The sequence below is a fragment of the Balaenoptera ricei genome, chromosome 1 (genome assembly GCF_028023285.1).
Source record: "Balaenoptera ricei isolate mBalRic1 chromosome 1, mBalRic1.hap2, whole genome shotgun sequence".
Taxonomy (NCBI): domain Eukaryota; kingdom Metazoa; phylum Chordata; class Mammalia; order Artiodactyla; family Balaenopteridae; genus Balaenoptera; species Balaenoptera ricei.
In genome coordinates this window covers 125,025,569-125,097,132 of record NC_082639.1, presented here as the reverse complement: position 1 = coordinate 125,097,132, position 71,564 = coordinate 125,025,569, and the positions used below count along the sequence as shown (strand labels likewise).

The 71,564-nt window shown below is 47.5% G+C and overlaps 4 pseudogenes; 2 read left to right on the top strand and 2 right to left on the bottom strand.

Moving 5' to 3' along the window:
• Positions 1-543, bottom strand: part of LOC132368235 (thimet oligopeptidase-like) — a 3,640-nt pseudogene extending 3,097 nt beyond the window's left edge.
• On the top strand, positions 542-4,826 carry LOC132368189 (serine/arginine-rich splicing factor 3-like; annotated as a pseudogene).
• Positions 4,827-43,177: 38,351 nt separating this feature from the next.
• On the bottom strand, positions 43,178-46,820 carry LOC132368147 (thimet oligopeptidase-like; annotated as a pseudogene).
• Positions 46,819-51,002, top strand: LOC132368064 (serine/arginine-rich splicing factor 3-like; annotated as a pseudogene).
• The last annotated feature ends 20,562 nt before the right edge of the window (positions 51,003-71,564 follow it).

The following is a 71,564-nucleotide window of genomic DNA, read 5'->3' as shown; positions in this document are numbered from 1 at the left end:
AGAGGCTCAGCTATGTCCCTGTGGCAGCCGCCCAGCCGCCCCCCACCCCACGCCCCTCGAGGCAGAATGAAGGGTTGGGGAAGGCGACCCCCAAGGGCTGACACAGTGGGGTCTCAGGCAGCACCACGTCCAGTCAAGGTCCACCTGACCCCCGTCCCCACTGGGACTCGGGGAGGCGGGGTTACCTAGGAAAGTGGCCACCACCTGGCTGGTCTTGGCCATGTTCATCTCCAGCACAGAGTCGGCACGCGTGCTGAATCCCAGCAGGCGGGACTTCTGAGCCTGCAGCCTTACCAGCTCCCCGAGGATCGCGCAGTTCTCCTGGAACCCAGAGACAGCCAGTGCTGGGGACCGTGGGCCACGCCCTCCCCACAGGCCCCGGGCCAGGTCTCTGTGGGTGGGAGGGCTCTCAGGCCACTGGCGGGCACAGCCAAACCCCCTCCCTCCTCCTCCTGGCCTGGATTTCTAGACACTTTGGTGCTGTCCTAACATGTGGTCTTTATGAACACAGGTCCTTTTGGAACCAGAAACGGCATGAACCATGATGAGCTCTAAGGCCAAGGGCAGGAAGAAATGTGACCAGGCTCTCCAGGAGCCACCCAGGGGCCTCCCCGGGCTCAACAATACAAACTTGGCTGCCGTGCAGACAGCAGCTCATCCCCACGGCGCCCGAACACCCAGCCCCTGGACGGCGAGAGACCTGTTGCTGCAGGTGCCCCGTGGTTGGCTGGTGAGGCCTGGCCCCAGGCGTACGCCACCTTCTCTGGGGCCACCTCTCTGGGTCTGCGGTGGGGTTCTCCTGGGAGCCCCCAGTCACCACAGGACCAACGTGGCCTGTCTGCAGCCCAAGAAGGTGGGGACACAGGTCTGTCCCCCGTGGACATCACCCGCGAGGCCGAGCAAGCACCAGTGGTGTCTGCGGGGAAGATGAAGGGCTCATGCACAGCCCCCATCTACTGAAGATGCTAAACGGGAGAAGCACAGACTGCAGCCACATGCGGTATGGACCAAACGCAAGTGTCCTTGCAGGAACCGATGTCTGAATGTCGAGGCTGTTCCCGGGCCACAGTGAGAAGGCCCAGGCCCCACGCAAGGCACAGAGAGGGGATGGGGGGAACATCTGCGAATCTGAGCTCATCGGGCATCACCCCAGAAGGAGAGGGAGAGAGCCAGAAGGAGATACGGAGGGAGAGGGAGAGAGAGGGAGGTACAGACGTCTCTCCCTTCCCTGGGGGTTCTCTAGTGCAGCCAAGCCTGAAAACCACTGCATTTCGGGAGATGGGTCCTCGTGGAAAAGTTAAATAGTAGCTCATGGCATTATCGACACATATTAAAATGGCCCCAAATCTTGGGGAGTCAGGGAGGGGAGCTGGCGGCTGCCTCGTAAACGAGGAGAGATTGGGCGTCAGAGGAGGTGCCTGCCTCCACCACCTCCGCCGCCGCCGCCTCCCCCAGGGCCCCGCAGACTTCATCTCCCAGCTGTGGTCCTGGGCTGGAAGGTAGCGGGGAGGTCAGGCCGTCCCAAGCATCAACGTTGACTTCAGGGCTGATCTGAAAGGCGCCTGGTGTTTGTTGAAGCAGAAAAAAGAGAAAGCAGTGGGCAGAGGATGGGAGGGGGAGGGAGCCCCCATCAGCCCTTCTCCCTGTCTCCCTCTCTGTCTCCCTCTCTGTCTCCCTCCCTCCCTCCCTCCCTCTACCTCCCTGCCTCTCACTCTCCCTCCATCTCTCCCTCTGCCTCTCTCCCTCCCTCTCTCCCTCCCTCTCTCCCTGTCCCTCTTGCCCTTTTCTGTCCCTCTCTCCCTCCCTCCATCCCTGTCTCTCTTTCCCTGTCCCTCTCTCCCTCTCCCTCTATCCGTCCCCCCTCCCTTTCCCCGTTTCCATCTCCCTCTCTGCGTCCCTCTTTCCCTGTCCCTGTTTCCCTGCTCTGCTCTCCCTCTCCCTCTCCCTCTTTCCCTCTCCCTCTCTCCCTGTCCCCCTTTCCCTGTCCCTGTTTCCCTGTTCCGCTCTTCCTATACCTCTTTCCCTCTCCCTCTCTCCCTCTCCTGCTCCCTCTCCCTCTCCCTCCACCTCCTTCCCTCTCCAGAGAGGGAAGGAGGTGGAGGGAGAGGGACAGGGAGCAGGAGAGGGAGGGGGGAGAGGGAGAGAGGGATAGAGGGAGGGAGAGGGACAGGGAGCAGGAGAGGGAGGGGGAGAGGGAGAGAGGGATAGAGGGAGGGAGAGGGACAGGGAGCAGGAGAGGGAGGGGAGAGAGGGAGAGAGGGATAGAGGGAGGGAGGGAAAGACAAATCTCTCCCTCCCTCCCTCTATCCCTCTCTCCCTCCCTCTCTCCCTCCCTCCCTCCCTCTCTCCCTCTTCCTCGCTCCCTCTCCTCCCTCTCCCTCCGTCTCTCCATCTCCCTCACTCCCTCCCAGAGACAGAGAGACGAAGAGGCAGAGACAAGGGAGAGGGAGAGAGGGAGAGGGAGAGAGAGGGGGAGAGAGGGAGAGACGGAGAGAGGGAGAGAGAGAGAGGTTTCTTCCTCCCTTTCCCTCTCTCCTCCTTCTCTCCCTCTCTCCCACTCTCCCTCTTCCCTCTCCCTCCCTCCCCCCTCCCTCTCTCCCTCTCCCCCTCTCCCTCGTCTCTCCCTCTCCCTCCATCTCTCCCTCTCTGGGAGGGAGTGAGGGAGAGGGAGAGACAGAGGGAGGGAGAGGGAGGGAGGAAGGGAAAGGGCGAGGGAGGGAGAGGGAAGGAGGACAAGACGTCTCTCCCTCTCCGTCTCCCTCCCCCTCCCTCTCTCCCTCTCCCTCCCTTCCTCTCCCTCTCCCTCTCCTAGAGGGAGGGAGGGAGAGGGAGAGACAGAGGGAGAGGAGAGGGGGAGTCGGAGAAGGAGGTAGGGAGAGGGAGAAGGCGAGAGGGTGCCTGCTTCCCTCTCTGTCTCCCTCCCTCCCTCCCTCCCTCTCCGTGTCCCTGTCTCCCCCCTCTCCCTCTCCCTCTCCCTCTGTCTCTCCCTCTCTGGGAGGGAGAGAGGGAGAGGGAGAAGGAGGGAAAGTGATGGAGGGAGGGAGAGGGAGAGAGGGTGAGGGAGAGAGGGAGAGAAGGAGGAGAGAGGGAGAGGGAGGGAGGAAGAGAGCTCTCCCTCTCTCCCCCCTCTCTCTCCCCCTCCCTCTCTCCCTCTCCCCCTCTCCCTTGTCTTTGCCTCTCCCTCCGTCTCTCCCTCTCTGAGAGGGAGTGAGGGAGACGGAGAGACGGAGGGAGAGGGAAAGGGAGGAGAGGGAGGGAGGCAGAGGGAGGGAGGGAGGGAGAGACGTCTCCTCCCTCCCTCTCCTCCCTCTTCTCCCTCTCCCTCTCCCTCTCCCTCCAACTCTCCCGCTCCCTCCATCTCTCCATCTCCCTCACTCCCTCCCAGAGGGAGAGACGGAGGGAGAGGCAGAGACAGGGTAGAGGGAGAGAGGAAGAGGGAGAGAGAGGGGGGAGAGAGGGAGAGGGAGAGAGGGGGAGGGAGAGAAGTAGAGGGAAAGAGGAGAGGGAAGAGGGAGAGGAAAGAGGCAGAGGAAAGAGGCAGAGGGAAGAGGGAGAGGAAGAGGGAAGAGGGAGAGAGGAGAGAGGGAGATAGGGAGAGGAAAGAGAGAGGGAGAGGGAGGGAGAGGGAGAGAGGGAGGGAGAGAGGAAGAGACAGAGGGAGAGAGAGAGAGGGAGTGGGAAAGAGGTAGAGGGAGAGTGGAACAGGGAAAGAGGTACAGGGAGAGAGGGAGGCAGAGAGGGAGGAGAGGAAGCAGGGAGAAAAGAGAGAAAGAACACACCGTCTACATTTCTGTCAAATGACACCGGGGATCCTTACACAACCAGGAGAAAGTAACACAGGGAGGCTCTTTCTCAGCTGGAACTGGAACTGCAGACGGGGCCAAACACCACCAGGCTGGCCACACGTGTCCAGCCGCCGCTCCAGCCCCGTCAGCCGTGAGTCCGGTCACCAGGGCTCTGAGTGTCTGCTCCAGGGAGCTGGGGTTCACCCTCTCACCCGGGAGGCCGGGCCAAGAGAGCAGGGCCCCGGGCTGGACACATAGGGGAAAACGCATCCCCACAGGACAGCTTGTGCGAGCAGATTCAGCTACCAGATTCTAGAGGCCCGGGACCACCCTGTGGCCCGTGAAACCCAGGAGCCACGAGGGTCTTGCAACGTGATTCCTGTCCGTTGGACTGTAAAGTTTGTGTAGGGAATCTTGGAAACAGTGGTAACAAGGCTGAATTGGAACGAGCTTTAGGCTATTATGGACCACTCTGAAGTGTGTGGGGTGCTAAAAACCCTCCCGGCTTCGCTCTCGTTGAATGTGAAGATCCCCGAGATGCAGCCGATGCTGTCCGAGAACTAGATGGGAGAACACTATGTGGCTGCCGAGTAAGAGTGGACCTGTCGAATGGGGAAAAGAGAAGTCGAAATCGTGACCGCCTCCTTCTTGGGGTCGTCGCCCTCGAGATGATTATGGGAGGAGGAGTCCTCCACCTCCCACACATCTCCAAGATGGAGAGCCTTCTCCGTCAGCCAGAGCAGGTCCCTTTCTAGATATAGGAGAAGAGAGAGATCCCTGTCCCAAGAGAGAAATCACAAGCCGTCCCGATCTTTCTCTAGGTCTCCTAGCCGATCTAGGTCAGATGAAAGGAAATAGAAGACCACTTTGCAAGAGGAGTGGTGTACAGGCAATAACTTCATTTGGCAGGAGTATGTACAGAAAATTCAAGTTTTGTTTGAGACTTCCGAAGCTTGGTGCACTTTTTAAATGTTTTAGTTGTTCACATTTGTTTGTCTCTTGGGACAGTGACACATAAAGGTGTCATTCTCTATGGTTTGAAATGGGTCCTGGGAGGCATGTAACATGAAGAATTGTTACCTTACAATGTTCCCTTAAGCAAAATTGAACTTGCTTTGAATTTTTGGTCTTGCCTAGACTGATAATAAAACTCTAACTCCTGCCCACCTAAAGTGTGATGTTTACTATTATGGAAACAACACTGGCAAACATTGAAAAGACTTTCTGTAGCTGGGATATGGTATGCAGCTGTAGTTAAGCAAGCAGTCTTTAAAAGGTGCTGTGAACCCAAGCCAGCAGGTAAAAATGAAAGCCGCACCCTTACCCTAGATTAGAGGTTTAAAAATTCCACTAGTCTTCACACCGGACAAGAGGTTGTCCAGGGAGTTTAAAATCTAAGAAGTTTCAAGGAAGTTAGTTTACCTTTGAGTTAGGTCATACGTCCCCTCTGTGATTGCTGTACATGAATACATAGCTCTTTGTAATATTTTTTGGAAATTTGAGATTATCAAGATACCAATGTCCTGCCAGATTAAGAGTATATTGTAGAGCTGAACTTTGAGTTACTGTGCAATTTTTTTTTCATGCTGTCATTTGTAATATGTTTTGTGAGAATCCTTGGGATTAACGTTTTGGTTGCAAAAGAAAAAAAGAAAAGAAAAGAATCCGCCTGCCAATGCAGGGGACACAGGTTCAAGCCCTGGTCCGGGAAGATCCCAGGTGCCGCAGATCAACTAAGCCCGTGGGCCACAACTACTGAGCCTGCACTCTAGATCCTGGGAGCCAGAACTACTGAGCCCCCGTGCCACAACTACAGAAGCCCACACGCAACGAAGACCCAACGCAGCAAGAAAAAAAAGACGATACTGGCCAGGTGATCAAGGGTAAAATCGTTTGTCATAAGTCCCGTTGATGGTGTGTATCCTTGATGTGACCTGAGGAGAATGGCATTTTTATCTCTGTCTGGGTCTTCCGCCCCAAACCCCATAACTCCAGACCAACCATAAGAAAACACCAGAAAACAGACAGACAAACAAATTGAGGGACAAAACACCTGACCAGTCCTCAAAACTTTCAAGGTATCAAAACCCAGCGACGTCTGAGAAATGTCACAGCCCAGAGGAGACTGGGACAGAAAAAGGATGTTAGGGGAACACTAGGGAAATTCTAATAAAGTGTGGACTTTAGTTAATAACAATGTATCCATCTTGGTTCCTTAGTTGGATAAACATGTCGTACTAAGGTACTAACGAGTTGGAAATAGGGGTACTGGGTCAGGGTCCACGGCACTCTGTACACTCTGTACAGATCTTTGCAACTTTTTTGTAACTCTAAGCTCTTGTAAAATTAAGCGAGTACTGAACAGAGCTAAGAATGTTATTTCCCTGATTTGAACATGCCTGAGTTTCTTTTCATGGTCACATTTTTGCTATTTGGATGTGTCTTGGAATCAGTAGCAAAGGAGAGTTGCCAGCCCCTGGGAAGATGTGGGTGGTTCGCAGGTGGCTTGCTCTGGAGCTGAAGACCACGGTGGGAAGTCTGCAGCCTCGGGCTGCACTTAGAACCATGGGAGGCGATGGGCCAGCTCAGTTAGGGATGGAACCTATAAATAAAACTTTTTTCTTTTCCGTTATGGCTTATCACAGGATACTGAATATAGTTCCCTGTGCTAGACAGTAGGACGTTGTAGTTTATCCATCCTATATTTAATAGTTTGCATCTGCTAACCCCTAACTCCCAATCCAACCCTCCCTCACTGTTTCTCCCCCTTGGCAACCACAAGTCTGTTCTCTATGTCTGTGAGTCTGTTTTTGTTTTGTAGACGCGTTCATTTGTGTCGTATTTTAGATTTCACATATAAGTGAGATCATATGATATTTGTCTTTCTCTTCTGACTTACTTCACTTAGTATGATAATCTCTAGGTCCATCCACGTTGCTGCAAATAGCATTATTTCATTCTTTTTATGGCTGAATAATATTCCATTGTATATATGTACCACATCTTCTTTATCCATTCATCCATCAGTGGACATTTAGGTAGCTTCCATGTCTTGGCTACTGTAAATAGTGCTGCAATGAACGTTGGGGTGCATGTATCTTTCTTCCTTTCTTTCTTTCTCTCTCTCTCTTTCTCTTTCTTTCTTTCTTTCTCTCTCTTTCTCTCTTTCTCTCTTTCTTTCTTTCTTTTTTCTTTCTTCTTTTATTGTCACACGGCATGTGAGATCTTAGTTCCCTGACCAGAGATGGAACCCATACCCCCTGCACTGGAAGCATGGATTCTTAACCACTGGACCACCAGGGAAATGCCAGGGGTGTATGTATAGTTTTGAATTAGAGTTTTCTCCGGATCTATGCCCGGGAGTGGAATTGTGGGACCCTATGGCAGCTGTATCTGTTCCTGCACGCCTCACATCAACCACCTGCACTCCAATCCTTGCTCTCAACGTCATCTTCGGGGAACCCAACCTGCGACAGGGACCTTGACAAGAAGAAATGGCTCAGGGAAAAGCTACCTGCACAGGGAGGAGATAGAGACCATCGCCCCTGGGGTGCGGAGGGGAGAGTGGGTGCAGAGGTTTGTCATTTCACCCCCGATACTCATCTCAGCCCTCGTGGCTGCCCCACTCTAGGTCACCTCGGGATACAGAGGTGAGCCGGTTAGAGTCCCTGCCTGTGCAGGAATCGGGGCACCAGCGGGTCTGAATAATATTAGTGCGGGGTCTCCCCCGTGGCACTGGGGTTATTCGGGGCGGGTCATCCTCTGCTGAGGGCCCCTCCTGGGCACTGTGTGGGGTTTAGCAGCATCCCTGGCCTCACCCATTTGATTCCAGGGGCCCTCCCTCCCAGTTGTGACAACCACAGATTTTCCCCACACATCACGGAAGAACTGGGTGAGGCGGGGGCAGGATGGCTCTGGGCGAGGACAGCTGTGTTGAAGCAACCAGCCTGGCCCAGGGCAAGGTCTGCCCCAATCCCGTCAGCGCCTGCATTTAGAACTGCCCCTTTCCTCTCCCACCTCCCCTGCCCTGCAGTGGTCTCCGAGACATCATCCCCATGTAATAAATCACACCTTCTCAGTTTACTGTTTGCTGCCCTCGCTAGAACGTGAGCTCTTTGAGGACAGGGATGCTGTTATGTCCCCAGCACCTAGAAGAGTGTCTGCTGTGTAGTAGATGCTTCATAAATACTTGCTGAATAAAGGAGTTGAATAAAGGGATGAGTGGATGAATGAATGAAGGTAACAATGGAAGGAGGGGGGAGATTCCCTTTCTGGCTCTCGGGGGTTGGGAGATCAAGTGAAAGATCTGTCCTAAATAGGCTGACCAGCCTTCTGGGGTTCCCCGGGACTGAGAGTTTCCCCAGAGTTCCAGCGCTCAAACCTGAGCGGTCCTGGGCAAACTGGGGGCGGGTGTTGGTCACCCTATCTAAACACAGTAACAATTCCAGCTGCAATAGCAATGGCCAATGACCTCTACGGTCTTATTGACCATGCACAGTTCTCTACCTGGCGGGGAAGGGTGGGCCGGGATTGGAATTCTGGTGATCCAGGGCGGGTGAGGGCACACCCCGGGCTTGTGGAGGGGAGTCCAGGAAGGTTCTGGAGGAAGTGACAGTGACACAGGAGGGAGGGAGGAGTCTAAGGAAGAACATCCCACATGACAACCTGTGCCAATGGCCCTGGGCCCAAGGTCACACCTTGCTTTTTTTTTTTTCTAATTTACTTTTCCCCACATGGATATGCAATTGTCCTAATGCCATTTATTGAAAACTCCTTAATTTCCCCACTTTCTATCATATCAAGTTCTCATATATCTGTTTCTGGACCTTTTTTCTATACCATAGAGCTATACGTCCCATCCTTGCACCACTAGGGCTGTTTCATCACTATAACTTTATTTATTCATTTTGTTTTGGCCGTGCTGTGTGGCATGTGGGATCTTATGTCCCTGACCAGGGATCGAACCCGCGTCCCCTGCAGTGGAAGCTCGGAGTCTTAATCACTGGACCTCCAGGGAAGTCCCCAGGGCTTGCTTTGACATCCATGGAATGGTGGCAGGTGGGCACGGGGAGCAGCTGTCTGTGAGCCATCCTGTGTAGAAATGCAGGGTGGAGGGGAGGACAGATGGAGCTGGAGGGGAAGAAGCGGAGGAGGGAGGGAGGAAGGGAGGGAGGCCGGGCGAGAGACAGACAGAGAGTTTCCGGAGACAATAGCTCTGGCCGTGTCCTAGGGCATGAAAGCTGAAAATAGCTCCTAGTGCCGGGAGCCTTGGAGCCGGAGGCTGGGAGCCAGGGTGACTGGCTCTCCTCCCTGGTGTGTGTGTGTTGCGGGGGGGTGGGTGGCTCTGGGCTTCTCAGGCTGGGAATGGGGTGCACAGAGCAGGAACGGAGCAGGGACCCTTCTCTCTGGAACCTCGTGGGCCATCCTCAGCTCACAAAGCTGAGCCACTCCTTGCCCTACGAGTGGGGGGCTTATCCTCCCTGTCCCCTGGATCATACCCCCTCACACACAACTTCCCCGTGTGTGTTCCCAGCAACCAAGAGAATCTGTTTTTAAAAGATTTGGGGGAGGGGGGTAACCATACAAACAAGAGCAGAATGGATACTTTTTCAGGATATGAATGGCTCTGTGTAAGCCCACCCCCAGGGTAACCACAGTCCTGACCTCTAACACTCTTGACGAGTCAGCCTTGGTCTGGGCTTGCGGACCCACGGAAGCTTCCTCATTCCCTCCTTCAGGTCCCGACTCTCCCTCGGCGTCTTTGTGAGAAGCACCCGGGGAAGTGGGACTGCTAGGCTGTACTGCTGCTAGAACTCCACCTGGGCTCCACCAGGCTCCAGCCCCCCGCCCTGTCCACCTAACTGACCCTGAGGCACCTCAACTGGTAGGAGCAGCATCACCTTCCCTCCTGGGACTCGTGATACTTAAGGGAGACACCGAAAGACAAGCCTTTGGCTCCCTGGCTGGCAAAGAGCAGGTACTCAATTGTCATAAGTGTCCGTATCAGTGAGGGTTCTCCAGACAAACAGAATCCATATGGGGTGTGTGTGTATATACACACACACGTACATATGTACAAGCATACAAACATATACAGCTGTGTACATATGCAGTATGCGTACACACATATACACATATAGTATATACAATACACACATACATATATACACACATACAAAGATATTTAGTTGTGCATATAGACAGTATACATACATACACATATAATATATGCAATACATACACGTACATACATATAGACACACATATACACCTACATATAAAAGCATATAGCATAAAAATATATATGTACTGTATATAGAAATTCATCGTATATATACATACATATATCATATATATAAGATATATACACATACATATATACAATGTGTACACACACACCTATATGTAAATATGCGCATGTACATACACATATAAATTCATACGCAAGTGTGTATATAATAGTATATTCATATATACATATAATACCTAGAAACATATTGGGGGGGAGGTGTCACGGTACGTCAAGGGGGGGAGTCGAACCCGCCACCCCAGGCCCCGAGGGCTCTCCCTGGGTCTCCACTTTGGGCCGGTGGGTGTGGCCGGGGGCAGCTGAAGACGTGCGTGCGTGCTTGCGTGCGTACGTGCGTGCGTTCGTACGTGCGTACGTGCGTGCGTGGGGGCGGGTCCACGGGGCGGGAGGCGCTCGCCGCGAGTGAGTGGTTCAGCCGGGTCCCGGCTCATTGTGCTTGCTCACGCCGGCCCCAGTTGGCAGCAGCGCTGGAGGCCCCGGGCCTGTGACCACAAAGAGGGAGCCGGGGGCCGGACGGGAGCAGGCCGGCGGCGGCGGCGGCGCCGGCTGAGGCCCAGGCCAGGCTCCCTCCCCTCAGCCTCCCGCCCGCCCGCCCGCCTGTCCCGCCCCCGCCGGCGGCGCCCCGCCCCTCCCCCAACCGCCAGACTAGCCTGGTGCGGGGGCCGCGCGCGAAAACGTGGGGGAGAAGCTGAGGCTGGAGTCGCCCGTGGTGGCCGAGCCCGCCATCTACCCATGGCTGCTGCTGGTCTACGTGAGTGCCGCCCGTCCCCTCTTCCCGGACCTCCACCTCTCTTCCCCCACGGCGCGCGCTGAGCCCACCGAGAAACGGAGCGACTCGAGTCGCCAGACCCTCTTTGGAGCCCCCCTTCCCGCCCTGCCTGGTTCTCCGCGGCCGTTTCCAGCCCCCGTGCGCAGGGTGGGCAGAGGGGAGCCGGGGCCGGCCGGGGCCACAGACTCGGCCGCGGGGACCCCGCGCTTCCGAGGGGCGCCCGAGCCGGTCTGCCGTTGGCCCTGTAGGGCTGGGGACCCAGGTCCCCCCCTCCCCCGGCCTGGACTGCCGGCGGGCTTGCCCTTCCGTACTTTATGATCTGACACGTCGGGTTTCTTTTTCCTGGCCAGCTTTACCATTACCTGACCAGCTTTCCCAGCATCCCCTGATAATGTGTTAGATATTCAAGTTTTAGGGCCCGGTCCCAGCCCTATGGAATCAGCAACTCTGGTGGGGCTCAGTGATCTCTGTTACAACAGGCCCTCCAGATGATTTTTATTCACCTTAAAGTTTGAAAATATCTGCATTGTCAGCTGGCCAAAGCGTCCACCAGCAGGTGAAGGGGAGTGGCGCCTGGAAAAGATAGGGACTAGCCAAGGTAAGTACAGTAGCATTTGCCATGGTAGTAATGGAGAATGCCTTTTCTCCACTGGTTGGCACAGACTAGTATCTGGGAGCAGTGGCAGGGTTATTTAGGATGCTTTACATTGCAGTGTAGAGTGACCGCTGTCCTGGTTTGCCAGGGACTTCCCCTGTGTGAGCACTTAAAATCTCATCCTGGCAAACCCCTTAGCCTTGGGTTTGAAAAACTTAGGGAATAACATGAAATTTAGGGGAAACATGATCTAGGTTTTGGGCAAGTCACAAGTGCTAATTAAAGCTAAGCAAGTATGGACAACATCTAGCCTTCTTTACCCCTTTGCGGGGAGGTAAATCTTGATTGGGTGAGAGGACTTATTGTTAAGAGATCTTTGTAGAAACATCCCCTTCTGCTTAGTCCGCTGGTTCTCCGTTCTGGCTAGACATTGGCATCGTCTGAGGAGAGTTAAAATGATTGTATTGGTCTAGCATGACCAACCGTCGGTGTGAGGGTTTTTAAAAAGTGCTTCAGAGGATTCTAATGTGCAGCCAAATTTAGGTGCCACTGCTTAAGCTTTTGAACCGCTGCTACGTATTTTCACCTCATCTTGCTGTGAGAATATCCAACTGTAGTTGAGGTTTGTTGTTTTTCTTTTTCTTTTTTTAACTGTCTTATTATAAGATTTACTGTCTTAAATAAGATTGAATGGACAGAAAATCCTGCTAGTCCATCTGGTATAGCTGGATACCCAGAGTAATATCGTTAAGATATGTACCATTTAAGTATTGTGACTGGCCTTTTAAAAATTAACATATGCATTAAATTAGTATTGATAGTATAGATCTCTTTCGAAGTTGTCATGTTGGGGAGCTATACCTCTAATCTGCTGCCATTGCTAAATATCTGGACACCTCTTACTAGGAATTGCTTTTAAAAATCTTTAGGGATTAAAACCAAGATTGCTGTATTATTTGTACTGGGACCACAAAAACCTCACAGAGTTCCCCCGCTGTACCTTCTACCCCCATCTCTAACCCTTGGCAACTTCTAATCTGTTCTCCATCTCCACAGTTTTGTTATTTTAAGAATAATATAATCATGAATTACTTAATCTTCGGAGATTGGCTTTTAAAAACTTTTCCCTCGGCATCATTCCCTTGAAGTTCATTTCAATTTTTGCATATATTAATAATTTGTTCCTTGTTGTTGCTCGGTAGTATTCTATCATAAGATTTTATCACAATTTGTTTCAACATTCACCCATTGAAAGACATTTGGGGAGTTGCCAGTTTGTGGCTATTAGAAATAAAACTGCTCTGAACATTTATGTGTAAGTTTCTGTGGGAACTTCATTAAGTTTTTGTTTCTTTTGGATAAATGCTCAAGAGTACAATTACTGCATTGTAGGGTGAATCTACTTTTAGGATTAAAAGAGACTGTCAAGCTGTTTCTCAGAGTGGCTAAACCATTTTATTTTCCCACCAGTGATGTGATATAATTTTTCTACGTACTCGCTAGCATTTGATGTTGTCACTATACTTTAATTTTAGTTATTCTCTGATATCTCATTATGGTCTTAATTTGCATTTCCCTGATGGCTAACGATGTTGAACATCTTTTCATGTGCTTCTTTGCCATGTGTATATTCTCTTCCATGAAATGTCTGTTCCTGTCTTCTGCCTATTCTCTAGTTGGATTTTTTTAAGTTGTTTGGAGAGTTCTTTGTATATTATAGATACAAGTCATTTGTCTCCTATGGGATTTTCAAATATGTTTTCCCACTGTGTAATTTGAGTTTTCATCCACTTAAAAGGATCTTCTATGAAGCATTTTTAACTCATTTTGATGAGATCCGATTGATCAGTTTTTGCTTTTATTGATCATACTTTCGGTGTCAAGTCTAAGAATTATTCACCTAGTTGTAGATGCCAAAGATTTTCTCCTATTTTTTTTTTCTAAAAATGTCCTGCTTTTACATTTAAGATTATGATCCACTTTGATTTAATTTTTGTGTAAGATGTGTAAGGTTTAGGTTAAGGTTCATTGTTTGTTTGTTTGTTTTTGTCGAGGGATGTCCAACTGTTTCAGTACCATTTTTTGAAAAGTCTATTCTTCCTTGATAGCTTTTGCACTGCTGTCAAAACCAAGTTAAATGTATTTGTGTCAGTCTATTGCTGGGTTCTCTGTTCCATTCCATTGATCTATGTATCTACCCTCCATCACTACTGCGAAATCTTGAAATTGGGTAGATTAATTCCTCCCATTTTAATCTTCCTTTACAAATTGTTTTAGCTGTTCTTCAGCCTCTTGCTACCATATAAATCTTAGAATAAGCTTGTCTATATCCACAAAAACCTTGAGGGCATTTTAAGAGTAATTGTGTTAAGCCTCTTAACTTGGGGAGAATTGACAGCTTTATTATGTTGTGTTTTCTAATCCATGAACAAGGTATGTCTCCCTATTTGTTTGGGACTTTTAAAATTTTCTTCATCAGCATTTTGTAATTTTCAGTATAGAGGTCCTATAAATGTCTTATTGGGCTTCTATTTAAGTATTTATTTAGGTCAGTTGTAAATGGCATCACATATTTTTATTTAAGCTTCTACACATTTGTTATTAATATATAATTTGATAAAATTGTGTGGATCTTGTACTCTAAAACATTTACAAACTAATATTATTTCTCAAGCTTTTTGTGGATTCCTTGGTATTTTCTCCATTTAGATTATCATCTCATCTTCAGATACAGACAGTTTTAGTTTTCCTTATTCAATATAATAGGATATATTACTATTCAACATTCAGGAGGATATATTCCTTCCTATTCAACATAGTAGGAATAGTTCTTTCATCTTTTAAATAAACTTTTTAAAACTTTAACTTTTAAATTTATCTGTTTATTTATTTTTGCTTTATTTTCTTACTAGAACCTCCAGTAATATATTTAATAAAAGTGGTGAGAGCAGATATCGGTGCCTTGTTTCTGATCTTACAGAGAAAGCGTTCAGTCTTTCACAGTTAAATATAATGTCGGTATAGGTTGTTTGTAGATCATCTTTATGAGTTTCAGTATGTTCCTTTTCTATTCCTGGTTTGCTTGGAGTTTCTTTTCTTCTTTTTTTAAAATCATGAATGGGATTGGATTTTGTCAAATGCTTTCTCTGCATTAATGATTAGGATCACATGACTTTTCCCCCTTAGTCTATTGGATATGGTAGATTACATTGTTTGATTTTCAAATATTTAACCAACTTTGCATAACTGGAATAAATACCACTTGGTCATGGTATATTATTCTTTTTATATATTTCTGGAGTTAATTTGCTAATATTTGGCTGAGGATTTTTACAGCCAATTTCATAAAAAATACTGGCCTGTAGTTTTCTTCTTTCTATACTATCCCAGTCTGGTTTTGGTATCAAGGTAATACTGGCTTCATAAAATTAATTAGGAACTGTTCCCTCTACTTCTGTTTCTTATCAAGTCATGTAAAATTGGTGTTAATTCTTTAAGTCTTGGGTAAAAGTGAAACATCTAAGCCTGAATATTTCTTTTGGGAGTTTTTAAATGAAAAATCAGTGTTTCTCATAGTTACAGGAAAATTGAGATTGTCTCTTTCATCTTGGCTGAGTTTTGGTAGTTTTGGGTGTAGACGCATTGGTCCATTTCATCCACATTTTTGAATTTATAGTGTAGACTTGTTCATAATAACTTGTCCCTTATTAACCTGCAGGATATGTCATGGTATCCCTGGTTGCATTTCTGATATCTGTGATTTGTGCCATCTCTCTTTTTATCTTGATCAGTCTTGCTACATCTTTCTTGATGAGATTGTTTATTTTGAAGAACCAGCCTTTTGTTTCATTGATTTCCTCCCCCCCCCATTTTCCTGTTTTCAGTTTCATGGATTTTTGTTTCATCTTTATTATTTCCTTCTTTCTGCTTGTTTAGTGTTTTTTCCTCTTCCGTTTTTACTATTTTAATATAGAAAATTAGACTATTTCTTTGAAATATTTTCTTTCCCAATTTAGTGCTATAGACTTCCCTTTCAGCATTGCTTTCACTTCATTCCACAAATGTTGATCTGTTATATCTCCATTTTCTTTTATTCTATGCATTTAAAAATTTTTCCTTGACTTTTTACCCATGAGTTATTTGGAATTGTGATGTTTAGTTTTCATGTGATTGAAGATTTTCCTGTTGTCTTTCTGTTATTGATTTCTAGTCTGGTTCCATTATGGCTAGAGAATATACTCTCTATGATTTTAATTCTTTTAAATCTGCTAATGTTTTTTTTTATCACCCAGTGTATGGTATATGAGTGAATGTTCCATGGACACTTGAATATGTATTCTGCTTTTATTGAGTGTGTTCTTTAAATGTCAGTTATATCCTGTTGATTGATGATGTTTTCAGTTCTTCCATACCCTTGCTGATTTTTCTCTCTGGGAGTTCTATAAATTGCTGTGTTGAAGTCTCAAATAATAATTGTGGATTTGAAATTCTCTCCTTTTACCTTTTTCAGTGTTTGCTTCATGTGTTTTGAAGTTCTGTTGTTTGGTGCACACACATTTAGTATCACTAGGTCATCTAGGTGGATTATTCCTGTTATCTTTATGTAATGACCCTCTTTGCCCCTAATAATTTCCTTTGCTCTGAAATCTACTTTATCTGATATTAATATAGCCATTCCTGCTTTTTCTGATGAATGTTCACATGATATACCTTTTTCATCCTTTTACTTTGAACTACCTATATCATGATGTTTAAAGTAAGCTTCTTATAGACAGTATAGAGTTGGATCATGCTTGTGGTTTTTTCATCTACTCTTCCAATCTCTGTCTTTGACTTGGTTATTTAGATCATTTACAGTTAATGTAATTATTGCTATGTTAAAGATTAGGTCTACCATTTTATTTTTTGTTTTGTCTTTTACCTTAGTTTCTCAATCCTGTGTTTCTCTTATTTTGCCTTCTTGTGGGTTACTTAAACATTTTTTGGTAAGTCCATTTTAATCTAATTTATTTATAATCATTTGTGTATACTGTTTGTATAGTTTTCTTAGTGGTTGCTTTTGGCCTTACACTATACATATGTAACTTATCATAGCCTACTGGAATCTGTCTTTTATTACTTCAAGTGAAGTTTCAAAATTTTACTTCCATTTAGGTCTCTTAATAGTCCCCCGTTTTAAAGTATGATTTTCTGTAGTATATCCTTTATATACATTGAGAACCACATCAGATGGTGTCATAATTTTTGCTTTGACCGTCATAGGGAATTTAAGAAACTCATGAGGCTAATGATAGTCTCTTATATTTATCCCACTTGTTTTCACCCATTCCATTGTTCCCCTTTTCTTTCTGAAGTTGCCAGTCTTCTGTTATTGTTTTTTATGTTTTCATAACAGTAGGTGATACCTGGGCTTTCCAGTGCCATTGGATATGAGTTTCAGGAAACACTGAGCCTGGCTCACTTAATGCTACTGAGTTGGAGGGTTTGTATACGTTGGGCCTGTTGGCACAGCAGATGCTAGCAGATTAGACTAATGCTGATGGGACTAGTGCCACAGGAGGATGCATTCCCATTCAGGCTACGCTGCTGCTACAGTAGATCAAATCCCCCTCTACCCCAAGTGTGGGGCAGTGACCTGCTGCTGTCACTGCTTCTTTATTAGGCTGCTTTCGCCTCAGGTGTGTGGTGGGATCCCTTGGAAGCTGCTGCTGCTGTGAATCACAGGGTTAAATTCATTTTAGAAATACTTAAATATAAATATATAGCCTGGCTCTTGTAGGACCTCTGTATTTGTTTTTTATTGCTTTCATACGAATTACCGCAAATTGAGTGACTCAAAACATCGTAAATTTATTACCTTACAAGTCTGACATTGGTCTCAGTTGAGTAAAGTAAAAGTGTTGGCAGGATCGACAGATGAATGGATAAAGCTGTGGCACATATATACAATGGAATATTACTCAGCCATAAAAAGAAATGAAATTGAGTTATTTGTAGTGAGGTGGATTGACCTAGAGACTGTCATACAGAGTGAAGTAAGTCAGAAAGAGAAAAACAAATACCGTATGCTAACACATATATATGGAATCTAAAAAAAAGAAAAAAATGGTTATGAAGAACCTAGGGGCAGGACAGGAATAAAGACTCAGCCATAGAGAATGGACTTGAGGACACAGGGAGGGGGAAGGGTAATCTGGGATGAAGTCAGAGAGTGGCATGGACATATATACACTACCAAATGTAAACTAGATAGCTAGTGGGAATCAGCCACAAAGCACAGGGAGTGGAATCCTGCAGTGTTTGCTGATGGGCATTTGACTGGTGTGAGCTGAAACCTTTTTGACGTTGGATTTGCATGTGGCTAATAATTCCTTATGCTGAGCTTTAGGCATGTCCTTTTTTTTCTTTTCCTTTTTTTTTAAAGAGTGACTACAACTTCCCTCTTCATATTGACGTCTTGAAAAATTTGTCATGTGTTGAATTTCCTTGCCTATTCCCTACCCCAGGGCATTTTTTGAGGGCAGGCGTCATTTACAGCCCAGCAGTCCTTGTGACTATTAAGCTACCATTAGCACTGGGTTTAAAGCTGCTGTTGTGGGAAAGAGCCACAAGGTGGCAGCATTATTTCGTTCTCAACTCTTGTTACTAGGGCAACAGAGTCTTCCTGGAGGTAGTGTTCCAAGGTTGTAAATTAGAGTGGAATGTGCTGGGACAAGCCCCCAGAAGTTTATGTCTCCTTACTTATGTTTGCTTTTTAAATTTAATTTCTATTTCTTATCGGAGTAAATTTGATTCGAGTGTTGTGATTGTTTGGCTGTACAGAATCTGCTCAATGATTCATGCATATGTCTGTTCATCTTCGGATCCTGTTACCATGTATGTTATTACAGAATGTTGAGTAGACCTCCCTTGGTATTTGGTAGGTGTTTTGTCATTATATATTTTCTATGTATTAGTGATTATATAATTCATATAGTTTATATGTTATATGTTTATGTACATTTAACATACATTAATCTATGTATGTTAGCCCCTTAGTCCTAAATTATCCATCCTCCCACCTTTCATTTTGGTTAACCATTAGTTTGTTTTATAAGTCTGTGAGTGTCTTTTTCTGTGGAAATATGTTCATTGGTAGCAATCTTAGGATAACATGTATAAATGATATCATAGGATATTTGTCATTCCCTTTTGACTGACTTAACCTAATATGATTATTTCTAGGCTCATCTGTAGTCCTGTAAACGGCACTGTTCATTTTTTTCCCGAGGCTACTATTCCATTCGGTACGTATACCACTTCTTCTTTGTCCATTTATCTGTTGATGGGCATTTTGTTTGCTTCCATGTCTTGCCTATTGTAAATACTGCTGCAATACACGATTTTCCATCCCGTGTCTTTTGGATTCTGGCTTTCACAGGTGACAGGCCCAATAGTGGGCCTTCCAGATCATATGGTGACTCACTTTTTACCTTTAAACACACTGCCATTCTGTTCCTATTATTGGCTGTTACCAGTTTACATCCCACTTAGACCGAGAGGTTATGCTGTTCTCCACAACTTCTTCAACATCTATTGTTTGTTGACTTTTTGCTGATGGTCATTCTGACTGGTGTGAGGTGATACCTTTGTGTAGATTGGGTTTCCATGCGTCTGACAATTCCTGATGTTTTGCGTTTATCAATGTCCTTTTCATTTTTTTTTAAGATTGAGCTAAACTTACAACTTCTAATTGCCTTCTTGAAAAATTTGCCGCGTTTGGATTTTTTGGCCATTCCCTGCCCCAGGATATTTTTTGAGGGCATGAGTCATTTACAGCCCTGCAGTCCTTGTGAATATTAGTGACCATTAGCAGTAGATTTGAGCTGCTGTTTGAGGAAACGGCCTTAGGGTGGGAAGACTTCTACGTTGCCAACTCTGCTTGCTAGGGAAACAGAACCTTGCTGCAAGTTGTGCTTTTAGGTTGCAGATTAGAGTGGAATGTGCCAGGACAAACCCCCATAAGTTTTAGCCTCCTTAATTCTTGTCTGTGTCTTTAAGTTGTAGTTTTTATCAGAGCAAACTTGATTGAAAAATGTCTTTTTTTCTAGGTGTACAGAATCTTGTTCATTTACACATATACATATATCTATTGATCTTTGGGTTCTTTTCCATGTAGGTTATTACAGAGTGTTGAGTAGACCACTCTTGGTATTCCATAGGTCTTTGGGGATTATATATTTTATACGTATTAGTATATGTGTGTTAACCCCAATATCCTAATTTATCCATTCCTCACACCTTTTCTTTGGCTTAACCATAAGTTTGTCTTCTCAATCTGAGATTGCCTTTCTCTGTGGAAATATGTTCATTTTTATGAATTTTCAGATAACATAAGTGATATCAAAAGGCATTTGTCTTTCGCATTCTGATTTACTTCACGTTGTGTGATTATCTCTAGGCTCATGTGTGGTGCTGCATATGCCATTCTTTTATTTTTTTTCGTGACTTATATTCCATTCTGTCTATATACCACTTCTTCTTTGTCCATTCATCTGTTTATGGACCTTTTTTTTGCTTCCATATCTTGGCTATTTCAATATTGCTGCAGTGCACATTTGCCTGCCTCTGTCTTTCCGATTCTGGTGGCCTTAGGTTATAGGCCCAAAAGGTGCCCTGCCGCATCATATGGTAGCTGAATTTTTACCTTTTAAAGCAGCTCCGTTCAGTTTGTGTTAGTGCTGTTACCACTTTACATCCCACCAGCAGCTAGAAGGTACACAGTTCTCTAAAAGCCCTTCAGCATTTACAGTTTGTAGACTTTTTGCTGATGGTCATTTGACTGGTGTGAGCTGAAACCTTTTTGGACGTTGGATTTGCATATGGCTGAGAATTCCTTATAGTGAACTTTAGGCATGTCCTTTTTTTTCTTTTCCTTTTTTTTTTAAAGAGTGACTACACCTTCCCTCTTCATATTGAGTTCTTGAAAAATTTGTCATGTGTTGAATTTCCTTGCCTATGCCCTACCCCAGGGCATTTTTTGAGGGCAGGCGTCATTTACAGTTTTTTTTTTAAATTTAATTTATTTTATTTTTTATTTTATTTTATTTTTGGCTGTGTTGGGTCTTCATTGCTGCGCACTGGCTTTCTCTAGTTGCGGTGAGCGGGGGCTACTCTTTGTTACAGTGCGCAGGCCTCTCATTGTGGTGGCTTCTCTTATTGTGGAGCACGGGCTCTAGGGTGCGCGGGCTTCAGTAGTTGTGGCACGCGGGCTCAGTAGTTGTGGCTCGCGGGCTCTAGAGCGCAGTCTCAGTAGTTGTGGCGCACGGGCTTAGTTGCTCCGCGGCATGTGGGATCTTCCGGGACCAGGGCTCGAACCCGTGTCCCCTGCGTTGGCAGGCGGATTCGTAACCACTGCGCCACCAGGGAAGGCCAAGAAGGTGTTTTTTAACGTGTAATTTGAGCAAGTGGTTCCGTGTTATTAACATGCCCGGGGCGGGGTGGGGGGTCGGTGTGACAGGGCTGCCCTCCTCTGCAGGTCTAGTTCCAGTCTCTGAAAGGCATTGAGGATTCTGTTTGAGGATTCTGTCTTCCTTTGTGTTTTCTGCTCCCCACGCTCCCTCCTGTAACCCCTTTCTGCCATCCCCACTCCCCCCACCCCCCCAGTCACACGTTGCAAACCCCAGACCCGTTTTTTCCGTTGTGATTAAACCGTCACCTGAAGCCGCCTCCAGGAGCCTCTGATCTGAACCCCCTAGTGGCATTAACGTGGCCCTCGTGCTATTAACTTCAGCCTCACAGACTTTCCCCGCTGAGAACAGCTTTGCTGGGCACTGAGGGTCTGTGACTTTTATCTCAGTTAGGCCGTTAAAAAACTGAAACATGGTTTAGATAAATAAATAACTCCTCCTTCCCTTCCTCCTGACTCTGAGCTTGGAGCTGGTGAGCTGTCTGGGGAGAAGGTCACGGGATGGGGGCTGGGGGATGGGGAGAGAGGACAAGGTAACCGTGCCTGACACGGATCTGTAACTACACGTGGACAGAGCTCTATACTGAACGTGTCTGGTCCCTCCTTTGCTCCGAGGCGTTCCCGTTTTCTGGTTGGTGTGAGGGGTGGGGCAGAGTGGAAGGTGGACCAAGGTTGCAGTAGCTTTGTCTGACTCTAGGTCTGTGACATCCCCCTTCAAGCACATCCCTCTTCCCCACTGTCTCCCCATCTCTTCCCTCCGCCCCTTTCCGTGACTGTCTCCGTGTGTTTCCACCTTGTTGCTTTTCTGTGGTCCCTCTGTTTCTCTTTCACCCTCTACCTGTCTCCGCCTTTTGTCTCCTTCCGAACCTTCCAGCATCCCCTGTGCTGCGGTTGGCGCATGGTTTGGGGCATCGCCCTCCAACGCGGGCTGCAGGCGACTTGTCAGACTGCTTTGTGAAACAAAAAAATGTAGAAATCTTTCATTTCCTTGGCCTCTGAGGCTTCGCTGGGGTGGCGGGCAATTGGCAGGCCTGTCGGCTACACCCCACACTGGTCGTTGTTTCATATTCTTAGCTATAAAAGTGGGGATACAAATGGTACCTGCTTCATAAGGCCGTAGTGAGGATCCAGCAGGAAGTGGATGCGAAGCCCTGAGCACAGTGATTGATTCTCAGCAGATGCTCAATGAATGAAATCTCTTAAATGAAATTGTTTATTATAAAAATTTTTAGTCCGGGGTAAAAGTGGACCAGAACAATGAGCCCCCATGCATATACATCAGCCAGATTCGGTATGTTTCAACATTTTGTGTACCTGCTTTGTCCATCCCCTCTTCTTGTGGTTGCCGGAATATTTTAAAGCAATTAGCAAACCCCTCGTAGCATTTCAGCCCTATGTGCGTCTCTAAAAAATCTGAATGTTTTCTCATACAACCTTAAGACCTTTATGCCAACCAATGAAAATGATGATTCTTACTTTAATACTGAGTCCATATTCAGGTTTTTCTGATTAACTTTAAAATGTCCTTTTACTCTTGTGTTTTTTGAATCAGGATCCAAATATTGTTCTTGTATTGTAATTGGTAATAACATCCCATTAATCCAGAACAGCCCCCCACCCCACCCCCACCCCCACCCCCAGGTAATTGACGTATTGAAGAAACTGGGCCGGCTGTAGAGTGTTCCACATTCTGGATTTCTCTGTTTGCTTTTTCGTGGTGTCATTTAAATTGCACTTCTGCTTCCTAAATTTCCTATGAGCTGAAAGCCAGCTCCAACAGCTGGATTAGCGTGTTAGGTTCGGACTTTGTAGCAAGAGGCACATGACACGTAGGGGCCGCTCTGCCGTCCGTCACTTCTCTAAAGTGGGCTCAGGTGCGCTCAGCTCTCCGGCTCCTCATTCAGCTGTCATCTGCCATTCGTTTCATCTTCACTGACGATCTCTGCATAAATCGATTATTTTATTAGGAAGTTAGGAAGCGGTGAGTTTGCTAATCATGCCATTCCTTCCACGTTGACTGCTTTTTACTCATCCACTTGCGCTATATATTTGCCTGTAAAGACAGTCAGGTGCGGTTGGCAGATTTCTGCGACGTCTCCCGTGACTTTTAAAAGCCTCCAGGGGTTACTCCCAGGGGTAACCCGCTGAAAGAGATTTTGCAGATATAATTAAGGTTGTGTTCTGGGTGGGTTGAATTTGCTCACACCAGCCCTTTAAAAGCAGAGAATGTCCTCAGGCCGGCAGCAGAAGTCAGAGAGATTGAAGCAGGAGAAAGGTGGGACGCACCCTTGGCAACTTTGCAGGTGGAGGGGGCCCCATGAGAAGGATTGTGAGTGTGTCGAGGAGCTGAGGGTGACCCCTCCTCCTTGGCAGGCAGCAAGGGAACGGGGACCTCAGTCCTACAGCCCTCGGAACTGCATTCTGCCAACAGCATGAATGAGTTTGGGAGCAGATTCCTCCCTGGAGCCTCTAGATAAGAACCCAGGTTGCCAGCACCTTGATTCTGGCTTTGTGAGCCCCTAGGCAGAAAACCCAGCAGAGCCAGCCAGGACTTCTGACCTCCAGAACTGGGAGGTATTTATTAGTGGTGTTTTTAAGTCACTGAGTTTGTGGATATTTGTTACACAGCAATAGAAGACTAATAGAGCAGGATCAATGCTTAACTTCTTTGTTTTTAATTGCCGGTTTCCAGAATAAAAAAGGTTAAGTAAATGACAGCTGCCTTTATCTTCCTCATCCTTACATAGAAACCATACGTCTTAACGGACATCAATGAAGTGGATTCCTAATTTGCTGTCAGTAAAACTTACTCATTTAGAGATTGACAAGTGTCCTGGGTTTGGCTCATTGAAAGAATGGTTTTAAAGGGATACTGGTTATCAAATAGACAGTAAAATCAATTTGTCGGTTAAAATCAATTTGTATGGTTAAGATGTTTTGCTACCATTTTCTTCTGTGATATACTGAAATAATTTCATCATATGCAAGTGGGGCACATAACATTTGATAAATTCCATCTGTCTGTTGACAATCTACTCACTTCTCTGACTGCATACCCTCTCCTGTTAGAGAAGGATGTTTCCGATTATAAGGAGACTCCAAAATAGATGCTTAATTCATAAAGTATGCAAATGTTACTCTCATATATAAAGAACATCATGGTTAAAGTACTATGACGTCACATCATTATTGCCATGGAAGACATTTCATTTTCTCACACTGACTTCAGAGCTTAATCCAGAGTCTGAATATTGATCTTTTTGAATTCGTGTGAGAATTGGTGTCTTTGAAACATGGTTTTGGTCAAAACAAAATTTTGCAACTTTTACTCTTTGAAAAACAGCTTTATCGAGGCATGATATTACATGTTATAAAATTCACTCACTATGAGTGTAAATTTGATGAGTTTTAGTAAACTCTGAGTTGTGCAGCCAGCACCACAGTCTAATTTTAAAACATTTCCATGTGTCAAAGAGACCCCCTGTGCCCACTTGTAGTCACTTCCTGCTCCCATCCCCAGGCAACCAATAATCTGCTTTCTGTCTCTATAGTAATTTTCCTTTTCTGAACATTTCATATGAGTGGAATCTTACAGGTTGTAGACTGTTTGTCTTTTGCACATGGCTTCTTTCATTTAACACCAGGTTTTGGAGGTTGATCCACGTTGTGTGTTCCGGTCTCTCGTTCCCTTTTGTTGCTGAATAATATTCCATTACGTGGATAGACCACATTTTGTTTATCCCTTCGCCAGTTGATGGACATTTGAATTATTCCCACTTTTGGTCTATTACAAACGATGCTGCTGTGTTCACATTCACGTACAAGTGTGGATGTATGTTTTCATTTCTCCTGGGTATGTAACTAGGAGTGGAACTGCTGGGCTGTATGGTGAATTCATGTTTAACTTTCTAAGGAATCACTAATTGCTTTCTAAATTATACTACATTTACATTCTCACCATCATTTTATGAGAGTTCCGGGTTTGCCATAGCCTCATCAACACTTGCTGTTGTCTTTGATTCTAGCCTTCCTAGTGGGTGTGAAGTGGTGCTTCATTGGGGTCTTGATTTGCATTTCCCTAACAGTTAGTGATATTGGACATGTTTGTGGTGATTAGCCATTCTTATATCTTCTTTGGTGAAATATCTATTTGAATCTTATGCCCATTTAAAAAATTGATTGTCTTTATTTATGTTATTTATCATGTGTATAATTCACAAATACTTCCTCCCAGTCAGTGGCTTCTTTTTCATTTTCTTCATAGTGACTTTTGAAGTACAGAAGGTTTTAATTTTGAAGTCCAGTTTACAACTTTTTGGAATGAATTTTAGTGTCTTATCTAAGAACTTTTTGCCTAACTGAATTCCCCAAAGATTTTTTTCTCTTTTTCTTCTAGAAGTGTTTTAGCATTTTAGCTCTTAGGTCTTTGTTTGATTTTTGAGTTGTCATGTATAACGTGAGGTAAGAGTCTAAATTCATCTTTTTTTGCATGTGGCTATCTAGTTGTCTGAAAAATGTTTGTTTTTTTGTTTGAAGATAAAAACGTTTTCTTCCCCCGTTGGATTGTCTTGGCACCTTTGTTGAAAATTGATTGACCATAAACTTAAGGACTTATTTCTGGACTCTTAGTTTTGTTCTGTTGATGTATATGTCTGTCCTTATGCTGGTCCCACAGTGTCTTGATTACTGTAGCTTTATAGTAAGTTTTGAAATCAGGAAATAAAAATCTTCTCACTTTATTCTTTTCTTTCTTTTTTTTTTCAAACTTGTTTTTGGCTCTTCTGGATCCTTTGCATTTCCATATGAATTTTAGCATCAGTTTTTCAATTTCTGCCCCCCCTCAAAAAAAAGCCTACTCAGATTTTGGTAGGGATTTTGTTGAATGTATAGATTTGGAGACAACTGTCATTTTAACAACATTAAGTCTTCCAATCCATGAATGAAATGTCTCTACAGTTGTTTACGTCGTCCCTAATTTCTCTCAGCAGTGCTTTGTAGTTTTCAGTCTTATGTGTCTTCTTAAATTTATTCACAAATATTTTAATGTTTTTGATGCTATTATGGATGAAATTGTTTCTTTAATTTCATTTTTGGTTGTTCATTGCTAGTACATGGAAATAGAATTGGATTTTGTATGGTGATCTTGTATCCTACAATCTTGCTGAACTAATTTATTAGTTCTAGTAGATTTGTGTATGTGTGTATGTGTGTGAGTTCTTCAGGATTTTCTACATGTAAGATCCTGTCTCTGAATAAAAACAAATGTACTCCTTTCTTTCCAGTCTGGTGCCTTTTCTTTTCGATTTTTACTTTTCACTTTAATTTCTTAAATATTTATTAACGTTGGTCTCAAACATATTTAGCATGCTTTCAAAGAACATTCGGGTTGAAAGAATGCATAAATTATATTTGGCGTTTGGGGCTAAGGCATAAGAAATATACTTGCCATGGACTTTGAAAAAAAAAATGTATGTTTCATTATAAAAAGGATACATTGGAAAGACAGAAATTGCTACCTTACAAAGTTCTTTTTTTTAAATTATTATTTATTTATTTATTTATTTATTTATTTATTTTTGGCTGTGTTGGGTCTTCGTTTCTGTGCGAGGGCTTCCTCTAGCTGCGGCAAGTGGGGGCCACTCTTCATCGCGGTGCGTGGGCCTCACTATCGTGGCCTTTCGTTGCGGAGCACAGGCTCCAGACGCGCAGGCTCAGTAGTTGTGGCTCACGGGCCTAGTTGCTCCGCGGCATGTGGGATCTTCCCAGACCAGGGCTCGAACCCGTGTCCCCTGCATTGGCAGGCAGATTCTCAACCACTGCGCCACCAGGGAAGCCCTGGGTTTTTTTTTAATTGAAGTATAGTTGATAGAATGTTGTGTTAGTTTCAGGGGTACAGCAAAGTGATTCAGCTATACATATGTATATTGTTTTTCAGATTCTTTTCCATTATAGGTTATTACAAGATACTGAATGTAGTTCCCTGTGCCATACAGTAGGTCCTTGTGTTTATCTATTTTATATATAATGGTGTGTATCTGTTAATCCCAAACTCCTAATTTATCCCTCCCCACGTTTCTCCTTCGGTAGCCATAAGTTTGTTTTCTATGTCTGTGAGTCTATTTCTGTTTTGTAAATCAGTTCATTTGTATCATTTTTTTAGATTCCATGTATAAGTGATACCATGTAATATTTGTCTTTCTCTGTCTGACTCACTTCACTTAGTATGATCATCTCTAGGTCCGTCCATGTTGCTGCAAATGGCATTATTTCATTCTTTTTTATGGCTGCATAATATACCATTGTGTATATATTGATATATACCACATCATCTTTATCCATTCATCTGTGGACGGACATTTAGGCTGCTTCCATGTCTTGGCTATTGTAAGTAGTGCTGGAGTTTGTTTTTTAAAAAAGCATATAAACTATACAATTCCTAGTTAATATATCATGATACTAAAATCCAGAATTTGGGGGCAGTGCACAGGTCTCTGCTTTATGTGCTTTGTTGAATGAGACATTGAGAATCTAATATATATTAAGTGCTCCACTGGAAATGTCTTATTAAACAAAACAGCACATAGGGGAGACTAGAACAGCGTCAGGCCACAGAGGACTTTCCACCTGCCACCAGCTCACTCTGCAAAAGGATGGATGTGAAACCCACAGACCTCTGGCATGCCAGTATCAGACAGCTGTAAGGAGTGTTTACTACTGCCCAGAAGTCTCCGAAATTCTTGGAAGGGGCTACTGGTGATGTTTCAGAGCCATGAGTTTAGATCCCACGGCAAGTGTGGGGAAACCACTCTTAGCCAAAAGGAAAGTCTAGCCAATCAGCCAACATCTGCAACTGACTCAACTTTGTAGCTGTCTCGTTGCCTGGGTCCACATAATTAAGGGAAAATGCTACATGCTCTAGCAATATTAGCAAAGCTGGGGTCTTAATATATATTCCTAGAGAGTTCTAAGGACCCAGGAAACATCACCTCTACTGGAAAAGTTGACCGTCAGCTTTTTGAACTGACAGTAGAGGGATGATTGGGCGGTTTTAGGACTTTAGGAGCCCCAAACGCCTGAAATTCCAGGTGGCAGTGCACTGTCATTAATATCCCCTGGTTTTAGCTCTTTGGGAGATACCTTTTCTGAGGGTTTTATACATTATTTTTGATTTATTTTAGTATTCCTACTTCTAGTCAAAGTCAAGACCAGGAAATGTAGAGATATGCTATGAGGTGGTTCTCGGGCTTTGTTTGAAATCTACTAAAAATTCCGTCATTCATTCAGTGACTTTCACTGTGTACCATGCATCCGTGAATAGTACTGCTATGGGTGCCCCTATGGAGCTGACATTCTTTGTTTAATATATTTATTTAATTATTTATTTGGCTGCGCTGGGTCTTAGTTGTGGCACGTGGGATCTTTTAGTTGCAGCATGCGAACTCTTAGTTGTGGCATGTGGGATCTAGTGCCCTGACCAGGGATCGAACCCGGGCCCCCCTGCACTTAGCCACTGGACCACCAGGGAAGTCCCTGGAGCTAACATTCTACCGGGGGGTTGGGGGGGGGGCGGGAGACAGACCAACGAATACACACTGTCCGCACAGTAGTAAATGTTGTGGAGAATTGTAGAGGCCAGAGGGGGGCAGGGCTTGCCGGTATGTGCGGCAGTTTCAAAAGGGTGTTTGGAGAAGGCACCACTTATAAAGGGACGGTTGAACAGCGTCCTGGGGAGGTGTGAGGGCTGAGCCCCTGTGTACTGGGGGGAAGTGGGTCCAGGCAGAGGGCTCAGCAGGGCAGAGACCCTAAGACTGGAACCACGTGGTGGAGGAAGAGCAAGGTGGCTGCAGCCAAGGGGCTGAGTGCGAGGGACCGCGAGACAGGTGGGGGGTGGTTGGCGAGGCTTTTTAGGCAATCACGAGGATCTCCACTCTTACTGGTCCTGGGATGGGGCACAGGAAAGTTTGAGCACTGGGGCGGCACACCCTGACTCAAGTGCTCATGCAGCATCGTCTCGGTGCTGTGGAAGCAAGAAGCAGGAGATGCTGCAGCGCTCAGCAAGAGATGATCCCGGCTTTGGGACCAGCGGCCAGCAGTGGAGGTGGTGAGAAGTCATCTGAAGATGGGAGGATAGATTTGCAGTGAATTGTGCTGTGGTACAAAAGCGGGTGGGAGGCACAGGGGCTTGCAGGGTACCATGTGCTTGGGTTCAGCTGGGGTCAGAAGGTGAAAGAAAGGCTCAGGCAAGAGCCTGAGGGTGTAGGGCGATGACTGTGTTCATGCATCTCGGAATTAAGGTGACTTGCTTGCTTTGCACAGTGGGCCGTCTGCTGAAGAGTATTGTCACACCCGCTCTGTGTTCTGCGTGATGCTTTTAGGTCAGCCTTAGAGTTCAGAGCTTTGTCCCAACTCTGCTCGCTGATGAACAGAGAAGATTCTTGTGATTTGGTGGTTTCCAAGAGAAATCCCAGCAAAGTGTGGATGGAGGTGGGGGCAGAGAGAATTGCTTTAGTCCCTCAAAGAGACTGTTTATAACAGTAGAACACAGTGAGAGCAACTAGGACAGCTTCTTCAAGAAGCACATATTCTTTCTTCCCTTGTAAGAGGCACTTACTCTCCAAAGAAATCTTTTTTTTTTTTCCTTACTGGAAATATTTCACTGCTTTGATTTTATTTTTTAATTCATTGTCTTCAAAGTTTGCTCTTTCAGAATTCATTTGCTTACCATATAATCTATGACTATTTCAGAAGATTGAAATTAGGTTTGTTTTGTGGCTTCTACTTTTAAACCAAGAAGTGGGTTCAGAATTGGTGATGGAAGAGAACTTGAAATAGGATAGCTTATTGGGAACATTGATTTGGGCCCTTTTCTTCTAGTGTTACTTTTTAGCTTATCTCTTTCAGAATATGCCTGATTTCCTTCTCGTGAGATACCACATGTCTAAGGATCCAGTTGTTACTTAATTTTTCTTTGTTTACTGATAAATATGCTGTATGCTTTTGTTCTTTTAAAAAGCAATTTTATTGAGGTATAAAACACTCACAATAAAATACATCCAATTTAAGTATAGAGTTTGAGTTTTGACAAAAGTGTGCACCCGCGTACCTGTTACCACGATCCATATATGGACCATTTCCATCACTTTAAAAAGTACACTCTGGGCCCTGTTTCTAAATAGCTCATCCCACCCAGCCCCAGGCAAACACTGATCTGCTTCTGCTTCCAGTCACAATAGATTATATTTGCCTTTTCTAGAACATCCTATCAATAGAATCAAATCCTATGCACTCTTTTGGGTCTGGCCCCTTTGCCTCAGCACCATGTTCTTCCTTGAGGTTCATTATCATGTTGCTTGTGTTGGGATTTTTGTTTCTTTTATTGCTGAATAGTATTCCAATGTATGGACTTATTAACACACTTCACTTTTCATGGACATCGGGTTGTTTCCAGTTCAGGGAAATTATGAGTAAAGCTGCTATGGATATTTTTCATCAAGTCTTGTTGTGAACAAATGCTGTCATTTCTCTTTGGTAAGTGCCTAGGAGAGGCATTGTTGCATCTCCTGTGATAGGTACACACGGTATTTTTTTGTTTTTTGGTCGTACCATGCAGCTTGCGGGATCTTAGTCCCCCGACCAGAGATTGAACCTGTGCCCCCTGCAGTGGAAGCATGGACCCCTAACCACTTACCGCCAGGGAATTCCCAGTACACACACATTATGATTGTTATGTCATCTTGATGAATCTACCACTTTTATCATGATGAGAAGTCTGTCCTGGTAATAATATATTTGTTCTGACGTCTACTTTGTCTAATATTGTTATAATCACTCGAGCTTTCTTGATATTGGTGTTTGCATGGTATGTCTATTCTCTGACCTCTGCCTTGTAATTAGACTATTTAGACCATTTACACTTGAATAATTACCAATTTAGTTGGATTTAAATCTCGTATGTATTATTTGTTTCCTTGTTGCTTTTTTCTTCTCCAGTCTTCTTTTGGATTGAGTATATCCTGGTAAGTTGTCATCACCACTGGCTTATAATAGCTATATAGCTCTTCATTTCATTTATTTTTCTGGTGTTTCCAGGCACCTCGTCTTCCGTGAACTCCTGGTGCCTTTGCCTCGGCAGGACCACCATGGTCTGCTTGGGTCCCCCTCCCAGCACCACATTTCAGAAAGTGCCTCCGGGCAAAGAGCTGACGCAGCCTGGGGTCCTCCTAGTTTGCTTCCCTTCTTTCAGGGACTCTAGCCCCTTCTGTGTCTGAAAACAGTTACTTCATATACTTTGTCCAGTTTTCTGGTTGTTATTGTGGGAGCTTCGGTTCGGCTCTGGTTACCATATTATGTTCTGAAGTGTAATTTTATTTTTGAAATAAAGTATTTGGTTCTTGGCAGGAGAATGTGTTAAATATGTGAAATTGGGACTGCCTGTAAAACCCTAGATGCATAACACCATTGTTATGACTTCACAAAGTGATGTAAAGATGGTGATGATCAGTTTCCGGCTTACGCATAGCAGCACGTGTAAACCTCAGAAGCAGAAGCTTTGAAAAGTTCTGTATCAGTCCCGTTTGAATGATAACAGCCCATAATCGAGCCCTTAGGTGCTCAGTGTTCTACATACAGATCTTTTTTTAAAAAAATCATCTTACGTGTGTGTTTTTTAAATTATTTATTTATTTATTTATTTATTTATTTTTGGCTGCGTTGAGTCTTCGTTGCTGTGCACGGGTTTTCTCTAGTTGCGGCGAGCGGGGGCTGCTCTTCGTTGTGGTGTGAGGGCTTCTCACTGTGGTAGCTTCTCTTGTTGCAGAGCACGGGCTGTAGCACGCGGGCTTCAGTAGTTGTGGTGCGTGGGCTTCAGTAGTTGTGGCTCACCGGCTCTAGAGCGCAGGCTCAGTAGTTGTAGTGCACGGGCTTAGTTGCTCCGAGGCATGTGGGATCTTCCTGGACCAGGGCTTAAACCCGTGTCCCCTGCATTGACAGGCGGATTCTTAACCACTGTGCCACCAGGGAAGCCCCTGAGGTTTTAATTTAATTTTAATTCATTTAAATTGAAATAGCCCCATGTGGCTAGTGGCTGCCGTATTAGACAGCAAAACTCCAGGTAGCAAGGGAGCAGGGGTAGAAAGACAGCCCTGTGATGGAGCAGTCAGGGGAGCCTCCCAGCAAAAGACTGACCAGCCTCTTGCCTCACTGTGGCAGGGGAAGCCCCAGGCTGGAAATGGCAAATACTTGGCACAGGCACCACTCCGAACCATTCCTGCGCCCATGGCAGACATTGCTAGTCAATCACCACACACTTTCTTGCTAGTTCAGCCATAGCTCAGGATCCTTCTCAATACAACACTCCAGGCAGTCCCCAACTACAGATCAGTAGATGCTAGCATTTGAGAGAAATATTACTGGTCATCCCTAGGCCAGGAGGCCCATCTGGGAGGTCCAGGATCTCACCAGGCTGTAAGGTGGCTGGCAAGGGACGTGTGGCCAACCTGGGTCAGTGAGGCAACCACAAATATGGAGAGTGGAGAGGCAATGTGCTGGAGGAGCCAAGATTTTTCTATTTCTTCAAGAAACACTCAGAGCATGATTTAGGGAGAGAGGAAGGGGGTGGGGGGAGAGGTGAAGACTTGTCAAAGCCAGCTGATGTGCAAAGCATTTGGAGATTTTTATTGAGCTGGGTGCAATATTGTGATTTATGAAGAAAAATACATATTTGGTCATTCAGACCAAAAATATATATTTGGCCATCTCCCACGTGGCCCAAACCTTAAAATATTTACATTTTCGCCCTTTCTGGAAAAAAAAAAAATTTGCTGACCCTTATTCTAGAGAGGGTTCTGAATTGCCCACGAAAGTGGACTTGCTGGATTAAAGGAAATATGCATTGAAAATTTCAGCAGATGCTGCCCTTCATACTTGCACTAGCAGTGTATGAGATTGCCTGTTCCCCAGTATCCTCACCAACACAGAGTAATATCAAACTTTTCCATGTGGCCAATTTGATAGGTGAAAATGGTATTTCACTATAGTTTTAATTGTACTTACCTTATTAGCAGTAAGATTTAGTATTAGGCAGTAGGTATAATAAAATATATATTTGGTCTTTGTCCCTCATTCCTGGCACAAAACTTCTAAACCCCGTGGAATTTCCAGATAGGAGTGTCTTTTGATATTCATAACAAAACCCTTTCAACCACACCTGAGTTTGTGTTAATGAGGTGACTTTTGGAAAGCCCCTAAGGAAGGGGCTGGTTGCCAGGGGAACCAACCAGAATTAGAGGATTGGAACTTTCAGTCTCTTCCACCCTCCCCCCCACCCCCTTGAAGGGGAGAGGGGCTTGAGGTTGAATCAGTTAATCCTGTCTACATAACGAAGCTTCAGTGAAATTAAAAGAATGGAGTTTGGGGCTTCCCTGGTGGCGCAGTGGTTGAGAGTCTGCCTGCCAATGCAGGGGACGCGGGCTCGAGCCCTGGTCTGGGAAGATCCCACATGACACGGAGCAAGTGGGCCCGTGAGCCACAACTGCTGAGCCTGCGCGTCTGGAGCCTGTGCTCCGCAACAAGAGAGGCCGCGATGGTGAGAGACCCGCGCATCGCGATGAAGAGTGGCCCCCGCTTGCCACAACTAGAGAAAGCCCTTGCACAGAAACGAAGACCCAACACAACTAAAATAAATAAATAAATAAATAATTTTAAAAAAAAGTTCTTCAAAATTATTAAAAAAAAAAAAAAAAAAGAATGGAGTTTGGAGAGCTTCTGGATTGGTGTACCCAGGGAGGTGCCAGGTGGGACAGCATGGAAGCTTTGCACCCCTTTCCCCATACCTTGCCCTGTGCGTCTCTTCCATATGGCTGTTCCTGAGTTAGATCTTTTTATAATAAACTGGTAATCTAGAAAGGAAAAAAAAATATTATATATATATATATATATATATATATATTTGGTCATCTCATATATATTTGGCTTTCCAAAAGTCACCTCATTAACATAACAAAAGGCACCTTTTTTTAAAAATTAATTTTATTTGAGCGTAGTTCTGCTGTACAGCAAAGTGAATCAGCTATACATATACATATATCCCCTCTTTTTTGGATTTCCTTCCCATTTAGGTCACCACAGAGCATTGAGTAGAGTTCCCTGTGCTATACAGTAGGTTCTCATTAGCCTGGAAGGGCGACGCTGCACTCTCCCCTCCGTTGCCAGGCAGGCTGTGCTTCTGTTACTGCAGCCCAAGGCCCCGAGAGCCTGCTCTGGTTCCTTAGGGGCCCCTGGGAGGGGTGTTTGTCACAGGTCTCTCCGCAAGCCCAGTTCTCTCGACCGTGACTGTCCTCGATTGCAGCGTCTGCTACACGGCCTGGGTCAAAGAGCCTAAAAGTGCGGGGATTGGGACCCAACCTGGTAGGAGGAACTTGAGTCCCGTGATCCCCCTAAGCCCCTGTAACCCTGCGGTGGGCGTGGGTCCCCCTCAAGTCACGCTGCCTCCCACACCCACAGCTTCCTTCTGTCTTTGGCTGAGTCCCCTCTGGTTCCTCAAATGGCCACCAGGTGGGAGCAGAGACCTGCGGTGAGGCTGGGACTGAGGCCTCCTTGAAGATGGGCTAGGAGGGCTCCAGGCAGGGCTGGGGGCCTCTCTCACTGGGGGGTCTGGGCTTGCCGGGTGGCTGGGAGCTGGGTGCGTGCCTGGGGGTGCAGGCCTCTTTTGGGGTGAGTGTGCTGTGACTGCGTGGGGTGTAGATGGGCACACCTGTGTGCAGAGGCCTCTGCAGCTGTTGGGTGCGTGTGCCCTTGAGCATGCCCGTGTGCAAGCATGCAGGGGGTACCTGTGTGTGACTGTGGGGCCTGGGTCTGCAGAATCCTCCCTGTTCCCCTGCAGGCCTGAGAAGGCTGACGATTGGGATAGCCTGGCCCTTGAACTTTATGTTTCCAAAGCGGCAGGTGGCTCCGAGGCTCGGACCTCAGGACCCCCTGCCCGCTGCGTTCCCTTAGGCTGTGTCCAGCCAGTGTGGCGGCTTGTCCTACTTTGCCAGGTTTGGGGTCCTGCTGAGCCTTTTTTATTTATTTATTTATTTTAACATCTTTATTGGAGTATACTTGCTTTACAATGGTGTGTTAGTTTCTGCTGTGTAACAAAGTGAATCAGTTATACATATACGTATGTTCCCATATCTCTTCCCTCTTGCATCTCCCTCCCTCCCACCCTCCCTATCCCACCCCTCTAGGTGGTCACAAAGCACCAAGCTGATCTCCCTGTGCTCTGCGGCTGCTTCCCACTAGCTCTCTGTTTGACGTTTGATAGTGTATATATATGTCCATGCCACTGTCTCACTTTGTCACATCTTACCCTTCCCCCTCCCCATATCCTCAGGTCCATTCTCTAGTAGGTCTGTGAGCCTTTTGATTTGTGTCAGGATGGGGACTCATTGCTGTTCCTGGGGGCCTCGGGGTAGGAAAGGCCAACAGTGCACTGGGGGTGCTCCTTAGCCCCAGGCTGGGGGTTCGGGGAGGGGGAGGGCCGCCACACCGGAGTTTGTGCCCCTGGTCCTGCCAAGCCACTGGGAGGGTGGATGCTAGCCCACTTGTCACCCGCTTAGCATCCTGGGCTTCCAAGGTCCTCCTCCAGCCAGGCCCGTTTCCCTGCTCCCTTTGGTGCCTTTCTACTGCCCTCACTACCTCCACCGCCCTCTTCCGTTCTCCCTGAAAACCACGCTAAGCAGACATTTGTCAAGGTCACAGTGACCTCCATGCTGCCAAGCCCAGTGGACAATTCTCCGGCCTCCTCTGACTTGACCCTCAGCAGCACTTCAGGGGCTGGTCCTTCCCTCCTCCTGCCATCACTCCCTTCCGCAGCTCAGGAATTCCGCTCTCCTGGTTTTCCTTCTGTCCCGCTGGCCCTCCCTCTCAGCCTCCTTTGCTGGTCCCTGATCTCTCCAAGTCTGGGTGCCCCATCCCTACACCTCTTCTGTCTCCCTCTTTAAACGCCCACTTCCTTGGTGATCTCATCCAAGCTCATGGCTTTCAAATGACTCCCGTTCAGTATAATTTAATTAGTTGGTTTTTTATCATCTGTCTTCTCCCAAAGGAAAGCAAGCTCTACAGGCAGGGCTTTTTTTGTCTTAAGTCAGGTTTATTAAGGTATAATTTACATACAGTTAATGTCACCCTTTTTAGTGTTCACTTCTGTAAGTTTCTGACAAACACGTATAGTTGTGAAACTGTCTCTGCCATCAATTACAGGACAGTTCCCATCACCCCCAAAAGTTCTCCATACCCTTGTGGTCATCCCCTCCCCCATGTCCCGCCCTGGGCAGCCACTAATCTGTTCTTTTGTCCCTTTTCCCTAGTTGTGCCTTTTCTGAAAAGTCATATAAATGGGATTGTACTGCGTGTAACCTTTGGAATCGGCTTCTTCCACTTATCACAATGCACAGCGCATTTGAGATTCACCCATATTGTTGCAGCTGTGAGCCGTTAGTTCTTTTATTCTATTGTATTTTATTGCACAGCTTTGTTTATCTGTTCGGAGGGGGACCAGTTGTCCTGGTTTCCGTGGGAGGGAATGGTTTTTCTGGGACATGGGACTTTCAGTGCTAAAACCAGGGTGGTTGGTTATCTTAGTTCTTTAGTTGAGGGACATTTGGGTTGTTTCTAGGTTGTTGATGATTTTGAATACCTACTCAATATAACCAGTGACAGAGGGTTTTTTGGTGAACACAAATGTCCATTTCTCTTGGGTAAATACCTAGGAGTGGGGTTGCTCAGTTGGATGACGAGTGTACGTATCACTGTAAAAGAGGCTGCCAAGCTGTTCTCCAGAGTGGCTGTATTGTGTAGCATTGTGGGAGAATTCCACTTGCTCTGCATCTTAACCAGAACTTGGTAGTGTGTCAAAAAAAATTAAAAACCGGTTTTTTAGCCATCTTAATAGGTGTATAATGATATCTCCTCACGGTTGGCAGAGATTTCCTTTATTCGCCTTGAGTAGTGTTGTGCCCCCAGTGCCTGGGTTAGTGCCTGCTATGTAGTAGACACTCAATGAATTTTTTTTTTTTTACTGAGTGAATGAATGTATGGATGGATGAATGAATGAAGTCAAAGGGGCTTCCGGTATCTAAATCTGTTATAGCAAATACATAGCACACGTACCGCCAATTCCCCCATGCCCCATTCTGTTTCCATGGCAGACGTCACTCATCAATTGAGCCATTTTATCCACCTGCTTCATTTCAGACAGGTACGATCCAGTCCTTTGTGTAGCAAGTGAGATGAGCCCCATGAGCTAATGCAGCTTTAGTTCAAGCCTCTCATTGGCTGAAGAAGAGGCCAGGCTCAGAGCAGGGTCCAAGGCTGCCCAAGGACTCACAGCGAGCCAGTGGCAGGACTAGATCTCCAGGCTGGGCTCTCCCCAGAAAAATGCACGACGTCTCTGACAAGGCTGGAGTAGGATGGGAGGCATGGACGTGGATCTGGGCTTGAGGCCGGGTTGGAGCATTGTGGAGTGCTCCCTGGGCCCTGGCCGGGTGGGAAGGCTGATGCCGGCGCTCTTCCTGCAGGTGCCCAGGAGCTGCTGGGATGGCCTACCCGCCCACGTTGGCTCCCTGGCCCAGCGGGCGTACTGGGCTCTGCTGAGCCAGCAGAGGGACCAGAGCATCGTGGCCCTGGGCCAGAGCGGTGCTGGCAAGACCACCTGCTGCGAGCAGGTCCTGGAGCACCTGGTGGGGATGGCAGGCAGTGTGGATGGCAGGGTCTCAGGTACAGTGGTCTCCAGGTGACGTGCAGCTGGGACGTGGTGGGGGCGGTGGCGTGGGGGAAGGGAAGGGAGAGTCAGAGGGGGTGCTGGGCGGCTCTTTCTTATATCTGCTCAGCTAGCGTTCACTGAGCACCTGTGTGCAGACCCTGTGCTGGCTTCTGGGCAGGGCCACCCCTAGTCTGTTGGGTACTTTTGTGTGAATTAGAAACAGGTACTCCTTGCCTAAGACACTCACTGCCACATGTGGAACCGTCGTCACGCATTGACATTGTTAGAACCAAACACTTGACCACCACGTTCTGGGCCATCATCCTAATAAGTATACAGGCCTATGGCTATCTGATATAAATGCTGTGCCCTTAGGTGTGGTGTCCTTGTGCAGCGCACAGCCCACTGGACTGTGCAGAGGACCCGATAAGTAAAAACAAAGACAAGGAGGCACTGACAGCCGGAAGGGAGACTCAGCTGCACATCTGTGCCAGACTCCAGTGCTCTGCACCGCTTGCTGGCCGAGCTGGGGAGGGGAGAGGCGGAGGGAGCACAGAGAAGGGGCCGGGGGGCTTCCTTGAGGAAATGATGTTTGAGCTGGGCATTAAAGAAAGAGTTTCAACATTGTAAATCAACTATACTTCAATAAAAAATAGTGTCAGTTGGTGATAATAATTACAATATTGATGGGGATCGTGGTAAATGCTTGCTGAGGACTTACGCGCCAGGCTCTATTCCAAGCAGGTTAACTTATTTATTATTTAAAACATTCCTATAAGGTAGACATTATTATTATTTGAATTTTATAGATGAGGCCATTAAAACGCAGGGAGGTTAACCAGCTTGCCCAAGGCCACACAGCTCATACATCCTAGCACCGAGATTCAAACACAGACAGTTTGGCTCCAGAGCTGTTACCCCTGGGCCAGTGTTCTCAATGTATTGTTGCCCCTCTGAGGAGCCTTTTTAGTTGTTCTTTCTCCTAATCGTCTCCCACCATGAAAAGTTAATGCCATAGATTCACCATATATTTGTTTATGCAGTGTGTGTGTATGTGTGTATATATATACAGACACACACAGACGTGTGTGTGTGTGTGTGTGTGTGTGTGTGTGTGTATCTGTGCTCTATTCTATACATAAGAAAGGAAAACTGCCCCCATCCTCAAGAATCAGTTTCTGCCCTCTTGGGGGCAGTATTCCCCCTGCTGAGAATATATGGCCCAGGCAGTATTGCTTTTCTAATAATAACAAACAATACTAACACCACCACATTTGGAGCATGTTCTGAGCACTTTACATTATTAAATCTTTTAGTCTTTGTGGCAACCACATGAGGTAAGTAAGTACTATTATTACCCCCATCTTATAGATGGGGTATCTGAGGCACAGGGAGGTTAATTTATTCGCTCCAAATCAGGTGACTAACAACGGGGAGAGGCCATATTCAAGCTTGTTTAACCATTGTACTATCCTGCTTCTCCACTGGGCTTATTCCAATGCTTTATTGATCACCTGTTCTGCACCTGGCCCAGGTTAGAGCCCTGTGAGGAGCTGGGGATACAGCAAGGAGAGGCCCTCCCAGAATGTAGATCTGCTGAAAGTGTGTGTTGGGGGAGTGGGAGTCAGGCTAGGCTGTATCCAGGTGCCTAGCACATAGTGGGTGCTTGTTAAATAGTTATGTTAAAAAGCTTGGGACTGCTGGGCTTTTTGAGCTGGCTGTGATGGGCGTTCCCCGACAGCAGGTCCAAGAATGTTAATGCTCTGCCCTCCTCCTAGACTCCACCAGGCCCAGGAGGCCCTAGGGCAGCCCTTGTCACTCAGATCGTACCAATCCTAGGTGTGTGTATCTCCCCTTCTGGGCTCACTCTTGCTCACCCCGCGCCCCTGCTTGCAGCACAGGGCCAGCCCAGCAGCGGAAGAGGTGTGGCTTAGAGCTGAGTTGGGGGAGTGGAGGGGCCCCTGCTGGGGCCTGGGGCCAGAATGGGGTCCTGTGAGAGGTGGGGGTGGCAGCAGCCGGGCCACGGGTGATGCCCTGTCTGTGCCCCACCAGTGGAGAAGATTCGAGCCACCTTCACTGTCCTCCGGGCCTTTGGCTCCGTGTTCACCGGCCACAGCCGCCGTGCCACCCGGTGCTCCATGGTGATGTCACTGGACTTGAACGCCACAGGCCGAGTCACGGCCGCCCAGCTCCAGGTGAGGCCTCTGGGTGGGAGGGAGAGGGGGCTCTTTGGGGCTGCAGTAGCCTCAGCCCCACTCAGCAGGGCCCACGCCTCCAGCTGGGACCCTGGAATGTGTCTAAATGGTCATCGCTCCCCAGGCCAAGGCCAGCTCCTCCCCACCTCACTCAGTGCCCAGACATCTCCTCCCGGAGCAGGCCAGCTCGTCTGTGCCTCGGAGTATCACAGGGATGAAATATTCATGAGTAGATACATAATTCAGCCGCTCATTAGCTGGGTCTTAAAAGCGTAAGCTGAAATTAAACAGGCGCTCGCTGGCCTTCTGCGGCAGCCCGTGTGTGACAGGCACATGGCCTGTTTGTTCCTCTCTCTGAAATCACCTGGCTCCTCCCCTTCCCCCCCCCCACGCCCCCGCCAACATTCTGTTTGAACAGAAAACAGGATTAGGTTATTAGAAGGGTTGTTTGTATGCGGAGCTAGGAGAATACCCAGACTCGCTGGTGCACGATAAATCCCTTTCTGTCCCGGCCCTGAAAGTCTACCGTGCATCACCATGTGGGTCAAGTTATTAAGGGCTTCGGTTGCATAAGAGTGTGTTGGAGGGCGGCTCTGGGTTAATTGTTAGTACCCTTGGATTCCTTCATCGGAATGAGCCCGTTGCATTCGTTGATTGCCTGCGTGGACGCTGAATCAGTGAGACAAAGGCCTGGCACGTTTTGATTTGGAGGCGTCCAGCCAAGTTGGGGCCTGAGGTGCTGCCTCGAAGAGTGGGCCTGGGGGTTGGTGGGGGTGTGCGGGCAGCCTAGCGGGGCCTCGTGCTGACCGGCGCCTGTCCTCTCCCCTGGCAGACGATGCTGTTGGAGAAGAGCCACGTGGCCCGGCAGCTGGAAGGGGAAGGCAATTTCGAGGTTTTCTCCCAGATGCTATCCGGATTGGACCTGGCTCTCAGGTGAGCGACTGGGCTGAGCAGGGACAGCCGAGGGCAGTGAGACAAAGGGCCTCCGCTCTCCAGGGCCCCAGCCCTGCCTCTGCCCAGAGGTGAGAGGCAGTGGAGCCCAGTGGTTAGGAATCTGGCCTCTGATTCTTGCTGCCTGGTACTGCTCCTGGGCTGGGTGAACCTGGCCAGGTGTCACCTGCTCTGAACCTCCGTTTCTTCCTCTGTAAAGTGGAAATAGTACCTTGACTGCTGACCTTACAGGATTAAGTGAGATAATTCACATATGGCTCTTTATACACGCTGGGGGGTGGTGGTGGATGTCTGCTGTGACGGTGACATTTTGGTACAGGTTCTGACAGCAGCGTGGGAGGTGGGCAAGGAACAGCAGACCCCAAATCTTCCAGAAGCTCCTAAACTCTGTGAGAGCCTTGGGTGCACCTGAGGTAGCTCAGGGCGAGGAGGCACCAGGTGGAACAGCAGAGAAGCCACAAGACTCATCTGGGAGGGCCTTCTGGGGGAGGTGGCCCAGGGAGTCATCTCTGCCCCTCGCTGACTCCTGGGAATTCTTGGACATGTGGCTCCCTGTCTCTGAGCCTTGGTTTCCTCATCTGTTGAACGAATGAGTAAGGTTCTATCTAGTGAAGCTCCAGGGAGTGCTCACCCCAGGCGAGGGGTGATAATTTTCAATTTGCCTCTGCGTCCCCCATCATTTGTCTCCTGCCTTCCACCCCCGTCTGAAGGGCAGGCCCAACCTGTCCTGAGCCTCCTGGCTAAGGCCAGAGGGGCACCTTACCCTTTGGAGAGAGGGCAGATTAGGGAGGAAACTCCCAGTTTTCAGAGCAGGGTAACTGAGGAGTAAGGAAGCTTCTGGAAGGCCTTCACTTAAGAAGGGCCCATTGAGGGCAGCAAGTGAGGAATATTCGGGAGGCAGGGCCAGGGCCTGAGGCAGACCCCGGGGCCACCTGGGGCACTCTGTGGAGCCCCGTGCCATGATGCCCACCTGCCCTGCCAGGCCACTGGTGTGGGTGGGTCCTCCCTTACTTCTGGTCCCTTCTCTGTTTCCAGGACAGAACTGTACCTGCACCAGCTGGCAGACAGCAGCTCCTTCGGCATGGGCGTGTGGCCTAAGGTAAAGAGGAGGTCCTTCTGGGTGTGAGTGGGTGTCTGTGTCCCCATGGCCAAGATGGGCGGGTCCCCTGTGTGGCTCGTCCCTCTGCCACTGGGGTGAGTAGTTGGCAAGGGCTGGTCACGTGGGGGAGGCAGGGTTGCCTTTATGGGGCCTGGGCTTGTCAGGGAAATGAGTCTTGTGCTGATAAAGGGAACCAGGAGGTGGTTTGTGTAGAGGTAAGGGCGCGGTCTCCGGGACAGGCTGTCTGGGTTCAAACCCCGGCTCTGACACTTACTGGATATGAGACCTCAGGCATGGACCCTAGCCTCTCTGAATGTCTGTGTCCTCTTCGGTAAAATAACAACAGAACGGGCGGGCAGGCTGAGGGGAGGACAGAGCGTGGCACGGCCTGCCCGCCTGGGCCACGGGGAGAAGGTCGGGGCGCCGCCCGCGCCCTCGTTCCGCTGCCTGGCGTCCTTTGTGGAGGCAGGGCTCCCAAGGAGCTCAAAGGCCAGGGAAGGACACACGGGACGGTCCAGAGCCACCCTACCGCTCCAGTGGTGCAGCACCCTCTCTGAATTCCTACTGCCACCAAAACACATCCCTAAGGCCTTTGGGAAGAATTGCTAGGACCCAGGAAGGCGGCCCCTTGCTGTGGTCCAGACTTCAGCAGCTGCCGATGACCAGAGGGAGCCAGCCGGCCGGCCGTGAGCAGGAGGACAGGACACGGGGACAGGGACAGCCACAGCCGGGCTTCCCGCAGCTGTGCCCACCGCCAGAACCAGCTCCAGCCAGTCACAGCCCCCGAGATGCCAAACAGTGACGGGCGAGAGGCCGGCAGGAAACTGACACCCCCTCACTGGAGAGCCTGCCCGGTCGGGGTGCGGGGCACCATCCCCGTCTGAACTCACCCCACAGCTCAGCCGTCTCCCAGTGACCCAGACGCGTCACCACGGCCCCAGGGCTGATCCCCGACCAAGGTCAGAACTCCCCCCAGGGTGACGGCCCCCATGCCACTCCTGTGGTGGAAGGGACGGCAGGCAGAGACCAGGAGTAGAGTCTTTTTTATTAATGGCTGCGTTTTCAAAGAACCGTTTTGTTACCAGGAAAGCTCCCCAGGAAGGGATTGCATTAGTGCAACAAGGGGGAGCCTTGATGCCAGGCTTTCCAGACACGTCCAGGTGGAGACTTTTGCCCTAGGCCGGCCGCCGGGGACTCGGGGGCTGGGAGGACACACGGCCCCTCCCCCGCCCCGACGGGGCGCTAAGGCACCCGGCCCGCCTGGGGGGGCAAAACCCCGTGCCGTCAGCAGGCCGGCGGCTTGCAGCCCTCAACCTGCAGCCCTTTGCTCAGGAGGAAGGCGTCCTGCATGGGGTCACAGCCCAGGAAGAGCTTCACCATGCCCTTGGCATCCTCGGAGCCCCCTGGCCTCAGAATGCAGCTTCTGTAGTCCATGGCAACGTGAGGAGAGGGGGCGGGGCTGCAGGAGGGTGGAGCACCCCCTTCACGGAGGGTGTGGGTGTGGCCACCTCTGCTGTGACTCAACAAAGGGCAGGGGAGCAGGGGGTTCTGGGCAGGGCCCTCAGAGCCTGGCAGGCCCAGGCGGGCGGCACAAGCATCTAGGCCCAGGCCAAGGACCTCCGTGTTGGTCTGCACGGCAGGCCGGCCTCTCACCTTGCCACTCAGGACGCCCTCCTGCTTGAAACGAGTGTGTGGACCGTGTCCGCGGAGTACACCTCGCTGCACAGGTAGCCATAGGACTGGGCGTCATAGCTTCCTGCCAGGTGGCCGAAGGTCGCAGGCAGGTGGGTCCCTGGGACACACGCGGAGAGGCTCCTGCCCGGCCCCCTGGCCGCTCTGTGCCCCCTCCCCAGAGCCCAGAGCTTGGGGCCTCAAAGCAGCCCTGTCTGAGTCCCCTGCCACTAGAGGGAGTATTGGCCCAACACTTCTAGAAAACGGGGACCTTGCGGGCAACTCAGTGGAGGGACACAAATCAATCTTTGCCGACTTTCTGCTGAAGCTCACGAGGGTTCACCCCTAAGCCTCTTACAGGGACAGCTGCCCGAGGCTCCGAGGGATGAGTCAGGGCTCGCCCTCCAGCACGGGGAGAGCGCGGGTTAAAGCGCTCACGAGGGAGTGAACTGCGTCTCCGCACCGACACGCACGGGCAAACCTCGTCGACGTGTTCCGTCCGGGGTATGAAGCCCTCTCCTGCCTCTTCCAGGCTCTCCAGAAAGCACGTGCAGATACGCCCAGCCCACCCTCGGACTCCGCGGGCTACAGCTGGAGGGACCAGCCCAGGAACCCAGGCAGGAAGAGGCCAGAGGTCAGCAGGCCTCGACCAGAGCCCGTCAGTCGGTCCCCCTTCACACACCACCAGAGGATCCTCTTGACCTGGGCAGTAGCCGCCAACCGACCGCTAAGGTGGGCCCGGCGTGCGCTTGGCTATCTGGCGTGGCTGGGACCCCGAGGATCTCCTGGCAGAGGCGGGCATTGTCCTAGGCCGGGTCCGAGGGCGTCTGCGTGTGCAGGGCCTGGTCCACCTTGGCCAGGACGATCTGGCGCAGGTTGAAGAGGCCTGGAGGGCGGGAGGAAGGAGACGGGGGCGCTGGCACTGTGTCCAGGCCGCGCTTTCCAGCCGGGCGGTCCGGGAGCCCCTTTCCTTTCCCTCGGCCCGGCCGCACGGGGGTTGGCCAGCCGGGACTTGATGAGCTTGTCCAGCAGCTCCTGGGGGACGGCGCTGCTCGTGCCCCGCCGAGACTGGCAGCAGCGCCAGGGCTTCACAGGGTGCGGCGCTCCCGGCCCCAGAGCCTAGCCTCTGGTTCTCATCCCCGGCTGTCACCAGAGTCGCAGGCAACGTGCCCTTCTTTTCGTTTGTCTTTTTTCCGGCTCTCGACCACGCAAAGGTGTGAAGCCCTGCCACTCGCTGCCACGTGGATGCACCGTGAGAACACGGTGCTCAGCGAGAGAAGTCAGACACAGAAGGACACACAGGGTGTGACCCCACTGAGGGGAAACGTCCAGAACAGGTAGATCCACAGAGTCAGAGTGGGTTCCTGGTTGTCAGGGACAGGGGAGGGGAGGGAATGATAACTAAGGGCGTGAGGGACCTTTTTGGGGTGAGGGAAATGTTCCAGAACAGGGCAGTAGTGACGGCTGCACAGCTCAGTAAAGTGTCCCCACGCGCTCCGGTTGCAGTCTGTGAGAGCATCGCTCTCAGGAAGAAGGGCTGACTGCAGGAAGACTGAACGAGCACTGGGTCCTGGGCCCAGACGCTCATCTGGGGACCCCCCCCACATTGGGAAGTCACTGGGACTTGCTGAGCCTCCACCGAGACTTGCAGCAGCCCCAGGGCCTCACAGGGCGTGGTGCTCCCGGCCCCAGAGCCTAACCTCTGGTTCTCATCACCGCCTGTCACCAGCCTTGCATGCAACGTTCCTTTCTTCTATTTTGTCTTTTTTAAAGGCAACTCTTGAATACCTGTATTTAACATGCAGGGAACCAGTCCTGACTCCTTGATCTGGGACTTCCAGCCTCCAGAGTCTCGAGGACATCCACTTCCGTTGTTTACGCGCCCAGTGCGTGGGGTTTGATGATGGAAACTGACACCGAGGGCGTCGCCTCGTGCGGGGTGACATCAGCGGAAGAATCCCGTGGCAAGGGCTTGCCTGAGGACCACGGGAGAGCCCGGGCCCTCCCCGCCCCCTGCCTTCAGCCCCTCGCCCGCCCCCTCCTGGGAGCGGAGCTGGTGCATCGCTTGCCAGAACTCATGGAAGTAGGTCTCCAGCTCATCATGCTGCAACAGGGAGGGCGGGTTGGGCGTAGGCTTGGTGAAGTTGGCCACCATGGCCGCGATGGCAATCTGGCGCCTCCCGTCCTGCTGCAGGCAGCCCGGCTGCAGGCCAAAGCAGGCCATGTGCCCGGACTTCCCTTCCCTGGGGAGGGACGCGGGTGAGGCCCCGCTACCACAGAGGAGCCCCGGCCCACGGCCGACAGGTTCCCCCACGCATGCACCGAGGGTAGAGGTCCAGGTAGAACTTGCTGATGGATGACCTTGCCCGAGGCCGCGTCCCAGACCGTGTAGAGCCTCACATCTTCATCTTCGTGACGCATGTTGGTGCCTTCCTCCAGGTCGAAGGTCAGCCCCAGCAGCTCCTGGGAGATGCCCAGCCGCCCGCGCGTGACCACCTGCATGGGGAAGGACTCATTGAGCAGGTACTGGTCCACGTGGTAGCGCGTCTCCTCCCCCTGGTTCATGTAGTAGCGCAGGTCCTAGACGTTGATGGGCCCGTCAAAGTGCAGGCCCCGCCTCTGGCACTCAGCCTTCTTTAGCTCCAGGATCACGGCCGCTCCTGCTCCCCGAGGGGCTTCAGCTTCTGGGCCAGCTCATCTGCGGGCGGAGGGGAGAGGCTCAGCTATGTCCCTGTGGCAGCCGCCCAGCCGCCCCCCACCCCACGCCCCTCGAGGCAGAATGAAGGGTTGGGGAAGGCGACCCCCAAGGGCTGACACAGTGGGGTCTCAGGCAGCACCACGTCCAGTCAAGGTCCACCTGACCCCCGTCCCCACTGGGACTCGGGGAGGCGGGGTTACCTAGGAAAGTGGCCACCACCTGGCTGGTCTTGGCCATGTTCATCTCCAGCACAGAGTCGGCACGCGTCCTGAATCCCAGCAGGCGGGACTTCTGAGCCTGCAGCCTTACCAGCTCCCCGAGGATCGCGCAGTTCTCCTGGAACCCAGAGACAGCCAGCGCTGGGGACCGTGGGCCACGCCCTCCCCACAGGCCCCGGGCCAGGTCTCTATGGGTGGGAGGGCTCTCAGGCCACTGGCGGGCACAGCCAAACCCCCTCCCTCCTCCTCCTGGCCTGGATTTCTAGACACTTTGGTGCTGTCCTAACATGTGGTCTTTATGAACACAGGTCCTGTTGGAACCAGAAACGGCGTGAACCATGATGAGCTCTAAGGCCAAGGGCAGGAAGAAATGTGACCAGGCTCTCCAGGAGCCACCCAGGGGCCTCCCCGGGCTCAACAATACAAACTTGGCTGCCGTGCAGACAGCAGCTCATCCCCACGGCGCCCAAACACCCAGCTCCTGGACGGCGAGAGACCTGTTGCTGCAGGTGGCCCGTGGTTGGCTGGTGAGGCCTGGCCCCAGGCGTACGCCACCTTCTCTGGGGCCACCTCTCTGGGTCTGCGGTGGGGTTCTCCTGGGAGCCCCCAGTCACCACAGGACCAACGTGGCCTGTCTGCAGCCCAAGAAGGTGGGGACACAGGTCTGTCCCCCGTGGACATCACCCGCGAGGCCGAGCAAGCACCAGTGGTGTCTGCGGGGAAGATGAAGGGCTCATGCACAGCCCCCATCTACTGAAGATGCTAAACGGGAGAAGCACAGACTGCAGCCACATGCGGTATGGACCAAACGCAAGTGTCCTTGCAGGAACCGATGTCTGAATGTCGAGGCTGTTCCCGGGCCACAGTGAGAAGGCCCAGGCCCCACGCAAGGCACAGAGAGGGGATGGGGGGAACATCTGCGAATCTGAGCTCATCGGGCATCACCCCAGAAGGAGAGGGAGAGAGCCAGAAGGAGATACGGAGGGAGAGGGAGAGAGAGGGAGGTACAGACATCTCTCCCTTCCCTGGGGGTTCTCTAGTGCAGCCAAGCCTGAAAACCACTGCATTTCGGGAGATGGGTCCTCGTGGAAAAGTTAAATAGTAGCTCATGGCATTATCGACACATATTAAAATGGCCCCAAATCTTGGGGAGTCAGGGAGGGGAGCTGGCGGCTGCCTCATAAACGAGGAGAGATTGGGCGTCAGAGGAGGTGCCTGCCTCCACCACCTCCGCCGCCGCCGCCGCCCCCCTCCAGGGCCCCACAGACTTCATCTCCCAGCTGTGGTCCTGGGCTGGAAGGCAGCGGGGAGGTCAGGCCGTCCCAAGCATCAACGTTGACTTCAGGGCTGATCTAAAAGGCGCCTGGTCTTTGTTGAAGCAGAAAAAAGAGAAAGCAGTGGGCAGAGGACGGGAGGGGGAGGGAGCCCCCATCAGCCCTTCTCCCTGTCTCCCTCTCTGTCTCCCTCCCTGTCTCCCTCCCTCTACCTCCCTGCCTCTCACTCTCCCTCCATCTCTCCCTCTGCCTCTCTCCCTCCCTCTCTCCCTCCCTCTCTCCCTGTACCTCTTGCCCTATCCTGTCCCTCTCTCCCTCCCTCCATCCCTGTCTCTCTTTCCCTGTCCCTCTCTCCCTCTCCCTCTATCCGTCCCCCCTCCCTTTCCCCGTTTCCGTCTCCCTCTCTGCCTCCCTCTTTCCCTGTCCCTGTTTCCCTGCTCTGCTCTCCCTCTCCCTCTTTCCCTCTCCCTCTCTCCCTGTCCCCCTTTCCCTGTCCCTGTTTCCCTGTTCCGCTCTTCCTATACCTCTTTCCCTCTCCCTCTCTCCCTCTCCTGCTCCCTCTCCCTCTCCCTCCACCTCCTTCCCTCTCTGGAGAGGGAAGGAGGTGGAGGGAGAGGGACAGGGAGCAGGAGAGGGAGGGGGGAGAGGGAGAGAGGGATAGAGGGAGGGAGAGGGACAGGGAGCAGGAGAGGGAGGGGGGAGAGGGAGAGAGGGATAGAGGGAGGGAGGGAAAGACAAAGACATCTCTCCCTCCCTCCCTCTCTCCCTCCCTCTCTCCCTCTCCCTCTTCCTCGCTCCCTCTCCTCCCTCTCCCTCCGTCTCTCCATCTCCCTCACTCCCTCCCAGAGACAGAGAGACGAAGAGGCAGAGACAAGGGAGAGGGAGAGAGGGGGAGAGACGAGAGACGGAGAGAGGGAGAGAGAGAGAGGTCTCTTCCTCCCTTTCCCTCTCTCCTCCTTCTCTCCCTCTCTCCCACTCTCCCTCTTTCCTCTCCCTCTCTCCCCCCTCCCTCTCTCCCTCTCCCCCTCTCCCTCCATCTCTCCCTCTCTGGGAGGGAGTTAGGGAGAGGGAGAGACAGAGGGAGGGAGAGGGTGAGACAGAGGGAGGGAGAGGGAGAGAGGAAGGGAAAGGGCGAGGGAGGGAGAGGGAAGGAGGGCGAGACGTCTCTCCCTCTCTGTCTCCCTCCCCCTCCCTCTCTCCCTCTCCCTCCCTTCCTCTCCCTCTCCCTCTCCTAGAGGGAGGGAGGGAGAGGGCGAGACAGAGGGAGAGGAGAGGGGGAGTCGGAGAAGGAGGTAGGGAGAGGGAGAAGGTGAGAGGGTGCCTGCTTCCCTCTCTGTCTCCCTCCCTCCCTCCCTCCCTCTCCGTGTCCCTGTCTCCCCCCTCTCCCTCTCCCTCTCCCTCTGTCTCTCCCTCTCTGGGAGGGAGAGAGGGAGAGGGAGAAGGTGGGAACGTGATGGAGGGAGGGAGAGGGAGAGAGGGTGAGGGAGAGAGGGAGAGAAGGAGGAGAGAGGGAGAGGGAGGGAGGAAGAGAGCTCTCCCTCTCTCCCCCCTCTCTCTCCCCCCTCTCTCTCCCCCTCCCTCTCTCCCTCTCCCCCTCTCCCTTGTCTTTGCCTCTCCCTCCGTCTCTCCCTCTCTGAGAGGGAGTGAGGGAGACGGAGAGACGGAGGGAGAGGGAAAGGGAGGAGAGGGAGGGAGGCAGAGGGAGGGAGGGAGGGAGAGACGTCTCCTCCCTCCCTCTCCTCCCTCTTCTCCCTCTCCCTCTCCCTCTCCCTCCAACTCTCCCGCTCCCTCCATCTCTCCATCTCCCTCACTCCCTCCCAGAGGGAGAGACGGAGGGAGAGGCAGAGACAGGGGAGAGGGAAAGAGGAAGAGGGAGAGAGAGGGGGGAGAGAGGGGGAGGGAGAGAAGGAGAGGGAAAGAGGAGAGGGAAGAGGGAGAGGAAAGAGGCAGAGGAAAGAGGCAGAGGGAAGAGGGAGAGGAAGAGGGAAGAGGGAGAGAGGAGAGAGGGAGATAGGGAGAGGAAAGAGAGAGGGAGAGGGAGGGAGAGGGAGAGAGGGAGGGAGAGAGGAAGAGACAGAGGGAGAGAGAGAGAGGGAGTGGGAAAGAGGTAGAGGGAGAGCGGAACAGGGAAAGAGGTACAGGGAGAGAGGGAGGCAGAGAGGGAGGAGAGGAAGCAGGGAGAAAAGAGAGAAAGAACACACCGTCTACATTTCTGTCAAATGACACCGGGGATCCTTACACAACCAGGAGAAAGTAACACAGGGAGGCTCTTTCTCAGCTGGAACTGGAACTGCAGACGGGGCCAAACACCACCAGGCTGGCCACACGTGTCCAGCCGCCGCTCCAGCCCCGTCAGCCGTGAGTCCGGTCACCAGGGCTCTGAGTGTCTGCTCCAGGGAGCTGGGGTTCACCCTCTCACCCGGGAGGCCGGGCCAAGAGAGCAGGGCCCCGGGCTGGACACATAGGGGAAAACGCATCCCCACAGGACAGCTTGTGCGAGCAGATTCAGCTACCAGATTCTAGAGGCCCGGGACCACCCTGTGGCCCGTGAAACCCAGGAGCCACGAGGGTCTTGCAACGTGATTCCTGTCCGTTGGACTGTAAAGTTTATGTAGGGAATCTTGGAAACAGTGGTAACAAGGCTGAATTGGAACGAGCTTTAGGCTACTATGGACCACTCTGAAGTGTGTGGGGTGCTAAAAACCCTCCCGGCTTTGCTCTCGTTGAATGTGAAGATCCCCGAGATGCAGCCGATGCTGTCCGAGAACTAGATGGGAGAACACTATGTGGCTGCCGAGTAAGAGTGGACCTGTCGAATGGGGAAAAGAGAAGTCGAAATCGTGACCGCCTCCTTCTTGGGGTCGTCGCCCTCGAGATGATTATGGGAGGAGGAGTCCTCCACCTCCCACACATCTCCAAGATGGAGAGCCTTCTCCGTCAGCCAGAGCAGGTCCCTTTCTAGATATAGGAGAAGAGAGAGATCCCTGTCCCAAGAGAGAAATCACAAGCCGTCCCGATCTTTCTCTAGGTCTCCTAGCCGATCTAGGTCAGATGAAAGGAAATAGAAGACCACTTTGCAAGAGGAGTGGTGTACAGGCAATAACTTCATTTGGCAGGAGTATGTACAGAAAATTCAAGTTTTGTTTGAGACTTCCGAAGCTTGGTGCACTTTTTAAATGTTTTAGTTGTTCACATTTGTTTGTCTCTTGGGACAGTGACACATAAAGGTGTCATTCTCTATGGTTTGAAATGGGTCCTGGGAGGCATGTAATATGAAGAATTGTTACCTTACAATGTTCCCTTAAGCAAAATTGAACTTGCTTTGAATTTTTGGTCTTGCCTAGACTGATAATAAAACTCTAACTCCTGCCCACCTAAAGTGTGATGTTTACTATTATGGAAACAACACTGGCAAACATTGAAAAGACTTTCTGTAGCTGGGATATGGTATGCAGCTGTAGTTAAGCAAGCAGTCTTTAAAAGGTGCTGTGAACCCAAGCCAGCAGGTAAAAATGAAAGCCGCACCCTTACCCTAGATTAGAGGTTTAAAAATTCCACTAGTCTTCACACCGGACAAGAGATTGTCCAGGGAGTTTAAAATCTAAGAAGTTTCAAGGAAGTTAGTTTACCTTTGAGTTAGGTCATACGTCCCCTCTGTGATTGCTGTACATGAATACATAGCTCTTTGTAATATTTTTTGGAAATTTGAGATTATCAAGATACCAATGTCCTGCCAGATTAAGAGTATATTGTAGAGCTGAACTTTGAGTTACTGTGCAATCTTTTTTTTCATGCTGTCATTTGTAATATGTTTTGTGAGAATCCTTGGGATTAACGTTTTGGTTGCAAAAGAAAAAAAGAAAAGAAAAGAATCCGCCTGCCAATGCAGGGGACACAGGTTCAAGCCCTGGTCCGGGAAGATCCCAGGTGCCGCAGATCAACTAAGCCCGTGGGCCACAACTACTGAGCCTGCACTCTAGATCCTGGGAGCCAGAACTACTGAGCCCCCGTGCCACAACTACAGAAGCCCACACGCAACGAAGACCCAATGCAGCAAGAAAAAAAAGACGATACTGGCCAGGTGATCAAGGGTAAAATCGTTTGTCATAAGTCCCGTTGATGGTGTGTATCCTTGATGTGACCTGAGGAGAATGGCATTTTTATCTCTGTCTGGGTCTTCCGCCCCAAACCCCATAACTCCAGACCAACCATAAGAAAACATCAGAAAACAAACAGACTAACAAATTGAGGGACAAAACACCTGACCAGTCCTCCTCAAAACTTTCAAGGTATCAAAACCCAGCGACGTCTGAGAAATGTCACAGCCCAGAGGAGACTGGGACAGAAAAAGGATGTTAGGGGAACACTAGGGAAATTCTAATAAAGTGTGGACTTTAGTTAATAACAATGTATCCATCTTGGTTCCTTAGTTGGATAAACATGTCACACTAAGGTACTAATGAGTTGGAAATAGGGGTACTGGGTCAGGGTCCACGGCACTCTGTACACTCTGTACAGATCTTTGCAACTTTTTTGTAACTCTAAGCTCTTGTAAAATTAAGCGAGTACTGAACAGAGCTAAGAATGTTATTTCCCTGATTTGAACATGCCTGAGTTTCTTTTCATGGTCACATTTTTGCTATTTGGATGTGTCTTGGAATCAGTAGCAAAGGAGAGTTGCCAGCCCCTGGGAAGATGTGGGTGGTTCGCAGGTGGCTTGCTCTGGAGCTGAAGACCACGGTGGGAAGTCTGCAGCCTCGGGCTGCACTTAGAAACATGGGAGGGGATGGGCCAGCTCAGTTAGGGATGGAACCTATAAATAAAACTTTTTTCTTTTCCGTTATGGCTTATCACAGGATACTGAATATAGTTCCCTGTGCTAGACAGTAGGACGTTGTAGTTTATCCATCCTATATTTAATAGTTTGCATCTGCTAACCCCAAACTCCCAATCCAACCCTCCCTCACTGTTTCTCCCCCTTGGCAACCACAAGTCTGTTCTCTATGTCTGTGAGTCTGTTTTTGTTTTGTAGACGAGTTCATTTGTGTCGTATTTTAGATTTCACATATAAGTGAGATCATATGATATTTGTCTTTCTCTTCTGACTTACTTCACTTAGTATGATAATCTCTAGGTCCATCCACGTTGCTGCAAATAGCATTATTTCATTCTTTTTATGGCTGAATAATATTCCATTGTATATATGTACCACATCTTCTTTATCCATTCATCCATCAGTGGACATTTAGGTAGCTTCCATGTCTTGGCTACTGTAAATAGTGCTGCAATGAACGTTGGGGTGCATGTATCTTTCTTTCTTTCTTCTTTCCTTCTTCCTTTCTTCCTTTCTTTCTTTCTCTCTCTCTCTTTCTCTTTCTTTCTTTCTTTCTTTCTTTCTTTCTTTCTTTCTCTCTCTCTCTCTTTCTCTCTTTCTTTCTTTTTTCTTTCTTCTTTTATTGTCACACGGCATGTGAGATCTTAGTTCCCTGACCAGAGATGGAACCCACGCCCCCTGCACTGGAAGCATGGATTCTTAACCACTGGACCACCAGGGAAATGCCAGGGGTGTATGTATAGTTTTGAATTAGAGTTTTCTCCGGATCTATGCCCGGGAGTGGAATTGTGGGACCCTATGGCAGCTGTATCTGTTCCTGCACGCCTCACATCAACCACCTGCACTCCAATCCTTGCTCTCAACGTCATCTTCGGGGAACCCAACCTGCGACAGGGACCTTGACAAGAAGAAATGGCTCAGGGAAAAGCTACCTGCACGGGGAGGAGATAGAGACCATCGCCCCTGGGGTGCGGAGGGGAGAGTGGGTGCAGAGGTTTGTCATTTCACCCCCGATACTCATCTCAGCCCTCGTGGCTGCCCCACTCTAGGTCACCTCGGGATACAGAGGTGACCCGGTTAGAGTCCCTGCCTGTGCAGGAATCGGGGCACCAGCGGGTCTGAATAATACTAGTGCAGGGTCTCCCCCGTGGCACTGGGGTTATTCGGGGCGGGTCATCCTCTGCTGAGGGCCCCTCCTGGGCACTGTGTGGGGTTTAGCAGCATCCCTGGCCTCACCCATTTGATTCCAGGGGCCCTCCCTCCCAGTTGTGACAACCACAGATTTTCCCCACACATCACGGAAGAACTGGGTGAGGCGGGGGCAGGATGGCTCTGGGCGAGGACAGCTGTGTTGAAGCAACCAGCCTGGCCCAGGGCAAGGTCTGCCCCAATCCCGTCAGCGCCTGCATTTAGAACTGCCCCTTTCCTCTCCCACCTCCCCTGCCCTGCAGTGGTCTCCGAGACATCATCCCCATGTAATAAATCACACCTTCTCAGTTTACTGTTTGCTGCCCTCGCTAGAACGTGAGCTCTTTGAGGACAGGGATGCTGTTATGTCCCCAGCACCTAGAAGAGTGTCTGCTGTGTAGTAGATGCTTCATAAATACTTGCTGAATAAAGGAGTTGAATAAAGGGATGAGTGGATGAATGAATGAAGGTTACAATGGAAGGAGGGGGGAGATTCCCTTTCTGGCTCTCGGGGGTTGGGAGATCAAGTGAAAGATCTGTCCTAAATAGGCTGACCAGCCTTCTGGGGTTCCCCGGGACTGAGAGTTTCCCCAGAGTTCCAGCGCTCAAACCTGAGCGGTCCTGGGCAAACTGGGGGCGGGTGTTGGTCACCCTATCTAAACACAGTAACAATTCCAGCTGCAATAGCAATGGCCAATGACCTCTACGGTCTTATTGACCATGCACAGTTCTCTACCTGGCGGGGAAGGGTGGGCCGGGATTGGAATTCTGGTGATCCAGGGCGGGTGAGGGCACACCCCGGGCTTGTGGAGGGGAGTCCAGGAAGGTTCTGGAGGAAGTGACAGTGACACAGGAGGGAGGGAGGAGTCTAAGGAAGAACATCCCACATGACAACCTGTGCCAATGGCCCTGGGCCCAAGGTCACACCTGACCAGGGCTTGCTTTTTTTTTTTTCTAATTTACTTTTCCCCACATGGATATGCAATTGTCCTAATGCCATTTATTGAAAACTCCTTAATTTCCCCACTTTCTATCATATCAAGTTCTCATATATCTGTTTCTGGACCTTTTTTCTATACCATAGAGCTATACGTCCCATCCTTGCACCACTAGGGCTGTTTCATCACTATAACTTTATTTATTCATTTTGTTTTGGCCGTGCTGTGTGGCATGTGGGATCTTATGTCCCTGACCAGGGATCGAACCCGCGTCCCCTGCAGTGGAAGCTCGGAGTCTTAATCACTGGACCTCCAGGGAAGTCCCCAGGGCTTGCTTTGACATCCATGGAATGGTGGCAGGTGGGCACGGGGAGCAGCTGTCTGTGAGCCATCCTGTGTAGAAATGCAGGGTGGAGGGGAGGACAGATGGAGCTGGAGGGGAAGAAGCGGAGGAGGGAGGGAGGAAGGGAGGGAGGCCGGGCGAGAGACAGACAGAGAGTTTCCGGAGACAATAGCTCTGGCCGTGTCCTAGGGCATGAAAGCTGAAAATAGCTCCTAGTGCCGGGAGCCTTGGAGCCGGAGGCTGGGAGCCAGGGTGACTGGCTCTCCTCCCTGGTGTGTGTGTGTTGCGGGGGGGTGGGTGGCTCTGGGCTTCTCAGGCTGGGAATGGGGTGCACAGAGCAGGAACGGAGCAGGGACCCTTCTCTCTGGAACCTCGTGGGCCATCCTCAGCTCACAAAGCTGAGCCACTCCTTGCCCTACGAGTGGGGGGCTTATCCTCCCTGTCCCCTGGATCATACCCCCTCACACACAACTTCCCCGTGTGTGTTCCCAGCAACCAAGAGAATCTGTTTTTAAAAGATTTGGGGGAGGGGGGTAACCATACAAACAAGAGCAGAATGGATACTTTTTCAGGATATGAATGGCTCTGTGTAAGCCCACCCCCAGGGTAACCACAGTCCTGACCTCTAACACTCTTGACGAGTCAGCCTTGGTCTGGGCTTGCGGACCCACGGAAGCTTCCTCATTCCCTCCTTCAGGTCCCGACTCTCCCTCGGCGTCTTTGTGAGAAGCACCCGGGGAAGTGGGACTGCTAGGCTGTACTGCTGCTAGAACTCCACCTGGGCTCCACCAGGCTCCAGCCCCCCGCCCTGTCCACCTAACTGACCCTGAGGCACCTCAACTGGTAGGAGCAGCATCACCTTCCCTCCTGGGACTCGTGATACTTAAGGGAGACACCGAAAGACAAGCCTTTGGCTCCCTGGCTGGCAAAGAGCAGGTACTCAATTGTCATAAGTGTCCGTATCAGTGAGGGTTCTCCAGACAAACAGAATCCATATGGGGTGTGTGTGTATATACACACACACGTACATATGTACAAGCATACAAACATATACAGCTGTGTACATATGCAGTATGCGTACACACATATACACATATAGTATATACAATACACACATACATATATACACACATATAAAATGCAGTTTGTATATATACAGTATGTATACACACATATACACACAATATAGACAATACACACATACATATACACTATACATACACACATATAAAATGCATAGTTGGTATGTATACAGTATGTACACATACGTATAACATATGCAATATACACACCTAGGTACATATATAGCATACGTATATACACACATACAAAGATATTTAGGTGTGCATATAGACAGTATACATACATACACATATAATATATGCAATACATACACGTACGTACATATAGACACACATATACACCTACATATAAAAGCATATAGCATAAAAATATATATGTACTGTATATAGAAATTCATCGTATATATACATACATATATCATATATATAAGATATATACACATACATATATACAATGTGTACACACACACCCCTATATGTAAATATGCGCATGTACATACACATATAAATTCATACGCAAGTGTGTATATAATAGTATATTCATATATACATATAATACCTAGAAACATATTGGGGGGGAGGTGTCACGGTACGTCAAGGGCGGGAGTCGAACCCGCCACCCCAGGCCCCGAGGGGTCTCCCCGGGTCTCCACTTCGGGCCGGTGGGTGTGGCCGGGGGGGGCAGCTGAAGACGTGCGTGCGTGCTTGCGTGCGTACGTGCGTGCGTTCGTACGTGCGTACGTGCGTGCGTGGGGGCGGGTCCACGGGGCGGGAGGCGCTCGCCGCGAGTGAGTGGTTCAGCTGGGCCCCGGCTCATTGTGCTTGCCTCACGCCGGCCCCAGTTGGCAGCAGCGCTGGAGGCCCCGGGCCTGTGACCACAAAGAGGGAGCCGGGGGCCGGACGGGAGCAGGCCGGCGGCGGCGGCGGCGGCGCCGGCTGAGGCCCAGGCCAGGCTCCCTCCCCTCAGCCTCCCGCCCCCGCCGGCGGCGCCCCGCCCCTCCCCCAACCGCCAGACTAACCTGGTGCGGGGGCCGCGCGCGAAAACGTGGGGGAGAAGCTGAGGCTGGAGTCGCCCGTGGTGGCCGAGCCCGCCGTCTACCCATGGCTGCTGCTGGTCTACGTGAGTGCCGCCCGTCCCCTCTTCCCGGACCTCCACCTCTCTTCCCCCACGGCGCGCGCTGAGCCCACCGAGTAACGGAGCGACTCGAGTCGCCAGACCCTCTTTGGAGCCCCCCTTCCCGCCCTGCCTGGTTCTCCGCGGCCGTTTCCAGCCCCCGCGCGCAGGGTGGGCAGAGGGGGGCCGGGGCCACAGACTCGGCAGCGGGGACCCCGCGCTTCCGAGGGGCGCCCGAGCCGGTCTGCCGTTGGCCCTGTAGGGCTGGGGACCCAGGTCCGCCCCCCCGCCCCCCGGCCTGGACTGCCGGCGGGCTTGCCCTTCCATACTTTATGATCTGACACGTCGGGTTTCTTTTTCCTGGCCAGCTTTACCATTACCTGACCAGCTTTCCCAGCATCCCCTGATAATGTGTTAGATATTCAAGTTTTAGGGCCCGGTCCCAGCCCTATGGAATCAGCAACTCTGGTGGGGCTCAGTGATCTCTGTTACAACAGGCCCTCCAGATGATTTTTATTCACCTTAAAGTTTGAAAATATCTGCATTGTCAGCTGGCCGAAGCGTCCACCAGCAGGTGAAGGGGAGTGGCGCCTGGAAAAGATAGGGACTAGCCAAGGTAAGTACAGTAGCATTTGCCATGGTAGTAATGGAGAATGCCTTTTCTCCACTGGTTGGCACAGACTAGTATCTGGGAGCAGTGGCAGGGTTATTTAGGATGCTTTACATTGCAGTGTAGAGTGACCGCTGTCCTGGTTTGCCAGGGACTTCCCCTGTGTGAGCACTTAAAATCGCATCCTGGCAAACCCCTTAGCCTTGGGTTTGAAAAACTTAGGGAATAACATGAAATTTAGGGGAAACATGATCTAGGTTTTGGGCAAGTCACAAGTGCTAATTAAAGCTAAGCAAGTATGGACGACATCTAGCCTTCTTTACCCCTTTGCGGGGAGGTAAATCTTGATTGGGTGAGAGGACTTATTGTTAAGAGATCTTTGTAGAAACATCCCCTTCTGCTTAGTCCGCTGGTTCTCCGTTCTGGCTAGACATTGGCATCGTCTGAGGAGAGTTAAAATGATTGTATTGGTCTAGCATGACCAACCGTCGGTGTGAGGGTTTTTAAAAAGTGCTTCAGAGGATTCTAATGTGCAGCCAAATTTAGGTGCCACTGCTTAAGCTTTTGAACCGCTGCTACGTATTTTCACCTCATCTTGCTGTGAGAATATCCAACTGTAGTTGAGGTTTGTTGTTTTTCTTTTTCTTTTTTTAACTGTCTTATTATAAGATTTACTGTCTTAAATAAGATTGAATGGACAGAAAATCCTGCTAGTCCATCTGGTATAGCTGGATACCCAGAGTAATATCGTTAAGATATGTACCATTTAAGTATTGTGACTGGCCTTTTAAAAATTAACATATGCATTAAATTAGTATTGATAGTATAGATCTCTTTCGAAGTTGTCATGTTGGGGAGCTATACCTCTAATCTGCTGCCATTGCTAAATATCTGGACACCTCTTACTAGGAATTGCTTTTAAAAATCTTTAGGGATTAAAACCAAGATTGCTGTATTATTTGTACTGGGACCACAAAAACCTCACAGAGTTCCCCCGCTGTACCTTCTACCCCCATCTCTAACCCTTGGCAACTTCTAATCTGTTCTCCATCTCCACAGTTTTGTTATTTTAAGAATAATATAATCATGAATTACTTAATCTTCGGAGATTGGCTTTTAAAAACTTTTCCCTCGGCATCATTCCCTTGAAGTTCATTTCAATTTTTGCATATATTAATAATTTGTTCCTTGTTGTTGCTCGGTAGTATTCTATCATAAGATTTTATCACAATTTGTTTCAACATTCACCCATTGAAAGACATTTGGGGAGTTGCCAGTTTGTGGCTATTAGAAATAAAACTGCTCTGAACATTTATGTGTAAGTTTCTGTGGGAACTTCATTAAGTTTTTGTTTCTTTTGGATAAATGCTCAAGAGTACAATTACTGCATTGTAGGGTGAATCTACTTTTAGGATTAAAAGAGACTGTCAAGCTGTTTCTCAGAGTGGCTAAACCATTTTATTTTCCCACCAGTGATGTGATATAATTTTTCTACGTACTCGCTAGCATTTGATGTTGTCACTATACTTTAATTTTAGTTATTCTCTGATATCTCATTATGGTCTTAATTTGCATTTCCCTGATGGCTAACGATGTTGAACATCTTTTCATGTGCTTCTTTGCCATGTGTATATTCTCTTCCATGAAATGTCTGTTCCTGTCTTCTGCCTATTCTCTAGTTGGATTTTTTTAAGTTGTTTGGAGAGTTCTTTGTATATTATAGATACAAGTCATTTGTCTCCTATGGGATTTTCAAATATGTTTTCCCACTGTGTAATTTGAGTTTTCATCCACTTAAAAGGATCTTCTATGAAGCATTTTTAACTCATTTTGATGAGATCCAATTGATCAGTTTTTGCTTTTATTGATCATACTTTCGGTGTCAAGTCTAAGAATTATTCACCTAGTTGTAGATGCCAAAGATTTTCTCCTATTTTTTTTTCTAAAAATGTCCTGCTTTTACATTTAAGATTATGATCCACTTTGATTTAATTTTTGTGTAAGATGTGTAAGGTTTAGGTTAAGGTTCATTGTTTGTTTGTTTGTTTTTGTCGAGGGATGTCCAACTGTTTCAGTACCATTTTTTGAAAAGTCTATTCTTCCTTGATAGCTTTTGCACTGCTGTCAAAACCAAGTTAAATGTATTTGTGTCAGTCTATTGCTGGGTTCTCTGTTCCATTCCATTGATCTATGTATCTACCCTCCATCACTACTGCGAAATCTTGAAATTGGGTAGATTAATTCCTCCCATTTTAATCTTCCTTTACAAATTGTTTTAGCTGTTCTTCAGCCTCTTCCTACCATATAAATCTTAGAATAAGCTTGTCTATATCCACAAAAACCTTGAGGGCATTTTAAGAGTAATTGTGTTAAGCCTCTTAACTTGGGGAGAATTGACAGCTTTATTATGTTGTGTTTTCTAATCCATGAACAAGGTATGTCTCCCTATTTGTTTGGGACTTTTAAAATTTTCTTCATCAGCATTTTGTAATTTTCAGTATAGAGGTCCTATAAATGTCTTATTGGGCTTCTATTTAAGTATTTATTTAGGTCAGTTGTAAATGGCATCACATATTTTTATTTAAGCTTCTACACATTTGTTATTAATATATAATTTGATAAAATTGTGTGGATCTTGTACTCTAAAACATTTACAAACTAATATTATTTCTCAAGCTTTATGTGGATTCCTTGGTATTTTCTCCATTTAGATTATCATCTCATCTTCAGATACAGACAGTTTTAGTTTTCCTTATTCAATATAATAGGATATATTACTATTCAACATTCAGGAGGATATATTCCTTCCTATTCAACATAGTAGGAATAGTTCTTTCATCTTTTAAATAAACTTTTTAAAAATTTAACTTTTAAATTTATCTATTTATTTATTTTTGCTTTATTTTCTTACTAGAACCTCCAGTAATATATTTAATAAAAGTGGTGAGAGCAGATATCGGTGCCTTGTTTCTGATCTTACAGAGAAAGCGTTCAGTCTTTCACAGTTAAATATAATGTCGGTATAGGTTGTTTGTAGATCATCTTTATGAGTTTCTGTATGTTCCTTTTCTATTCCTAGTTTGCTTGGAGTTTCTTTTCTTCTTTTTTTTTAAATCATGAATGGGATTGGATTTTGTCAAATGCTTTCTCTGCATTAATGATTAGGATCACATGACTTTTCCCCCTTAATCTATTGGATATGGTAGATTACATTGTTTGATTTTCAAATATTTAACCAACTTTGCATAACTGGAATAAATACCACTTGGTCATGGTATATTATTCTTTTTATATATTTCTGGAGTTAATTTGCTAATATTTGGCTGAAGATTTTTACAGCCAATTTCATAAAAAATACTGGCCTGTAGTTTTCTTCTTTCTATACTATCCCAGTCTGGTTTTGGTATCAAGGTAATACTGGCTTCATAAAATTAATTAGGAACTGTTCCCTCTACTTCTGTTTCTTATCAAGTCATGTAAAATTGGTGTTAATTCTTTAAGTCTTGGGTAAAAGTGAAACATCTAAGCCTGAATATTTCTTTTGGGAGTTTTTAAATGAAAAATCAGTGTTTCTCATAGTTACAGGAAAACTGAGATTGTCTCTTTCATCTTGGCTGAGTTTTGGTAGTTTTGGGTGTAGACGCATTGGTCCATTTCATCCACATTTTTGAATTTATAGTGTAGACTTGTTCATAATAACTTGTCCCTTATTAACCTGCAGGATATGTCATGGTATCCTTGGTTGCATTTCTGATATCTGTGATTTGTGCCATCTCTCTTTTTATCTTGATCAGTCTTGCTACATCTTTCTTGATGAGATTGTTTATTTTGAAGAACCAGCCTTTTGTTTCATTGATTTCCTCCCCCCCCCCATTTTCCTGTTTTCAGTTTCATGGATTTTTGTTTCATCTTTATTATTTCCTTCTTTCTGCTTGTTTAGTGTTTCTTCCTCTTCCGTTTTTACTATTTTAATATAGAAAATTAGACTATTTCTTTGAAATATTTTCTTTCCCAATTTAGTGCTATAGACTTCCCTTTCAGCATTGCTTTCACTTCATTCCACAAATGTTGATCTGTTATATCTCCATTTTCTTTTATTCTACGCATTTAAAAATTTTTCCTTGACTTTTTACCCATGAGTTATTTGGAATTGTGATGTTTAGTTTTCATGTGATTGAAGATTTTCCTGTTGTCTTTCTGTTATTGATTTCTAGTCTGGTTCCATTATGGCTAGAGAATATACTCTCTATGATTTTAATTCTTTTAAATCTGCTAATGTTTTTTTTTATCACCCAGTGTATGGTATATGAGTGAATGTTCCATGGACACTTGAATATGTATTCTGCTTTTATTGAGTGTGTTCTTTAAATGTCAGTTATATCCTGTTGATTGATGATGTTTTCAGTTCTTCCATACCCTTGCTGATTTTTCTCTCTGGGAGTTCTATAAATTGCTGTGTTGAAGTCTCAAATAATAATTGTGGATTTGAAATTCTCTCCTTTTACCTTTTTCAGTGTTTGCTTCATGTGTTTTGAAGTTCTGTTGTTTGGTGCACACACATTTAGTATCACTAGGTCATCTAGGTGGATTATTCCTGTTATCTTTATGTAATGACCCTCTTTGCCCCTAATAATTTCCTTTGCTCTGAAATCTACTTTATCTGATATTAATATAGCCATTCCTGCTTTTTCTGATGAATGTTCACATGATATACCTTTTTCATCCTTTTACTTTGAACTACCTATATCATGATGTTTAAAGTAAGCTTCTTATAGACAGTATAGAGTTGGATCATGCTTGTGATTTTTTCATCTACTCTTCCAATCTCTGTCTTTGACTTGGTTATTTAGATCGTTTACAGTTAATGTAATTATTGCTATGTTAAAGATTAGGTCTACCATTTTATTTTTTGTTTTGTCTTTTACCTTAGTTTCTCAATCCTGTGTTTCTCTTATTTTGCCTTCTTGTGGGTTACTTAAACATTTTTTGGTAAGTCCATTTTAATCTAATTTATTTATAATCATTTGTGTATACTGTTTGTATAGTTTTCTTAGTGGTTGCTTTTGGCATTACACTATACATATGTAACTTATCATAGCCTACTGGAATCTGTCTTTTATTACTTCAAGTGAAGTTTCAAAATTTTACTTCCATTTAGGTCTCTTAATAGTCCCCCGTTTTAAAGTATGATTTTCTGTAGTATTTCCTTTATATACATTGAGAACCACATCAGATGGTGTCATAATTTTTGCTTTGACCGTCATAGGGAATTTAAGAAACTCATGAGGCTAATGATAGTCTCTTATATTTATCCCACTTGTTTTCACCCATTCCATTGTTCCCCTTTTCTTTCTGAAGTTGCCAGTCTTCTGTTATTGTTTTTTATGTTTTCATAACAGTAGGTGATATCTGGGCTTTCCAGTGCCATTGGATTTGAGTTTCAGGAAACACTGAGCCTGGCTCACTTAATGCTACTGAGTTGGAGGGTTTGTATACGTTGGGCCTGTTGGCACAGCAGATGCTAGCAGATTAGACTAATGCTGATGGGACTAGTGCCACAGGAGGATGCATTCCCATTCAGGCTACGCTGCTGCTACAGTAGATCAAATCCCCCTCTACCCCAAGTGTGGGGCAGTGACCTGCTGCTGTCACTGCTTCTTTATTAGGCTGCTTTCGCCTCAGGTGTGTGGTGGGATCCCTTGGAAGCTGCTGCTGCTGTGAATCACAGGGTTAAATTCATTTTAGAAATACTTAAATATAAATATATAGCCTGGCTCTTGTAGGACCTCTGTATTTGTTTTTTATTGCTTTCATACGAATTACCGCAAATTGAGTGACTCAAAACATCGTAAATTTATTACCTTACAAGTCTGACATTGGTCTCAGTTGAGTAAAGTAAAAGTGTTGGCAGGATCGACAGATGAATGGATAAAGCTGTGGCACATATATACAATGGACTATTACTCAGCCATAAAAAGAAATGAAATTGAGTTATTTGTAGTGAGGTGGATTGACCTAGAGACTGTCATACAGAGTGAAGTAAGTCAGAAAGAGAAAAACAAATACCGTATGCTAACACATATATATGGAATCTAAAAAAAAAGAAAAAAATGGTTATGAAGAACCTAGGGGCAGGACAGGAATAAAGACTCAGCCATAGAGAATGGACTTGAGGACACAGGGAGGGGGAAGGGTAATCTGGGATGAAGTCAGAGAGTGGCATGGACATATATACACTACCAAATGTAAACTAGATAGCTAGTGGGAAGCAGCCACAAAGCACAGGGAGTGGAATCCTGCAGTGTTTGCTGATGGTCATTTGACTGGTGTGAGCTGAAACCTTTTTGACGTTGGATTTGCATGTGGCTAATAATTCCTTATACTGAGCTTTAGGCATGTCCTTTTTTTTCTTTTCCTTTTTTTTTTAAAGAGTGACTACAACTTCCCTCTTCATATTGACGTCTTGAAAAATTTGTCATGTGTTGAATTTCCTTGCCTATTCCCTACCCCAGGGCATTTTTTGAGGGCAGGCGTCATTTACAGCCCAGCAGTCCTTGTGACTATTAAGCTACCATTAGCACTGGGTTTAAAGCTGCTGTTGTGGGAAAGAGCCACAAGGTGGCAGCATTATTTCGTTCTCAACTCTTGTTACTAGGGCAACAGAGTCTTCCTGGAGGTAGTGTTCCAAGGTTGTAAATTAGAGTGGAATGTGCTGGGACAAGCCCCCAGAAGTTTATGTCTCCTTACTTATGTTTGCTTTTTAAATTTAATTTCTATTTCTTATCGGAGTAAATTTGATTCGAGTGTTGTGATTGTTTGGCTGTACAGAATCTGCTCAATGATTCATGCATATGTCTGTTCATCTTCGGATCCTGTTACCATGTATGTTATTACAGAATGTTGAGTAGACCTCCCTTGGTATTTGGTAGGTGTTTTGTCATTATATATTTTCTATGTATTAGTGATTATATAATTCATATAGTTTATATGTTATATGTTTATGTACATTTAACATACATTAATCTATGTATGTTAGCCCCTTAGTCCTAAATTATCCATCCTCCCACCTTTCATTTTGGTTAACCATTAGTTTGTTTTATAAGTCTGTGAGTGTCTTTTTCTGTGGAAATATGTTCATTGGTAGCAATCTTAGGATAACATGTATAAATGATATCATAGGATATTTGTCATTCCCTTTTGACTGACTTAACCTAATATGATTATTTCTAGGCTCATCTGTAGTCCTGTAAACGGCACTGTTCATTTTTTTCCCGAGGCTACTATTCCATTCGGTACGTATACCACTTCTTCTTTGTCCATTTATCTGTTGATGGGCATTTTGTTTGCTTCCATGTCTTGCCTATTGTAAATACTGCTGCAATACACGATTTTCCATCCCGTGTCTTTTGGATTCTGGCTTTCACAGGTGACAGGCCCAATAGTGGGCCTTCCAGATCATATGGTGACTCACTTTTTACCTTTAAACACACTGCCATTCTGTTCCTATTATTGGCTGTTACCAGTTTACATCCCACTTAGACCGAGAGGTTATGCTGTTCTCCACAACTTCTTCAACATCTATTGTTTGTTGACTTTTTGCTGATGGTCATTCTGACTGGTGTGAGGTGATACCTTTGTGTAGATTGGGTTTCCATGCGTCTGACAATTCCTGATGTTTTGCGTTTATCAATGTCCTTTTCATTTTTTTTTAAGATTGAGCTAAACTTACAACTTCTAATTGCCTTCTTGAAAAATTTGCCGCGTTTGGATTTTTTGGCCATTCCCTGCCCCAGGATATTTTTTGAGGGCATGAGTCATTTACAGCCCTGCAGTCCTTGTGAATATTAGTGACCATTAGCAGTAGATTTGAGCTGCTGTTTGAGGAAACGGCCTTAGGGTGGGAAGACTTCTACGTTGCCAACTCTGCTTGCTAGGGAAACAGAACCTTGCTGCAAGTTGTGCTTTTAGGTTGCAGATTAGAGTGGAATGTGCCAGGACAAACCCCCATAAGTTTTAGCCTCCTTAATTCTTGTCTGTGTCTTTAAGTTGTAGTTTTTATCAGAGCAAACTTGATTGAAAAATGTCTTTTTTTCTAGGTGTACAGAATCTTGTTCATTTACACATATACATATATCTATTGATCTTTGGGTTCTTTTCCATGTAGGTTATTACAGAGTGTTGAGTAGACCACTCTTGGTATTCCATAGGTCTTTGGGGATTATATATTTTATACGTATTAGTATATGTGTGTTAACCCCAATATCCTAATTTATCCATTCCTCACACCTTTTCTTTGGCTTAACCATAAGTTTGTCTTCTCAATCTGAGATTGCCTTTCTCTGTGGAAATATGTTCATTTTTATGAATTTTCAGATAACATAAGTGATATCAAAAGGCATTTGTCTTTCGCATTCTGATTTACTTCACGTTGTGTGATTATCTCTAGGCTCATGTGTGGTGCTGCATATGCCATTCTTTTATTTTTTTTCGTGACTTATATTCCATTCTGTCTATATACCACTTCTTCTTTGTCCATTCATCTGTTTATGGACCTTTTTTTTGCTTCCATATCTTGGCTATTTCAATATTGCTGCAGTGCACATTTGCCTGCCTCTGTCTTTCCGATTCTGGTGGCCTTAGGTTATAGGCCCAAAAGGTGCCCTGCCGCATCATATGGTAGCTGAATTTTTACCTTTTAAAGCAGCTCCGTTCAGTTTGTGTTAGTGCTGTTACCACTTTACATCCCACCAGCAGCTAGAAGGTACACAGTTCTCTAAAAGCCCTTCAGCATTTACAGTTTGTAGACTTTTTGCTGATGGTCATTTGACTGGTGTGAGCTGAAACCTTTTTGGACGTTGGATTTGCATATGGCTGAGAATTCCTTATAGTGAACTTTAGGCATGTCCTTTTTTTTCTTTTCCTTTTTTTTTTAAAGAGTGACTACACCTTCCCTCTTCATATTGAGTTCTTGAAAAATTTGTCATGTGTTGAATTTCCTTGCCTATGCCCTACCCCAGGGCATTTTTTGAGGGCAGGCGTCATTTACAGTTTTTTTTTAAATTTAATTTATTTTATTTTTTATTTTATTTTATTTTTGGCTGTGTTGGGTCTTCATTGCTGCGCACTGGCTTTCTCTAGTTGCGGTGAGCGGGGGCTACTCTTTGTTACAGTGCGCAGGCCTCTCATTGTGGTGGCTTCTCTTATTGTGGAGCACGGGCTCTAGGGTGCGCGGGCTTCAGTAGTTGTGGCACGCGGGCTCAGTAGTTGTGGCTCGCGGGCTCTAGAGCGCAGTCTCAGTAGTTGTGGCGCACGGGCTTAGTTGCTCCGCGGCATGTGGGATCTTCCGGGACCAGGGCTCGAACCCGTGTCCCCTGCGTTGGCAGGCGGATTCGTAACCACTGCGCCACCAGGGAAGGCCAAGAAGGTGTTTTTTAACGTGTAATTTGAGCAAGTGGTTCCGTGTTATTAACATGCCCGGGGCGGGGTGGGGGGTCGGTGTGACAGGGCTGCCCTCCTCTGCAGGTCTAGTTCCAGTCTCTGAAAGGCATTGAGGATTCTGTTTGAGGATTCTGTCTTCCTTTGTGTTTTCTGCTCCCCACGCTCCCTCCTGTAACCCCTTTCTGCCATCCCCACTCCCCCCACCCCCCCAGTCACACGTTGCAAACCCCAGACCCGTTTTTTCCGTTGTGATTAAACCGTCACCTGAAGCCGCCTCCAGGAGCCTCTGATCTGAACCCCCTAGTGGCATTAACGTGGCCCTCGTGCTATTAACTTCAGCCTCACAGACTTTCCCCGCTGAGAACAGCTTTGCTGGGCACTGAGGGTCTGTGACTTTTATCTCAGTTAGGCCGTTAAAAAACTGAAACATGGTTTAGATAAATAAATAACTCCTCCTTCCCTTCCTCCTGACTCTGAGCTTGGAGCTGGTGAGCTGTCTGGGGAGAAGGTCACGGGATGGGGGCTGGGGGATGGGGAGAGAGGACAAGGTAACCGTGCCTGACACGGATCTGTAACTACACGTGGACAGAGCTCTATACTGAACGTGTCTGGTCCCTCCTTTGCTCCGAGGCGTTCCCGTTTTCTGGTTGGTGTGAGGGGTGGGGCAGAGTGGAAGGTGGACCAAGGTTGCAGTAGCTTTGTCTGACTCTAGGTCTGTGACATCCCCCTTCAAGCACATCCCTCTTCCCCACTGTCTCCCCATCTCTTCCCTCCGCCCCTTTCCGTGACTGTCTCCGTGTGTTTCCACCTTGTTGCTTTTCTGTGGTCCCTCTGTTTCTCTTTCACCCTCTACCTGTCTCCGCCTTTTGTCTCCTTCCGAACCTTCCAGCATCCCCTGTGCTGCGGTTGGCGCATGGTTTGGGGCATCGCCCTCCAACGCGGGCTGCAGGCGACTTGTCAGACTGCTTTGTGAAACAAAAAAATGTAGAAATCTTTCATTTCCTTGGCCTCTGAGGCTTCGCTGGGGTGGCGGGCAATTGGCAGGCCTGTCGGCTACACCCCACACTGGTCGTTGTTTCATATTCTTAGCTATAAAAGTGGGGATACAAATGGTACCTGCTTCATAAGGCCGTAGTGAGGATCCAGCAGGAAGTGGATGCGAAGCCCTGAGCACAGTGATTGATTCTCAGCAGATGCTCAATGAATGAAATCTCTTAAATGAAATCGTTTATTATAAAAATTTTTAGTCCGGGGTAAAAGTGGACCAGAACAATGAGCCCCCATGCATATACATCAGCCAGATTCGGTATGTTTCAACATTTTGTGTACCTGCTTTGTCCATCCCCTCTTCTTGTGGTTGCCGGAATATTTTAAAGCAATTAGCAAACCCCTTGTAGCATTTCAGCCCTATGTGCGTCTCTAAAAAATCTGAATGTTTTCTCATACAACCTTAAGACCTTTATGCCAACCAATGAAAATGATGATTCTTACTTTAATACTGAGTCCATATTCAGGTTTTTCTGATTAACTTTAAAATGTCCTTTTACTCTTGTGTTTTTTGAATCAGGATCCAAATATTGTTCTTGTATTGTAATTGGTAATAACATCCCATTAATCCAGAACAGCCCTCCACCCCACCCCCACCCCCACCCCCAGGTAATTGACGTATTGAAGAAACTGGGCCGGCTGTAGAGTGTTCCACATTCTGGATTTCTCTGTTTGCTTTTTCGTGGTGTCATTTAAATTGCACTTCTGCTTCCTAAATTTCCTATGAGCTGAAAGCCAGCTCCAACAGCTGGATTAGCGTGTTAGGTTCGGACTTTGTAGCAAGAGGCACATGACACGTAGGGGCCGCTCTGCCGTCCGTCACTTCTCTAAAGTGGGCTCAGGTGCGCTCAGCTCTCCGGCTCCTCACTCAGCTGTCATCTGCCATTCGTTTCATTTTCACTGACGATCTCTGCATAAATCGATTATTTTATTAGGAAGTTAGGAAGCGGTGAGTTTGCTAATCATGCCATTCCTTCCACGTTGACTGCTTTTTACTCATCCACTTGCGCTATATATTTGCCTGTAAAGACAGTCAGGTGCGGTTGGCAGATTTCTGCGACGTCTCCCGTGACTTTTAAAAGCCTCCAGGGGTTACTCCCAGGGGTAACCCGCTGAAAGAGATTTTGCAGATATAATTAAGGTTGTGTTCTGGGTGGGTTGAATTTGCTCACACCAGCCCTTTAAAAGCAGAGAATGTCCTCAGGCCGGCAGCAGAAGTCAGAGAGATTGAAGCAGGAGAAAGGTGGGACGCACCCTTGGCAACTTTGCAGGTGGAGGGGGCCCCATGAGAAGGATTATGAGTGTGTCGAGGAGCTGAGGGTGACCCCTCCTCCTTGGCAGGCAGCAAGGGAACGGGGACCTCAGTCCTACAGCCCTCGGAACTGCATTCTGCCAACAGCATGAATGAGTTTGGGAGCAGATTCCTCCCTGGAGCCTCTAGATAAGAACCCAGGTTGCCAGCACCTTGATTCTGGCTTTGTGAGCCCCTAGGCAGAAAACCCAGCAGAGCCAGCCAGGACTTCTGACCTCCAGAACTGGGAGGTATTTATTAGTGGTGTTTTTAAGTCACTGAGTTTGTGGATGTTTGTTACACAGCAATAGAAGACTAATAGAGCAGGATCAATGCTTAACTTCTTTGTTTTTAATTGCCGGTTTCCAGAATAAAAAAGGTTAAGTAAATGACAGCTGCCTTTATCTTCCTCATCCTTACATAGAAACCATACGTCTTAACGGACATCAATGAAGTGGATTCCTAATTTGCTGTCAGTAAAACTTACTCATTTAGAGATTGACAAGTGTCCTGGGTTTGGCTCATTGAAAGAATGGTTTTAAAGGGATACTGGTTATCAAATAGACAGTAAAATCAATTTGTCGGTTAAAATCAATTTGTATGGTTAAGATGTTTTGCTACCATTTTCTTCTGTGATATACTGAAATAATTTCATCATATGCAAGTGGGGCACATAACATTTGATAAATTCCATCTGTCTGTTGACAATCTACTCACTTCTCTGACTGCATACCCTCTCCTGTTAGAGAAGGATGTTTCCGATTATAAGGAGACTCCAAAATAGATGCTTAATTCATAAAGTATGCAAATGTTACTCTCATATATAAAGAACATCATGGTTAAAGTACTATGACGTCACATCATTATTGCCATGGAAGACATTTCATTTTCTCACACTGACTTCAGAGCTTAATCCAGAGTCTGAATATTGATCTTTTTGAATTCGTGTGAGAATTGGTGTCTTTGAAACATGGTTTTGGTCAAAACAAAATTTTGCAACTTTTACTCTTTGAAAAACAGCTTTATCGAGGCATGATATTACATGTTATAAAATTCACTCACTATGAGTGTAAATTTGATGAGTTTTAGTAAACTCTGAGTTGTGCAGCCAGCACCACAGTCTAATTTTAAAACATTTCCATGTGTCAAAGAGACCCCCTGTGCCCACTTGTAGTCACTTCCTGCTCCCATCCCCAGGCAACCAATAATCTGCTTTCTGTCTCTATAGTAATTTTCCTTTTCTGAACATTTCATATGAGTGGAATCTTACAGGTTGTAGACTGTTTGTCTTTTGCACATGGCTTCTTTCATTTAACACCAGGTTTTGGAGGTTGATCCACGTTGTGTGTTCCGGTCTCTCGTTCCCTTTTGTTGCTGAATAATATTCCATTACGTGGATAGACCACATTTTGTTTATCCCTTCGCCAGTTGATGGACATTTGAATTATTCCCACTTTTGGTCTATTACAAACGATGCTGCTGTGTTCACATTCACGTACAAGTGTGGATGTATGTTTTCATTTCTCCTGGGTATGTAACTAGGAGTGGAACTGCTGGGCTGTATGGTGAATTCATGTTTAACTTTCTAAGGAATCACTAATTGCTTTCTAAATTATACTACATTTACATTCTCACCATCATTTTATGAGAGTTCCGGGTTTGCCATAGCCTCATCAACACTTGCTGTTGTCTTTGATTCTAGCCTTCCTAGTGGGTGTGAAGTGGTGCTTCATTGGGGTCTTGATTTGCATTTCCCTAACAGTTAGTGATATTGGACATGTTTGTGGTGATTAGCCATTCTTATATCTTCTTTGGTGAAATATCTATTTGAATCTTATGCCCATTTAAAAAATTGATTGTCTTTATTTATGTTATTTATCATGTGTATAATTCACAAATACTTCCTCCCAGTCAGTGGCTTCTTT